Genomic DNA, 72,089 nt, shown 5'->3' with positions numbered 1-72,089 from the left:
GGGATGGAAGTCATCAGCCCTGTTTGGTGAAGAGAGATGAAACAAGCAATCTTACTGCTTCCAGGAACCATAATTGCAGCCTCTACTGGGGCTATGGCACCAGTTATGTCCTTTTCCAGGGATCAAGGCTTGTAAAGGTCTCCATGGACTTGAGGGTTACCCTTCAAAATGTCTAGATGGCTTTCTGCCTCAGTCTAGAAGCACTGGGGGTGAGAGTTGCTGGGGAACCATTTCTAGTCTTGCATAGGTGCCTGTGGACAGCATGAATCTTCCTGGGGCCTCTCACTCACTCACCCTTTCCCATGTCTAAGAGATGCTCCAGGCACCACTCTGAGCCCAGACAGGCTGGTGCTTAGCTTCACTTTTCCCTTCTGTGTCCCCCTGCTGCCTTGATGGGTCCCAGCGTGGTTTCTCAGATGATCAGCCTACAGGGTCAGCATTCACTAGCCATTTTTGTTTCTTCTCCATGAGAGCAGTGTACATGAGCTGCTTCTAGTCCACCATCTTGGCCCCCTCCAATTTTTTTTAGCCATTGTAAATGGAATTGTTTTCTTGATTTCTCAGATAGTTTGCTGTTAGAGTATAGAAATACTACTGACTTTCATATGTTGATGTTGTATCCTGAAACTTTACCAAATTCACTTATTAGTTCTATTAGTTTATTGATAGAGTCATTAGCATATTCAATACATAAGATCATGTCTTATATATAGGATACTCTAAAAGGACAATTTGACTTCCTTTTTTTCCATTTTGGATACCCTTTATTTCTTTCTCTTGACTGATTGCCCAGGCTAGGACTTCCAGTACAATGTTCAATAGAAGTGGTAAAAGTGGGGATACTTATCTCTGCAGAAAAGCTTTTAACTTTTCCCTGCTAAATGTGGTGTTAGCTGTTAGTCTGTCATCTGTGGCCTTTCTTTTGTTGAGATATGTTCCTTCTATACCTAATTTGTTGATGATTTTTTAATCATGAAAGGATGTCTATTTTTATCAAATGCTTTTTCTATGTCTGTTGAAATTATCATATGGTTTTTTCCTTGATTCTGTTAATGTAATGTATTACATTTATTGATTTGCATATTTTGAACCATTTTTGCATCCTTTTGATGAGTCCCACTTGATCATAATGAATAATCTTTTCAACATGCTTCTGGGTTCAGTTTGCTAGTATGTTGCTGAGGATTATTGCATCCATATTAATCAAGGATATTGCCCTATAATTTTCTTTTGTTGGTGTTGTGTTCTCATCTGGTTTTGGTATTAAGGTGCCCCCAATAATGAGTTTGGAAGAATTCTCTCCCCTTCAGCTTTTTAGAATGGTTTCAGAAGGTCTGGTATTAGTTCTTTTTTAAATGTTTGGTAAAATTAGCATGAAGTCAACAGGTCCAGAGCTTTTCTTTGATAAGAGACTTTTACTGCTAATTCAATCTTGTTTTTTGTTATTGGTCTATTCAGATTTTCTATTTCTTCATGATTCAATCTTGATAGGTTGTCTATGTTTAGAAATTATTCATTTCTTTTAGGTTTTAACCTTTTGCCAGGTAGGTATTTATAACAGTCTCATGTGATCCTTTGTATTTCTGTGGTATCAGCTGTAATTTATCCTTTTTCATTTCTCTATTTGTTTGAGTATCTTTTTGTTTTTCTTAGTCTAACCAAAGGTTTGTCAATTTTGTTTACCTTTTAAAAAAACTAACTCTGTTTCATTGATCTTCTGTAATTTCTTTGTTTATTTATGCTCTGATCTTTATTATTTCTGTCTACTAACTTTTGGTTTGTTCTTCTTTCTCAGTTCCTTGAGGCACATTAGGTTTCTGAATTGAGGTCTTTGTACTGTTTTGATGGAGGCATTTATTGCTGTAAATTTCCCTCCTAAAAGTGCTTTTCTATATTCCATAGATTTTGAGATATGTGTTTTCATTTTCATGTCTCGAGAAATTTATTTTTTTAATTTATTCATTGACCCATTAGTTTTTCAGAAGTGTGTTGTTTACTTTCTGCATATTTTTAGTTTCCAACTTTCCTTCTGTTATCAATTTCTAGTTTTGTTTTATTGTGGTCAGAAAAAAATACTTGGTGTGATTTCAATTTTTTGAATGTTTAAGACTTGTTTTATGGCCTAAAATATGTTCTATCCTGGAGAATGTACCATGTGCTATTAAAAAGAATGAGTATTCTGCAACTCTTGTATGGAATGCTCTGTAAATGTCTGTTAGGTCCATTTGGTCTAGAGTGTGGCTTACCTTGATGTTTCTTTGTTGATTTTCCATGTGGATGATCTGTGCATTGCTAAAAGTGGGGTGAAAGGATCTACAGAACAACCACTAAAGTAGTTCTACTAAAGTGTAGTAGATCTACAGAAGATCTACTAAAAGTAGTGAAGTCCCCTACAATTACTGTATTGCAGTCAATCTCTTCCTGTAAGTTTATTGAATATTTCTTTACATATTTATGTACTCCAATGTTAGGTGCATGTATACTTATAATTATTATATTCTCTCTCTGTGTTGACATTTTTATACAATGGTCTTCTTTTTCCCTTTTTACAATTTTTGGCATAAAGTCTATTTTAGCTGATACATGTATAGCTACTGCTGCTCTTACTTGATTTTCATTTGCATAAAATATATTTTCCCATCCCTTTGCTTTTGATCTATTTATGCCCTTCCAGGTGAAGGTGGGTTTCTTGTGAGCAGCCTATAATTGGGTCTTGTTTTCTTTATCTGTTCAACCACTCTATGTCTTCTCATTGTATAATTTAATCCGTTTACAGTCAAAGTAGTTATTGATAGGTAAGTGCTTTAGTGCCGCCTTTTTGTTACTTGTTTTCTAGTTGTTCTGTAGATCCTTTTTTACTTTCTTCCTCTCATACTCTTTTCTTTTGTGATTGATTTTCTCTAGTAGCATGCTTTGATTCCTCACTTTTTAACTTTAGTGTCTCTATTCTAGGTTTTTGCTTTGTCATTGCCATGCGGTTTACAATTAGCATCGTACAGTTATAATAAGTTATTGAAACTGATAATGTAATTTATCACAAAAGGAAAAAAAACAAAAAGAACTGTATGTTTCAACTCCATTCTCTTCCAACATTTGAATTTTTGAGGTCACAATTTATATCCTTTGTATTGCCTATCTCTTAACAAATTATTTTAGTTATTATTTTTAATTGTCTTCTCTGTTAGTCTGCATACTAAGGATATAAATGATTTACACTATTAAAGTATCCTGAACTTGTTTGTATACTTACTTTTGCCAATGAGTTTCATACCTTCAGATGTTTTATTGTTAAATGTTAGCATCCTTTCATTTCCATTTGGAGAACTCCCTTTAGCATTTTTAGTAAGATAGGTCTGATGGTGACAAACTTCCTAACCTTTTGTTTGTCTGAAAAAGTCTTCATCTCTCCTTCTATTCTGAAAATAGATTTGCTGAATACGATTTTCCTGTTTCGCAGTTTTTTTCCTTCAGCATTCTGAGCATATCATCTCACTCTCTCCTAGTCTGCGAGGTTCCTGCTAAGAAGTTTGCTGCCATATGTATTAGAATTCCTTTATATGTTATTTGTTTCTTTTCTCTTGCTGTTCTCAGAATCTTCTTTGTCTTTGACTGATACAGTTTTGATATATGTCCCCACCAAATCTCATGTTAAAATTTAGCCCCCAATGCTGGAGGTGGGAACTGTTAGCAGATGTTTGAGTCATAGGGGCAGATTCCTCATAAACGGCTTGGTGCCTTCCTGTGGTACTGAGTGAGTCTCACTCTATTTATTAGGTCACATAAGAGCTGAGTTTTTAGAAGAGGATAGCACCTTCCCTCCACCATCTTCCTCCTTCTCTTATCATGTGACATGCCTGCTCCCTCTTCCCCTTATGTCATTATTAAAAGTTTCCTGAGTTCCTGACCAGAAACAGATACTGACACCACACTTCTCACACAGCCTGAAAAATCTCTTTTCTTCATAAACTACCCAGCCTCAGGTGTTCCTTTATAGTAATGCAAAATAGACTAACACATTGACCTTTCAGGGTTTGATTATCCTACGCCTTAGGATAGTCTTATTTGAGTTGTGTCTGATTACAGAACTTTAGTCTTCCTCTATCTGGATACGTATACCTTTTTTGATATAAAAAGTTTGGAAAGTTTTCTGTTATAATTTCACTGAACAAGCCTTCTACATCATTGTCTTTGTCTGCTACTTTTTGAATTACAATGCATGAATGTTTGCTCTTTTGAAGATAGCCCATAGATTCCGTAAGCTTTCTTCATTCCTTTTTATTATTCGTCTTTTTTCTCTCTCTCTATTTTTAGCCTGTTTTTGAGGTCACTATTTCTTTCTTCTGCTTGATCAATTCTGCTATTGATGCTCTCCATTGCATTTTTATTTTATTCTTATAGTTTTTATATCCAAAATTTGTTGTATTATTTAAATCTCTCTGTAAAATTTCTCTAATAAATTTTTGAATTGTTTCCCTGTGTTTTTTTGAAGTTCACTGAGCTTCCTTAATATAGCTATTTTGAATTCATTGTCTGACAGAGCCCACATCTTATCTCTTTAAGGTCTGTCACTGGTGCCTTGTTTTGTCTGTTAGGTGAGGTCATAACTCCAAGACTGTTCTTTATGTTTGCAGACATATGTTGATGACTACGCATTGAAGAGTTAGGTATGTATCCCAGTCTTTGCAGTCTGCTTGTGTTTGTGCCCATCCTTCTTCAGTGGGCCTGCCCAAAAATCTAAGCAGGCTGACCATTTTCAGAGCCTGTGACTGCTAGAGGGCGCCCTAAGCTCAGATTCTCCATAAGTCTAGCAAGAGCTTCAGGGTTGGTGTGGCACCTCGACCAGATGAACTTAGGGAAGACTCAAGGAGGATACCCAGGATGTGTAGGAAAGCTAGCTAGGGTCCCAAGTCTGTAAGCCTGTCCCATGTGCCCAATGGACACACATTTACCAGATGTTTCTTGTATGGGTGTGACAGTTCCTTGATTGCTGAGAGAGGGGCTGGAGCCAAGAATGAGCCCACTCAGAATTGACCATGGGACAGAGGCTGGCAAACTTGCTGTAGTGTCCCAGACTTGCACACTTCTAGTGGTTTCTTGTATGGGCAAGAGAGTTTCCCAGCTGCAAAAAAAGGAGACATAGCTGATCCTGTGCACTCTCAGGATCTGCTGTGAAATGGTGGCTGGTGGGCCCCTCATAGAAGGTTAGACAGATGGGTAATTCCCAGTCTTCAAGATAAAGACAAGGCCCCTCTGAGACCAGCTAAAGAGGGCTGGAGCTGAGATACAGGGTGACCTTCAGATCCACTACTGAAATTGTTATCAATGGACAGACAAGCCTTTCTGCCAAGTGATTTCTCCTGGACTCCTTGGAAGGGAATTTTGGTTGAAGTCTCAAGGCCAAATGGGGCTGTGGCCAAGCCCTTTGGGGAATGAGGCTGTTTCTGAATTTTACCCTAAGAGTATGATTGTAGGGTCTGCTGCCTGGGTGCTGGTGTGCACCCTCAGAATGGCCTTCCTATGTCTTCGACTCCACTTAGGTTTCAAAACCTCCTGCCTGAATTCCAAGGTTTTATAAATGGGTGCAGAATTCTTATTATTATTGGGTAATGTAGGTGGATATCTCTGATTCTGTCATCTTGCTCACATCAGCTCCAATAAAACTTTTAAAAATCTGTTTTGCAGTAGATATATTTATTCTCCCCCCAAGTCATCTTAAAGCCCTTTTCTAACAAGGAAGGAAGAAAAAGAAAGACAGGAGACAGCCAGAAAGGAAAGAAAGAGTTCCCCAAGCAAGAACATAGGGAAAAGAATGTTTGAAGACATTTTACTGGTTTTTCCTGTGTTTTTTATATCTTCGTTTAGCATTTTATAGTTTAACTTGGTGTTTTTTACTACTCATTTAATGATGTTTGGATGAATAATAAATATGCATGGTTCAAAAATCAAATTTAAAAGTGTATATATGGACTCTGCCTTTCAATCCAATTCTTACCCCATCCTTCCACAGGCTGTTTTTTAAGTTTTATTTATTTTATTTATTGATTTCGCATACTGCCATAGTTTTTTAATAGAAATGCAATCATATATGAAGATGTGTTCTTGATTCTCTCCTTTTTCTAATAGAAGTCAAGATGTAATACATAAACTGCTTACTCTTGCTTTTTTCACTTAAAAGTAGATGCTGGAGTGTTTTCCGAATCATTCCAGCATTTCCTCATGTTTTCCTCAGCTGCATTGTATTCCATTACAGATGTAGCATAATTTATTTGGCCAGTTCTTTATTGATAAATCATACACAGGAAATCTCTATACACAGTCTATGTGAAGTGAGGTAAATTCCCTTCTGCTCTCAGTGTTCTCCTAAGCCAGCTGGATAAGGGAATATGGACGAGAGAGGGTGGTTCCCTCCAGCTCTTTTCCCAATCACATCACCCCAGTCCCAAGTGAGATCACCAATTAGAATGTGATAAGAATGGATGAATTAGGAAAATCCTGAAAACCCAGCCACCTTCATCAACCACAGAGAACTTCCTCCTCGGTAGCCTAGTCAAATTTGAGATCTCCCAGGTCCTGCACACACCTGTGGATATGTTTCCTGATTCACAGTTGCAAAAGAAAAAGGCCTTTATAACATAGGACACACTAAGATTTTTACCTTTATAATAATTATTATAAAAGATACATATTCCTTTCTTGACATTTGCTGAAGTTAAAGTTTCTATAACAGAAAAGATGTGTGGGCGAGACTTACGCTATATTTCCTTCTCTAAAAACTTGTTCTGACCCAAAATTACTATTGAGGGGTGGGTAAAGGGGGCGATGTTAATACTGCATGTCATTGGCCACCCATCCCTCTGTGTGATTCAGGATTGGATGGCCAGCCCAAGGAGCATCAAGCTTTAACTGGCCAGAAATTGATACATGTTTTTCAATCAATAATTTATTCCAGAAGATATAGAGAACATAAAGGTATAGTGGCCACTTGAACTGAAAAGTGATGTACATCATGACTGAGGAAACATCTGCCCAGGAACAACATTTCTGAGAGTAAATTGAAGCAAAATCCCTCTCCTTGATAGCAACCTAAAGCCAATCCTCCCTTCTGGATCAACTTCAAAGCCCTTCTTCATTAGCTAAGGATGTAAATTACTCCACTGCTCAAGGCAAAGGGCATTTGTACAGGCAGCAATGTCACAAGCGATCATGAAACACAGTATTTGTTCTGTATATCAAGATCCCAGCATAGTGAAGGCCTCCTAGATGCACCCTGTATCCCCCTTTTCACCCGCCAAAAAACTGGTCCTCCTCTGCCCTTCAACTGTCTCTCCTTTTTGCACTCCTTTAATTGCACCTGTTTTTGAAGCCCACAGAATTTATTATTCAGAAAACAACCTTCTCTGCAATATCAACCTTAATTAACTATGTTCTTTTTCTATTGCCTCCCACCCTCCACTTTATGCATTTGAATTAAGGCACTCCAGAGCCCCTGGCCACCACCCCTCCCCCATCACACACCCATCAGAGTCTACCAGCCAACCATGACCAGATAAGGGAAAATGGAATTTCTTATCTCTGGCTGCCAATGTGAAAGGGTCAAGGTTACCAAGGAGAGATCTTCCAAAAGGAAGGAGAGAAAAAAGAAGCCAAGCCTCCCTGGTTTCCATGGTAACAGAAGGTTGAATCATGGTGCATCCCCGAGAGCCTGGCCCGCTTAGCTCTGCTGACATCTTTCCACTTCATTAGCCGCTTTATCAAGTGACTCTGCATAGGACTAAGTGTATTTTGGTGTCACGGTGCACTGCAGATGATTCAAAAACAGGGTGACCTTTTCCACTGATCCCCAGTGCCTTCTGGGACCACAGACACTCACACCCCGCCTCCTGGGTCCTCTTAAAGGCTTGGCTTGCTCTTCACTCTTTCTAATCAAAACTCTGTCTCCGAGAAGCCCGGAGGTGCCTTTACCCAGTAGCCCAGGAAGCCAGGACCCCAGCTGTCAGTGATGCACAGCACCCGAGCCAAGAGGAAGATTAATGACTTTGCCCACAGAAAATGGATAAAATGGGCCCCAAAAAGACAATAAACGCAGGGCAGGCTGCGAGGAAGGCTCTGACAGTAACAAATACTGACTGACATTGCATTGTGTTCCCTTTCTAGATGACTCAGAGCTGCCAGTGGAAACACAGATTCATTTAATAAGCACTTCAGTGAGACAAAGGGACCTTTGGGAGTTAAGATTGATCTCCATCTCATGTGTGTGCACTCCAACGTGCATGTGTGTGAGAAGGAATGTCTGCACTCAGTACTGTCCCCTTGGAAATCCAAGGAGCATGCTGTAATTTCCCAATCTTGTCTCCATGCTTCGGCAGATTTGTCACTGGTAGATTATCTCAGCCATGAAAATTCTCTTGCAACCAAGAGCCCAGGGCTCAAAGAAAATCAGTTAGGGGGCCTAAAACACCTTTGATAAGTTTGACCTCTCATTCAGGAACCCTGTCCAGGTCTGGTTCCAGGGAGGAACTTCCTGCTCCTCTTGTAGTACACAGGCAGCAATGACCTTTACCCCAGAAGCATGCTGGGCCGAGGGGCAGACAAAGGAGATAGGAGCCCGGGGAGTGAGACTGACAAGGAGTTTCTGGGAGAGCTTGGGTTGCCTTGGTTTTATTTCACTTTCTTCCTTCTAAATTAATTCACAAACACTGTGTTGCAGAGGCCAGGGAATCTGGTTCCCCTGTCTCACTGCCACTACCAACAATTGTGTGATCTTGACAGAGAGATTTGCTCTCCCTGGGCCTCACATTGCCCAACAGAGGAATGAGAGGACTGGACTCCTTCTAGGTATCTCCAGAGCAGGGGTCACCCCTAACTGCCTTGTCTTTCACACCCACACCCCAGTACAGCCTCCCTCCTAAATCTTTTTTTAAATCCCATTTACTTCACACTATTCCCACCCTCCATGCCCTGGCTTTGAACCTGGTCAGAGCTCCATCGTCTCCTGCTAGACTAGTACCATGACCTCCTATTGGACCCACAGAATTGCTCTCTTCCCATTCATCCTACAAAGCAGCAGTTCTTAAAGTATGGCCCCAGGCCAGCAACACCGGCATTACCTGGGAACTTGTTAGAAATAAATCAAGCATTTTGTGCTAGGGTCCAAAGATCTGATTCTCCCAGATCCTTAGTCTGGATTCCTCCAGGCCTCTCCAGGTACCCATCTTGCCACTACCTTCCTTGGAAAACATTTATTCTCTAGTAACCCAAACTTGTTATTGTCAAATACACCATGCTATGTCACACCTCTGGCCCCACAAAAGTCATTCCTTTTAGCTGGAATAGTCCTATGGCCAATCCTCACTTTGTAGGGCTAAGCGCTTCTCAACCCTCTCAACTGAATAGCCTTTGACATCCTTCCAAAGGCACCCTTGCAGATACAGCCCTCCAAAAAGACTTATCTGGCTTCTCCCACCTCCAAAACTATGAAAAGTATATCTCCCTTGTACTCCTATAATTCCTTGTGTATCCCCCCAAACATAGCACATGTAACTTTGCATGGTAGGCAGGATTCTATGATGTCCTGAAGGTTTTCCATGCACCCTCTCCCAGTGTGCATGCTTTGCATAATTTCTGGGACAGTGATTATGATAGAGCAAGAGGCAGAGAAATTCTAGGCAGACTGGAACAGGTTCCCAGTGAAATCCCATCTTTGAGCAGAAAAGCCTGAAACCCATGGCCCAAAGTAAGAACTTCTATCCCTGTTTGCCCACTCTCTCCCAGTTGGTTCTTTCTGAATAATGTCTTTTTACCAATTAAATGTCGCTCTTTCCAAAATTACCTAAGGCCCACCCCACCCCACATCCTGTGCCTATAAAGACTCAGTCAGTAGAGGAGAGAGAAGCAGCTTGACTGGAGAGCAGTGACTTGACTTTAGAGGGATAGCTGGACTTTGGAGGAGAGATAGCTTAACTTCAGAGAGATGGCTTAACTACAGGGAAGAGCTGACCAGAGACAGCTGGACTTCAGGGGAAGATTATTTGCCCATACTGTGCCCTCTTCAGCTCCCCTCTGCTGAGAGCCATTTCCCATTGCTTAATAAAATCCACCTTTGCCATCCTTCAAGTGTTCGGGTGACCTCATTCTTCTTGGATACTGGACAAGAGCTCAGGATCCACCAAGTGTGGGTACCCAAAAAACACTGTCACACTGGCCCTTTGCCCTCACTAATGCAGGGCGGCCACCCCATGCAAAGAGGCAAGGGTCCCACTGAGCTGACAACAAGCCACTGTCCACAGATGGCAGAGCTAAGAGAGCATTGTAACACATCCTCTGGGGCTTCTGGAGTTGTGGGCACCCCCTGCTGGGCACCACCATGAGGCCACACAGAGCCTGCTCCTGCTGGTGCCCAAAGCAGCCAACCAGACCCTGCATTCACTCACTCATATGCTTCCTTCTGCAAGGAGTTGAGCCTAGCAGGCCAAGTAAAGAGGGCAACCCTGTTACAAATCTGACAAAGGGGTCAAGAAAAATCCTGCATCAATTATAATGGATATACTCCTGTAATTACATTATGTTATACAGTGCATGCTATTTGGTTGACCTTAAAATGGAAAGATTAACCAGGTGGTCCTGACCTAATCACAAGAGCCCTTTAAAAACAGTGTTTTCTCCAGCTGGTTACAAAAATAAAAGTCAGAGAGATTCAACATAAAGAAGATTCTCAATTGCTGAGATGGAGGAACCCTGGGGCAAATATCTAAGAGCTGCCTCTAGAAGCTGAGAACTGTCCCTGCCTGACAGCTAACAAGGAAATTGGGACTTTAGTCCTATGACCTTGAGGAACTGGATTCTGCCAACAAGGTTGGGCTTGGAAGTAGATTATTCCACAGCCTCCAAACAGGAAGTCAGTCCAGCCCACACCTTCATTTCAGCCTTGTGATGCCCTGAATTAATACACCATGATAGGTTTCTGACCTATAGAAATGTGAGCTAATAAATCAGTGTTGTTTTAAGCCACTAAATTTGTAGTGACTTTTTACACATCAACATAAAACTAATACACCTTGTATTGTAATTGTCTGTTTGCATAGCAACTCCCTCACTGACTAAGCTCCTTAAAGACAGAGACTTCTGGCCGGGCACGGTGGTTCACACCTGTAAACCCAGCACTTTGGGAGGCCAACATGGGTGGATCACCTGAGGTCAGGAGTTGGAGATCAGCCTGGCCAACATGGTGAAACCCTGTCTCTACTAATAATATAAAAATTAGCCAGGCATGGTGGCACACACCTGTAATCTAGCTACTTGGGAGGCTGAGGCAAGAGAATCGCTTGAACCCAGGAGGCAGAGGTTGCAGTGAGCTGAGATTGCACCATTGCACTCCAGCCTGGGCAACAAGAGTGAAACTTGGTCTTAAAAAAAAAATAGAGAGAGACTACTTCATTAATTCTTTCATCACCAGCACCTTTCTGGGGCATGCCCAGAGGAGGTGCTTAGTGAATGCTTACTGGATGAATAGATAGTTAGGTGGGTAGATGGATGGAACATGGTGCATGTGAAACCATTGTTCCAGCATTTGCTTTAAATATGGGGTAAATATAACATAAAAAGGGAAGAGAGTATGTAAATAAACAATAAAAACCAGGACAGGACGAAGTCATTTTTTTGTCCCATTGTTGATTTTTGCAGCATAGAGGCCTTGTGATGGTTAATACTGAGAACTTGATAGGACTGAAGGATACAAAGTATTGATTCTGGGTGTGTCTGTGATGGTGTTGCCAAAGGAGATTAACATTGGAGTCACTGGGCTGGGAAAGGCAGACCCACCCTTAATCTGGGTGGGCACCATCTAATTAGCTGCCAGAGTGGCTAGAATTATAAAGCAGGCAGAAAAATGTGAAAAGAGAGACTGGCCTAGCCTCCACGCCTATATCTTACTCCCGTGCTGGATGCTTCCTGCCCTCGAACATCAGACTCCAAGTTCTTGAGTTTTGGAACTCAGACTGGCTCTCCTTGCTCCTCAGCCTGCACACAGCCCATTGTAGGACCTTGTGATCATGTGAGTTAGTACTTAATAAACTCCCCTTTATATATATATATATATATATATATATATATATATATATATATATATTCCATTAGTTCTGTCCCTCTAGAGAACTCTGACTAATACAGGCCTCTTTATCTGTTAGGAGTTTGTCCTTCATTTATCTCTTACAGCTCAACATCTCATAGCATCAAGCTAAAGACATGTGCCCTTGTCAAGCAAGTGCAACTTGTTGCATATCACCAGGAGCAGCAGTATCGAAACGTCAACCCACTGCACGGGTTGTAGATGTGAAGATTACCAAGAAAGACACAAATCCCAGAGGCTGGTTGGAACAGCATTTTAGAGAAAAGCCAGAGCAAGATCAGCTTCAATAGTGAGCATGGGTCTCCCATGGCCAGTAGGCCAGCCCTGCAGCTGATGCAGGGAGATTGTCTGCATGTACTCCTCTTGTGTTAAAGGCAAAGGACCGTGTTCTGAACAGATATAGCAGTGGGATTGCCAGGTGTGGTGCCACATGATGCATAGGCTTAAGCAAAACAAAAAGTTCACATCAAACCCAGAACAGGGAAAGATACTCCCAAACAGGGCAATTAGTCCAGCCCAGGCTGTGATGGCTTTTTATCTCTAAATAAGAAAATGTTCCAGGTCTGAGGGCATACTCATAGGCAACCATACAAGGATCAATGAGGCTACAGGTGACTGCCTTTCCTAGCAGCCCCGATGTGGACATCTATTACTGTTGTATCTAACTGCCCCTTCTCTTTGAGGCAATGTTCCCCTGTGTGTAATGCTGGTAGGGTTCAGTATCCCGCCTCTTACCTCAGAAGTCCAAAGGTGGGGGGCTTCTGCCTGTCTGAATGCCCTGGAAATTCAGACAGATAGCCCCTTCATCCATAAGCTGGAGTGAGTGATATAAAGACCCTGGGATAGTCAGGTTTATTCCTGGCAGCCATAAGGGTATCTAATTCCTGCTTTCTAATGACAGGTCTAGGATAGAGAAGCAAAGGATGCCTCCTGGCCCAGTTGTCCTGAGAGGGTATCTTAACTCAAGCTCTCACTTTCTGTCCATATTTCAAACTGATTCTTTAGCATCTTGTTGAATTGTTGAAACCTCAATAGGTTCCTTTTCTACCTAAAATACAGAGTTGGTTTCTGTTATTTGCAACCAAGAACCCTGACTGATACATGCTCTGATCATGCTGAACTAATAGCCAAGTGCTTTTCCTATTTCTAAGTCTCCAGAGACTCTATAAGCTCCCTCAGTTACCTGTTGTACCCGTCAAGGTTCTTAGGTGTGGACAAAAGAACACTCCCTAGCTGATTTAAGAAGAAAATGAAATTATTAAAAAGTGTTGCTAGCTCTCAGGGAGTGTCTCTGGAGATCCCTACAGCCAGGAACAGTGGATCAATCACACTATCTTCCAGATTGCTTCATGGGTCCCCGTCAGCATCCCCATTGACATAGAAACCACAGGTCCCACCCATAGCACTGAGCACCATTGTTTCCACAATCAACACTGTGATTGCTGCCTCTGGATGCTAAATATCTATGTCTCTTCCCTCACCAGAACGGATTCCTCTGGATACCTGCTTCCTAGCATCACTGGCCTCCTAACTGAAGCTAGACACAGGTGCCTCTGGTTGGGAGGACCTTAGGCTTTACTCTGTACAATGGAAGCTTAGAAAACCCATTTCTGGCTTTCCACTTGAGGCACAGACTCAGAAAATGATAAATTCCCCAAATTTAGAGTGTACAAGAGTGCTGAGTACCCACGTAGCTTGACTAATATCCTGTTCACTGCAAGTGGTTTGACAATTGTTAGTGTTAGAAATGCCTTGCATCCAAGAAATCCTTCCTAGAAGCTAACCAAGCTCTGGTCTTCTGCAGTGCTCCAGTTAACCAGTCCTCTGTGTGTCATCTTCAGTGAAATTCTGCAAGAGCCTGCCACTGCCTTCCAAATGTTTGAACACTTACGTTCAGTCCCCCTTGACTTTCCTGTTATGCTAGTGAGGAAGCAAGAACCTTTTCTCCTTCTCTTTTCCTTATGACTCCCTGGAGTTTTAGTTGCCTCTAAAGCCAGTCTCTCAACTATTCAGACCTCTCTTCAATTGCTCTAAAAGTCCCACTCCTTGTACTGTTCTTCACAAAATTACATAACTGCTTTCATTTCCTCTCTTCATGCTGTATCCCCAGTCCATATCCTTAGCTACCTTCCCCAGTAAACAACATCCCACATTGCCCAGTCTCATCCAGCTCTGGTAGGTCATGCTGCCTCATGGTCAAAACACAAAGAAATTTCACAGGGACCTCGCACTAGAAGCTGTTCAGAGCTAAAAACACAGCAGCCCCTCTACCCCACTGCATAGCAGTAGTGCATAAGCAACTAAAAAGTCTCTGGAATAAGAGGGGCTCAGAGGGAATGCAAGTGGGTACACTACTGCCATGGAATGAAACTCTCCTCCAAAGACTTACACAAGCTGCATGACCTCAGGCAAGATACTTTACCTCTCTGAGCTTCAGACTCCTCATCTGAAATGTTGAGATGATAATATTTGCCTTATAGAATTGTTCACAGGGTTAAAGGACATGATGAAGCTGCATTGCATATGGTTAAGTGCTTGATACACAGCACCTCATAGAAATGACTTAGAGACTCAAAGTGATCAAGGGTGTAAAAATACTGTCAACTGGAAAACTCCAACAAGATTTCAGGGTGTTATTAACATCATTGCAATTAATATTCTTTTATGAACTAAATAAAAATACATGGTTACCCCCTTGATAAAAATTCACTTTCTGGCAGGGTGCTAGTGTGTTTCCATATTGCCCTGAAAAATGAGGAGTGAAAAAGCATCCAATACAGACATGCCCAGAATGGTTGAGCTACAGAAACTCTCAGAGTTGGTTTTCAGCCCTTGCAATTTACAGTGGTAGGGACTGAGGGGAAAAGACCTTAGCCAAAATGATCAGTGGAAGACCAGAGATCAGTGCTCCTGCCCCTGTTAACATCACCTTGGCAGAACAAGGCTTTCACACTGGCCTTCATGGGCCAGATGGTCCCCTCCCATACCCACTCCTAAGGGGGGCACTCAACATCCAAATCACCAGAAAAGCACATCTTATAGAAGGCAGAGTTAACTGGATCGGGGTTAAACATCATTTTAAGAGCCAAGGAAATGTCCACACCAATAGTGCCTCCCCACTCCACCTAAGTCTAAAGTCCCCTTCCCCCCTTGTATTAATCTCTTTAGGAAAGGTGAAAATGGGAATAAAAGAGAGTGAACTTTGGAACTGTTACAATCATGAACACCATACTGAGAACTAGCCTAGCAGATCCCTAAGAGACAGGGTGAGAGTTTGTAAGGGGAGTGGGAATAAAGTAGAGTTAACTATACAAGAAAAGCAGAAAAATCCTGCAATGATCCTGATATGATAAGAGATTATTCCATATCAATGCCCAGGGTGAGGGCCACAGGAGATGTATGAGGCTTCCCAGGGAGAAAAGTTTACAAGTTAAAGAGTGGGCATAGCCATCCCTCCTTCCAAGCCCAGCCCAGCAGCTCCTACTCTGGAAGTCTTCCTGGAGTCCCCAGGATTGAAGGAGACATCTGCCCTCAAGGAAGTCATAGCATTTTGAGCCTCCTTACCATGGTACTCCATCTCACCAGCTGTGAGCTCTGGGAGTGCAAAAGTAGGTCCAAAAGTAGGTCCTGTTGTCTCACCAGCATGCAGCAGAGGACCTGGCAAAGTCTACCGGTTGGATCTATGGAGGGAACCTCAAGTTGAGTCAAGCTGCCTTAAGACATTTACAAACCAGACTTGGAGTAAGGCTCTTTAATCCAAAGCTATTTCTCCTGAGATCTGGAACCCTATTGATTCTCAAAATTCCTTTAAATTCAATAAAACAGATGGAATCCATCAGCTGCAAGGAGAGAAGACAAGAAGAACCTCTATGGCTAGCCAAGGAGTTCAATACCCAGGAGTTGCATCTTCAAAAATTCTTAAGAGGAAGGATAGGAACATGGCAACCTGGGTGAAGAAGGGCTGGGGAACTTATCATAGAGGTGGCTTTGCATATCTGGCACTCAGTTTTAAATTGGATTATACGTTTCAGGCCAAGTTTTTAAAGACAGACTTATATTTAAAGTGCTTTTATTCAAACTTTATATAAGACTAAGAAACTTTCAGTGGTCCCTATCTACAAATATATAAGTATACCTAAACAATGCATATGTTGAGGTTGGGAGAGTCTGAGAAGCCCCTGAAGTTAAAGGGAGGGCTGTGCCCCTGTGTTACCACTATAGACCTGCCCTTTTAAGGACACCCAACCTGAACCCATGTTTATTTCTCCTGCTGGCTGCCTTTCTCTTGACTCACAAAATGAATCTTCTAATTTCACCATGGAAATCCATGGCTTTCACCAAGAACTCACAGCACAGCCCAAATGACAGAAAACTGAAGCAGAAAGAGAACACATCACATCTAAACATGGGCCTTTATGTGGGCCTTACTGTCTGCAACACCAGCTCAGAAAACTGCTATCAAATTTCCATGGAAAAGGGGGCTAAGGAAATAGAAAGCTCATGGGGGACTCAGGCCAGAGGGAAGCTAATATCTCATCTCTCTGTATTACCTTTTTCCACAATTCAAAATTCAATTAGTGATGAATTTCTCTGGAAACTTCTTAAACAATGTTATTTCATTAAAGATCTGTGCAAGCACCATCAGATTTGCTTTCCAGGTGTGAATTAGAAAATTAGCCTCATCCTTTTAATCATTTCCTCCTTGGTAACATTACATCAGTCTACACAATGTCTAGTGCCAGCTGAGTTGGAGCTGATGGAAGCACATAATTCCTTTTTCCTTCCAGTAATACAAATGAAAGCAGGGAGAATGGAAACTGTGGCACTTCCTGCAATGGGAGCAAGAGAGAAAACAGAGGAAAATCCAGGAGAGGCCAGGAAGAGATATCCGCATGGCTACTGCCGGTAAATAACAAAGAAAAGGAGTGGAAGATGATCAGAAGACTACAGTAGCTATGAAAGGGGCTGAGAGAGGCTCAGGCCAGCCTGTTGCCACAGCAGTGTGTGGCCTCAGGGAGGCCAGCTGGGAGGATTTCTGGAGTTGTATAGCCCCAGACCTAACCACCTTAATCCACATGTGCCACAGTTAGTAGGCTAGAGAAGCATGTGCTGCTCTGTGAATCAGGAGGGAAGTCACTGTGGCAGTAACAGTGCCTGCCCCGGCACTGCAGCATGCAACTGCCTTATTTCCTGCCTCCCTCAACAGAGGGAGATGGACCCTCATTCAGACTAATTTGCTGGAAGGCCAACCTCATAGAGAGCAGTAAGATGCTCTTAAAGGATTCCGTTTTATCACTTTCATTTACACATAGTAAAAGGAACTAAGTCTGCCTTCGATGAATAGATAAAAATGATCAGGAGTTAGCTCATTAAAGCACAATTTAAAAATAAATTAACTAACATTTTATCGATTGAATAAAATTATATTAAGCTACACTGTGATAGGCAGAGAAAACAACCAGGTCACCATCCCTGTCCTCAAGGACTGTGCAGTCTGGGTAGAACAGCCAGGTCAGGAAGAGGAAGTAAATGATTGCAACAGGGTAGAATTTATGTTATTGCAGGTCAGCTAAGAGAAGGATGATACAGTGAAGGGGGAAGGTATACCTGACCCAGAGGGAGCAAGCTTAGCAGCCAAGGGAAGCTTTTTTGAAGTGAGCCTGGAAATAGGTCTTAAAGACAATTAGAAGTTAACTAGGTTGGGAGAAGGTAAGGGGAGAGGAAGAGGTAATAGAGGAAAGAGGGACAAGGACCCCATGGCCATTCCAGGCATCCATGCAGTAATATGGTTTGCAAACCACATAGCTTACCCACATTTCTCAGTTTAACTTCATAACAGCCATATGAGGAAGGTGCCATAGTTTTACTCTATTGTAGACATAAACAGAGCTCACGTGACTTCCCTACCTCAGCTGGAAAAGATAGGAGCCAAGGGATGAAATCAGGGTTCCTGGACCCTAAACACAGTACCCTGCCAGGAATCTAATGAAAGCCAACACTTCCTCCTCAGAAAAAAAGTACATATATGCTCACACACAGAAAAACATTTCACATGCAAGTCAGTATTCAGAAACCTGGGAAAGTGGGGTCAGCCCAAGGAGTCTAGCTAAAATACCCTCCTCTGAACAGAGCTACTGTGCACAATCATCCTACACTGTAGACTTCTAGGTTGTCCTAAGGATTCTGTTTTTAATTGGGTAAATGGTCATTCCTCTTCTAAATCTGCTTACCCTAGTGCTAGTGAGCTTCATACCCAGGGATCAAGCGTGGGTTGTTCAGCCCTACATCTGAGCAATCTCAGATTGTACGCCGACTATGTCTTGCCTAAAATGGATTCTGTCTGCTGAGGCCCCGGGGATCCAGAGTTACAGGCTCACATTTGGCGGGGAGGGTCTGAGTGGGAGAGCAGGTAAGCGGTCAGGGTTGATGCGGCTGGGAAACTCAGTAGAGAAAAGCAGGCAGGCATCAGAGGAAATAAATCCTCTGTTTCCTTCTCCCCATCTCCAGGTCTTCCAATATCATAAGTTGTTCCCAGGTTATTCTCCCAAGCTCTAAGGCTCTGCTAGGAAAAATTCCCCCTACCCCTGGCAGCAAACTCTTCTTTTCTCCAGACTTCAGGGTCGTATCTTCCTGTTCACCCCCTATGCACAGTGTGGCTCAGTGCCTGGCCCACAGCAGGTGGGCAACAAACACATATTGAAATGATGTATGGATGTGCCATGTCTGCCCATCACAGATTCAAGATCATCTCTGGAAGTAGCAAGAAGAAAAGGAATTTAAAAAAATCTCTCCCCACCTTGCAGGTTTCACATTATCCCAGCACATTTTCAGAGGTTTCTCTCCCTTACCTGGGTATCCACAGACACGACGCTCTCATAGGCTTGCGCAGGCACCAGCTACCTTGCCACAGGCCATCCCTCTGGCCACAGCTGGTGTGGTCTCTGTGGGTCATGACCAGGCTCCCAGGAGGCTGAAAGCCCCTTCTTGTGTTTCCTGGTTAGCAAGCAGCCAGCCTGCCCCGCCCACAGTCCTCCTCCCCTCCCATAAGGACACCAATTGGGAAAATGCAGAATTTAAATGATCCCACAGGAAGAAAATCAACATCTCTTAGAGACCAAATCCTAGGACCAGAGTAGAAACTGAACATTCTGGAAGCGATAATTGGTCTCATTTATCTAAATTTAGAAGGTCTAGAAAGGGAAAGAGTAACTATTAAGACATGTTATTTAGAAGAAGATAAGCCTTTAATCAAACAGATGAGTCAAACCCAAACTCGAACCAAAATCCTGCTCAAATCAGGGGTTTGAAATCTAAGTTCCTTTGGGGATAAAAGTCAGATTGTATTTAACTTGAATATGAATAAGAAATTTTACGAAAAGAATAAGCTCTACCAACAAAAATAGGCCAACCAATAACTGTAAAAAAAAAAAAAAAAAAACACACTGAAAAGTCATTAGCTGCAAATCAGAAATATTTTGAACAAAAAATGACGCCTATGAGCTGAGAGACAGCTGAGTTCTTTGAGCTCACGGTGCTCTGAAATCACCTAGGACATGGAACCAGATCCGGTGAATAGGCGCCCACTGCCTTGCACTCCAATATCGTCCCCACCCTAGGTGTCTCTGAATGGCCTGGGTCATGCAGCTTATCCTCCCCAGCCTCAGTCTTCTGAACAGCAAAGTGGGACTGATAACCTCTCACTTCTACCATCTTTAGTTCAGTTTCCTTCAACAAACCTTTCCTGAATGCCTGCCCTGTGCCTGAGGCTGTCCTAGGTAACGTCAATGCAAAAATGAATAAGACATTGTCCCCGTCATTCTGGAAACCCACTGGTTATGTGTAAGGGTGATGGTAGGGAGATGTCCAGGGTCCTAAAGCCTGGGGCTTGGGGGAAGTGGCACCCCTGCAGGTGAAGAAGAAGGGAGGACATTCCATTCAGAAGGAACCTCAATGGGAGCACAGAGAAGCAGGAGATCATCCAGTGCAAGGGAGGAGCACAGGTGATTTGGTCTTGTCAGAACCCAAGGGCAGGAGAGTCAGGTCTTACAATATCAAAAGTAGTTAGTTCCCAAATTATTCTCGCAAGAATAATTTCACATGAGACAGCCCATGAGGCTTCACAGCTGGGGAGGCCCCAGGCCGGAAGCTGTGAGAGCTGAGCTAAGCATTTCAATGCTATCCTGTGGGTGGAGGAGCACCATCTTAGGGTTTCCAATATAAAAGTGACAGCTGTTTTGGCAATTTGGAACAATCAATCATTTTTCCACAAAAAGGTTTCAGAAGAAAAAATTAAATAACAAAGGAGAAAAAGGGTGAATCTAAAAACAATTAAAAGTCTTCATGAAATTGACTATATAAGTGACTTCACTTAAGAATAATGATCCCTGTTAAAGTGGCCCCAGCCAGCCAGTGTGCTATAGGCCTGAGCTCAGGAAGAAGCTGAGATCTTCTCAGCATCCTCCCTTGGTGGGTTGAAGACAACTGTCCTCAGCCTGACTGGCAGCCCCTGCAGGCTCCTGCTGAGATTTCTTTTACTGGGTCTGTAAGCGATCTCTGCTCTGGTGCACGCATCTTTATACCAGTGGACCCTTTGGTAATCTGTACCTGGTTCAGTCCACAGGGTGAACTCAGTGCTCTCTGTCAATCCCTTGCTGATCTTCATAAAGTACAAAAGGATAACATTCCTTGAGAATTGTTAAAGACACCTGAACTGGGAGGGTCCCAGATACTTATAAATGTCCAGATTCAGGCCCAGTATGGGTGGGTCGGCACATACATACAAGATGAGTTTCAAACAGGGCCTGCCTAACCACCTGCTATAATGAAATTCTGTGTGTCATGTTAGCCATTATTTCTAACTACTGAGCTTCTGGAAATTCTACACCTTTCCAGATAAAAGATTTAGAGCTAAAAATGATAGGTCAGTCACAAAAAAATAGCCTTCAAATGCTATAAAATCTCCCTCAGTGTCTCTATTTCTCTCTATTTTCCTTCATAACACTTACCACAATCTGATGATACATTATATACCTGTATATTTGTTTATTATATCTTTCTCAAAACTGTATAAGAAGAAAAAGATTCTATTTCCTGCAATACCCTCAGAGCCTAGAATAGTATCTGGTCAAAGTAAAGTCTCAATAAACATATGTGAAATAAATGAAAGATAGTAAGACACCTATGATCCACTAGCAGCCCTGATTTTTTTTAACTGTTCCCTACCTCACCAAATTAAGAATTGGTACTGATTAGGGGGAAAGTAAGAATGACTGACAGGTTTTATTGTATTCATTCATTAACTTGGTTTTTGAGAACCCACAATATGCCAGGCATTTAAAGCAGTTTCAAAACTGATATACAGGTTAGAAAATAGATACTCAGTTCCAAAAAACGGAAGGGAGTATTGGGGAAATCTGTAGCCTTCAAAAGAGGAGGTCCAGGTCGTATACATCCTAGAATGTGAGGGAATTTTACCAAAATTACTTATTCACCACAATAGCAGATGTGGGAGAGAAAGATGAAAGCTATCGATTGCAATAAATAGCTCTCCAAATCCTTTCTTTTGTAACATCAATCATTTCAAAATAACCGAAAAATTAGGAGAAAGTCCCTAGTCAGTACAGAGGATACAGTGACTTTTAAAGAACTAAAATGCCAGGCAGAATTGAGAGCTTTCAGCCTGAATACCAAATAGAAAGGTGCAAGAATACTATTGATGGAATGCACGCAGCTATAAGAAAAGCATTTGATACAGTGGTACAAAGTGTTACACTCAAAATTAATTCAAATTGGCTTAGTAAGGAGCGCTGTCACATAAATTTAAAGCTTGCTCAAAGTCTGCAAACAAAGGGTAATGACAAATGGAAATGTATTGGGTTGGGGGAGGCAGGGTACATGGGGGTCATCTTTATTAATGATCTGAAAAAAGGAGAGTAAATAGCATGTTAATGAAACTTGCAAATGATGCTAATTTGGGAGGTGTTTCTCTGATCACTGTGGACAGAGAGGGAATGTAAATGAACCTTAAGTGGTAATAAATATGAAGAGGAAATAACACAGTGAGATACAAGTCAGAAAATGCAAACCATTCCCAATGCAGTGACTCGCCCACTCCCACCCCAGAGCTCTTTGCCCCTTGTGTTTGCAGGATGGTGCTGGGGAGGAAAAGAATATGATGCTAACTCAAAAAGGTTTAATCTAACAAAATATTTCTTGCTTGTGCAATTTTTTTCACCGGCCCTTTAAAATTTCACAAAAGGCTGTCCCTGGGTTCAGAGTAAGAGTAGTGCTCTTAGATGATGAGGCTCCATAAATTACAGCACTGGAGTGGCTGTTAAAAGAAAACAACCAAATAATGAGGGGAATGGAGAGATTGATTTATAAGAAATGACCCAAAGGGGTAGACGTTTTTTAATTGATGGCTAAGTGGTAACATGATAGTGACCTGCTAAGATCTCTCCATAACGAATAACCAAGGGAAGGAAATATTTAGTATCAGGTGAGGAACTTCTTCGTTCTCTCTGGCAGACACTGCCTCTCCCTGGAGGCTACCATTGCACTGAGTTTTGCCAGCCCAGTTCTGGGCTTCACCTCTGAGCAGTCCAAGCCCTGTCCCACTTCACCCTCCATAGTAAGATGAGAAAGAGACGCTTTCTAAACACCCTCTCTGCTTATCCCCACGTGCACTGCTAGTCACACCCTCTTCACTTTTGCCCCTGACCAGATGAATGGCATCAGTTCAGGGGAAAGAAGGAATTCCAGCAGGGCACAGACACACTGGGAGTGGACACCAACCCCAGCAAAAGGACAGGGGAGGGAGGTGAGGGCCCTCAAGCTGCCATCGTCTTCTCAAACAAGCTTCCTCCCACTGCAAGAAAATGAATCTCATAGCTCTATGCAAATAGATAATTGTATGCAAATATAAGTTTTGATATGGTTTTTATTTCCCAGCAGGTTCAGCCACCCGAATTTATGGCTGCCAGCCAGAGATCTGTCTGGGCTGTGCCAGTGGCAGTTTGTGGATGGAAACTGTGCCAGATAATGCCATGAGCTTCGTTCAACATAGAATCCTAGAAAATCAAAGTGAAAGGAAGCTTAGAGGCCTTTTGTCCCATTTCTTTGTGCTACATTTGAGGACTTCGAACTTTATAAAGTTTGTTGAATGCAATTCCATGAAGAGAGGCTGCCTGGGATGGAATGGCATTGTTTTAGTAATAACACTGGCAGCTTAGCAGAGACCTTGGCTCCATAGTCTCTGAGACGCAAGCCATAGTCTTTCCTCTAACCCAGCTACCTCAAGAAAACTGGGAACACTGGGACCTTATGCCACAGAAGGGAGGAAGCTTTTCCAATGACTGAAGCAGACATCTCAAACCTAGGATTTCTGGATAATTCCTAGATGGGTCCAGAATGTGGGCAGTCCTGCCGATTTTTTCATATGCCAGCCTTGGTACCCATAAGGCAAGCACCAGGGCCTTTGTTGACTTTGTCAGGTCCTGGCGGTGCTCCTCTGTCACTGTGCCTCTCCTTGGCCTCATGTCTCCAAGGTTCTGATGCAGGTTCAGAGAATATGGGCAGAAAGTTACCACTCCTCATGCTTGGGTAGCCCCAGAGAACATTCAAAGCATGTGCCACCTTATTAGGTTATCTCAGCCACCCTGTGAAGCAAGCAAGGAGTTGTTAATAACCATCTCCATTTATTCAGTCAGCAAACATTTACTGCACACCTACTATGTGCCAGGCTCTACTGGAGATACAGCAATGAGCAAAATAAGCAAGTTCCCCAATATCATTTCATGTGGAGAGAGGTGAGGCAAACAGAAAACAAACAAGTATACACAAAAAAATAAGATGGCGAGAGTAAGTGCAATAAAAATAAAAATGTGATAATGAAGGAAAACTAATTGAGGGATGGGAAAAGGGCGGTTGTTTTAAAAGGAGGTCAGGGAGGCCTCTCTGAGGAGGCGCATCTAGCAGTACCTTGTGATAAGAAAGAACCAGCCATGCACAGATCAGAAGATGGAGTGTTCTGAGAGACAGCAAGCGCAAAGGCCCTGGGGCCAGAATAAAGTCAGGCCATTTGAAAAACAGAAATTCCAGTGGCTGGAAGGTCATGAAGGAGATTGGGCTAGAAGAGGTGAAGCCTGGAAGTGGGAGGAAGCCAGATCACGCAGGAGCAAGTAGGACATGGCAAGGACTCTAAGTGTCGCTCTGAGGGCTGAAAGAAGGAACCTCCACTTTCCCCTTTCATTTTAAATGGATGATGCCCTAAATCTCAGAGGGTTTCATTCGTGCCTCAAAACATCACTCAGCCAAGCCATGGAGCAGCAAGAACCCAAGCCCAGGAACTCTGACTAAGGTTCTTCCCTTATTAAATAATTTCTTACGAGCACCTATGAAAGCAAGAAAACTCAGTCCTGTGTCACCCCTTTCCCAGATCCTCTGACAAGGCTAGGCAGCAAGAGGGCAGCTTCCTCACATAGGCCATAAGCCCTCAAAAAATGGCTGTCTCCCAACCAGGATTGCATCCTTCACAGCTCCCATTAAAATGAAACTGAATAAGAGGCAGATGGAAATGCGTATCACTGTCTAAGAAGGAGCCAAGAACTGCCCAGATAAATTTCTGTTAAGTTCTTAAAAAGTCAATGGCTACCTTGCAGGCACCCATGCAATCTTTTCATGTAATCACACCCTGGCAGGATGGTCAAACGTGGCTGTCTCACACTGGATGAGAGATGCAGGAAACAAGGACGAAGCGGGATTCTGTTGGTCCAGAGAAGCCTGTCTCACTAAGACTCCGTCCCCAGGCTGGCAAGACTCTGCAAACGAAACCATGGAGTCCAGCATCTGCCATGGTTCATCCCTGTCTGAACCACTCTTCATCCTTTATGCTGTGGTAACGTCAGAGACCCACATGTCAGGCCACAGTGAGGCAGAAAAGCCAGCAGAGCCATTGCCCCGTCTCAGAATGCTGCCCAGTACAAACCCCCACTCTCCAGTCCTCAACTCCCAGCCTGGCTCCCAGATACTCTGACTCATTATCATTTGCAACCTTCCTCCTTGTCAGTCTCATTCAGTTCCTTCTCTAACTTTCAAATAGTAGCCCAGAGACTCAATTCTCTATCCTAATTCCAGACAAAGGAGCTTCCATCCAGGGCCCTGGATTCAGCCCAGTGGGCTCTCTTATGCTTTCCACCAGCATCCACAGTCCCCTCACTGTCTGCCTTGAGTTTGGCTCCCACTGGGTTCTCTTTGCACAGCCAGGCCCCATCTCATCATATCAGTCACTACCTGATGCTCCAAAACACCCAGAGTCCCGGGCTGTTGACCCAGCTTAGGTGATCAGATCCCACAGGCTTTCTAACAGCTCTCATTGGTATACGAATCCAAAAAGAGCCCAAAGCTGTGTAGAGTCAGGACCACCAGTGCCACTGTAAACTTCCCAGTTCACATGGGCTTTATACTTTCAGACAGCAATGGAGAATCAATGGTGAATCTCGGGATTCTTGAAAAATCTATTCCAGGATTTTGATTGGATCTGTAAGAAATTGAGAGAACCCTGCGTTCTGGACTGGGCATTGCCTAAAGCCAGAAATCCCTTCTCACAGCCGCTATTCTGGGTCTACATATCCCCTTTAGCATCCTCCAGGAAGTTACTAGCATATCAGGGATAGGATTTCTCCATTCCAGAGTTCCCAAAATGTAGCCATCCTCTATGGCAAGCTCTGGGGCTTCAGAAAATTCACTGCAGATCCTAATGATGGTCCTGAGGAGCCAGCAGTGAAGCAGAAACCTTTATGGTCAGAAGTCTCAGCTCAGAAGTGCACTGATCTCATAGGGATCAGTGCCTATATTAGAAGTCCAGCCTCTGGAAGTGCAGTCCTCTAGCCAAGCCAGTGAGTAGCATACACCAGCTCTCTCTGGGGCATGGAGGGAGAATGATCTTGAGCTCTGAGTACTCTGTGAGTTGCAAGTAAGTAGCATTCTCAGCCCGGAAAGTGAAGATGGGTTGAGTACCAGATGGCCACCCCACCACAGATCTCCCAGCCTCATCTGCCACCAACCCCTGGCTTGGCCCCAGATCCCTAACATGAAGTTAAGATTTCGTAAATAGCTACACATCAGGTTCTAGGGCCCCTCCTTCAATGTGCCCATGGTCACTATGATAGTTAAGTTTATGTGTCTACTTAACTGGATCAAAGGGTGCCCAGATATTTGATTAAACACTAATTCTAGGTATGTTTGTGAAGGTGAGATGAGCATTTGACTCCATGAACTAAGTAAAGTAGATTGCCCTCCCCAGTGTGAGTGGACACCCTCCAATCCACTGACTGGCTGAACAAAACAAAAGGCCTCTTTCTCTGCTTTACTGCTTGAGCTGGAGCATCTCGCATCATCGCCCGTACTCAGATTGAAATTTACACCACTGGCTCCCCTGGTTTTCAGGCTTTCAGACTTGAACTGAATTATACCACCAGCTTTTCCGGGTCTCCAGCCTACAGATGGTAGACCATAGGATTTCTCGGCCTCCATAATTGCATGAGTCAATTCCTCATAATAAATATCCTTGCATTCATACACACACGCACACACACACACACACCCCAATAGGAGATTTATAGATATAGATAAAGCAATATATAGATATATAGATATAGATGTATGTTAGTTCTGTTTCTCTGGAGAGCCCTGACTATTACAGTCATCTCACCAGCAAGAGCCACAGGATCCAGTCCATTGCTGGCAGTAGCATTTGGCCCTGTCACATGGCTTAGCACCTCCAAGGGCCCTAAATACATGCCTAGTGAATGACTGGGTAGTTGGAATGGCCATTTGTTCATCACCTCTTGTTTATACATCCTTGTCGGCTTGTCCCTAGTGGGATGCCCTGAGGTCAGATGTATCAGTGGTCAGGGACAGTCACACCACAAGAATTCCACGAGGCCTTCATTATTGAATAATACTGGTTGGGGGGAAAGCCAGCGGACTTGTGTTCTGGTCCTGGTGCTGTCAAACTCCCTGTTTGAGCCTTGGCAAGTCTGTCCCTCTTGTAGCCTCTGGCTTCTCACCACTAAACTGGAGAAGGTGCTGAAAGACACAGTTTCTACAATTCCTGGTACACTTGCAGGTGTGCCTCTTCTGTCTGGTCCTTTCTCAGACCTCCCTCCTTTTGAAGATCAGACACCTGTTTCTATGCCCCATCTTCAGGCTCATCACTGACTATGAGTTAACCAGTGGAAACTGGCCACAGAAGCTCAGATGAGACCTTTTGCGGGATACAGAGACTTTGAGGATTGATGGGCCCTCCAGCATGGTAGTTACAAATAGAATTTCTCATATCTCTCAGAGTTGACTGATCACAATAACTCTCAGGCAACCTCATTCTCACCCCCTAGCCCCCAGGTTCCCAAACTAGGGGCAGGAAAGGGCCTTGAACTATACGATGGAGTCAGCAGCACTTGCCTCATAGAATCATCGTGACAATTAAAGGCAACACTGTATTTTTCACATTGTGAGCACTCAACAAACATTACCTCTTATCATTTCCTTTCCAGTTTCATTTCCAGGACACACTTTCTGCAATGCCCTCCTCAGTCCTTGGTCCTCTTTGTGCTATACTACCATGGTGACAGTGTCTCCCCGACGGGGCCCTTAGACTTCAGGTCAAGGTCAACTCTGGTTTCTCTCTGTGTTCTTGGGACCATCGTAGGACCCGGCACCAGGTAGTCTTTGCAATAGAAAGAGATGCTCTTTCTTGAAACTGCCTTGATTCCCACCTGCTTCCCATTTATCACACCAGAGGAAGGTAGAGGTAACAGGAGGAAGGGAATTGACATCTTGGTTGTACATCTTCAGTAGGTAAGACACTGTACTAGATTCTCATTCCATGCTGGGGTAAAGAGACTTGTGGCAAATGACTTCATTATAGCCACAGACCTTTAAGAAGCTTAAAATCTGCATTTCGACCGAAGCAGATGCATGGGAAGCAAATACCCTCATAGTAGGCACAAACCTCAGTCCACAAATTTGGGAGTATAAGAAATCTTACTCTATTTTCTACAGCTTAATTTATTTTTAACTTTTCAAACAGGTTAATCAAATAGGTTGGGGTTTGCTGCAAGCAACATATTAACCCTGAAATCTCTGTGTGACATAACGTCGGCTTATTTCTAATTCATGCTACATGTCTAGCGCAGGTCGGCTGGAAAGCTGTGCCTTCTACAGTCACTCAGGGACCCCAGGATATAAAAGACTCCTCTGTCCTCTCAATATGGTGACAGAAGTAAGAAGCTGGAGGGTCACAGAAGACCTTTATCTGCTTTAGCATAGAAGTAACTCGCGTCACTTCCATGCACAGCTCATTGATCAGAACTAGTCACTTGTTCTGCCTTACATACAAGAGGCTTGGAGTCTTCCTTCATGCTCAGGAGGAAAAGTGAAACAGGATGTGGTCTCTGCAACACTAAGTAAACCTCCATTTCCCACTCCCAGAGGTTGTAACACATTTCTAAGTTCTTACCCTGTGCCAAGATATTGAAGAGGGAGATTCCCACCTGTACACATGAGTTACCAGTGAGATGGCTGCTGCCCCTTTCCATGTGGCCCCTTCATGACTTGCAGCTCTCTATTTCTTTTCCAGTCTTGGTATATGAGCCTCTTCCTTAAAAGTGGCAGGTGATCCCATCTGTACCATGCAGCTGGCTTCACTGAGAGTGACCTCACTGCCTCCCAGTGGCATAACCAGGAAGCTGGGCTCAGCTCTTTGTTATTCTGGGCTCCTTCAACCTCATTCTCCTCCCATTTCCCAGCCTAGGGGAATAAATTCTAGGCTCAGGTTGAGGGTGAAGTGGGAGGAGCTTATCCCCTTGTGTTTTTTTCAAGAGGCTTTTTATCTACCCTCTCCCTTTAAAAAATAGGTTTCTTGAAAAAAGAAATTAAGAAAAAAAAGACCTAGAAAGGAAACGTTTTGCTGACATCTGCCTTTTACCCTATTCTATACCTTCCTTGAGGCAATGAGCACAGAGCTTGTGTGAATAGGAAGAAATAATAGGGGAAAAAGGAAAAAAGACATGAATTAGAGTGGCAAAATCTTACCCAGACACACACACGAATAGCACCTTCCTGGGCTTGGAAAGGAGGAACTCCTCCACAGGTTAGGCCCAATTTCAGGAGAGGATGAGCATGTGCCTATTGGCCCCAGTGGCCAGAAGGGCATTTCAGCACAGTGATTCCAGGGCAGTCTTAGACCCTCAAATAATAGAAGGCTTGGAGCTCTTCATCATCGATAAATAGAACCCAAAACACACAACTGACTTCGTAAGGATGGGGCTGGGAACAGGGAATCAGGTTCTCCAAAGAGCATCACCAGCAATGGAAATCGCCACACAGAGATCTCAGGGTGTGGGCTGTGATTCCATGCTCAGAAAAGATAACATTTTAGCCGAGACACACAGCACTGGACACACCAAAGGAGGGGACTGATGAAGAGTATCTAGGACACACGAGGTAAAGCACAGAGTCAGGAGAAGAGGAGCCCCAATAAGAAAACTGTGGGACCAAAGGGTCCCACAGTCTCAGCGCAGGTGCCCAAATGTATCATCTAGAGGAGAAGAAGTTCGCCTGCCCACCATGGCCCATGGCTGCCCATCAGAGAGCCCTTTTTGGTACTGAATCCTTCCTTCATGCCTGGAAAAGGGATGACTAAATGTGTAGCCACCGAGCTATTTCAGCTAAATCTAGTCTGTTATCCTCAAAGGAATTCGATTTCTTTAAGATCCACTTTGGATGGCTTAAATTCCCATACCTATTTCATTGTTGACATGGGGCGCTGGGTGTAGTGGTGGCTTTTAATGTTTCTTTGTTTATTTTAAGCTCACCACTGGCTTTCATGCGGATTTAAATTGAATCACTCTGCCCAGCAGTGCGCTTCTTTATTGTTTAAAAGCTGATCACATCTCTTTCTGAAAAGCACAGCACACTTGTTATCCTTGCTACAAAGCAGCCACAATTTACTGAGCTGAAAATCAATATATGATTGAATCCAACATGTGGTCTTCTCTGGAATTCTTACAGTCTTTCAACTGATGGCCCCACATCACTGTCCCACCCAGGCATTTACCTTCAAAATCTGGAGGGAAAAGAATCCATTTTCCAATGAATGAAAAAAAAAAAAAAAAAACACCACTAAAAGAATGATTTCAAACACCAAAGAGAGATTCAGAATTTCTTGGGACCTGAGCAGACAATTCTTGGGCAAGGAAATAAATGACAAGTTTTAAACTAAACCAGAGGTGTAGTCTATAATGTTCAGCTAGCTAGGAGTCACTGTCTGGAACCTAGTATGAATTTGCTTTTAAGATGCCTTATCTCTTACATATATTTTTAAATACATGATCTGGAAGATTTGGCACCTCTTCTATAAAGGCATTCTTCTAGAATCCACCTGGTTTAGAAAGTGCAGTTGCTAAGTAATGTGTCTTTCCTTTGGTCATGAATTTCAGAGAAGAGGAAGAAGAAATGAAGCTGTCATTGCCTGGTACCCCCAACATAAGGAGACAGCCCCAAAGTCAGGCAAATTTGCCTGTCCTCAGTCCCACTTTCACTGAATGGAAGGTTCTGTAACAGAAGAGCAGGGCTAGGGAGATGCCAGATTTGACTTTTCCTGTTTTATAAAAGTGGGTTACCAAGCCTAGGAAAGGTCTAAAGGAAAAGGTTTTTCTCCATCTCCTTCTGTGTAGGATGGAGGCACTCCCCTGAGAAGTCAGCTAGACAGAGTGGAAAGTCTATTTAAAGGACACTGAACCAATGCACCTCAATTCTGTCTAATAAAAGAGCCCAAAGACAAAACAGAAATGCATGCGCAAAGTTCCTGAAGACTTTTGAATGTGGATGTTAAGGTCGGGAGAGTGGAGAAAGACAGAGAGAGAAGAATTTAACTCAGGTTGTAAAACATGGTTAAAAGCCACATCAAGGCCAATGTGTTTAGTCCATAACATAACAGTGCATACACTGATGTTGTCTGATTCCTGCCTGGTGCATGGTGTTTTGTACTAAGTATGCCGAATATAACTGTTGTTTAATTCATAGTTTTTCACTCCAAACCAAAAAGTAGCTCTAGCTAAAGTTAGTATACCTGAAATGTAGTAATGAAGACTTGAAGAAGACATTAGGACCTTTACTAATGTAAAGAGAGAGACCATCTGATATGGTTTGGCTGTGTCCCCACCCAAATCTCACCTTGAATTGTAGCTCCCATAATCCCCACATGTCATGGGAGGGACCCAGTGGGAGGTAATTGAATTATGGGGGCAGGTTTTTTCCTCCTTGCTGTTCCTGTGATGCTGAATAAGTCTCAGGACATCTGATGGTTTTATAAACGGGCAGTTCCCCCACACACGTTCTCTTGCCTGCCACCATGTAAGACATGCCTTTTGCTCCTCCTTTGCCTTCCACCATGATTGTGAGGCCTCCCCAGCCATGTGGAACTATGAGTCCATTAACCTTTTTTCCTTTATAAATTACCCAGTCACAGTTATGTCTTTATTAGCAGCATGAGAACAGACTAATACACTATCATATAGTATCATATAGTGGTAACTTTTTGTTTTTTTTCTATTGCTCAGCCTGGGAGTGCAGTAGCATGATCACAGCTCACTGCAGCCTCGACTTCCCAGGCTCAAGTAATCCTCCCACCTCAGCCCCCAAGTAGTTGAGACTACAGGCAGGTGCTACCATGCTTGACTAAGTTTTTTTTTATCTTTTGTAGAGACAGGGTCTCTCTATGTTGCCCAGGCTGGTCTCAAACTCGTGGGCTCAAGTGATCCTTCTGTCTCAGCCTCCCAAAGTGCTGGAATTACAGGTGTGAGCCAGCACACCCAGCCTGTGGTCACTATTGTAAATTGCCTACAGGTCACCCTAGTTCAACAGATAAAGCAGGGACAGATAAAGGTGATCATTGTAAGCTACAGAGTGAGTTCAATGAAAAGGGAAAGAAACAAGGAGAGGAGCCATTGGGAGTTTTCAGATGGATGAAATTTGTGTAAGAGAAAATATTGTTCTGACAAGTAAAGAGCCAAATAAGACCCTTCAGATCTCAAATACTACAGCTGACCCCAGGGCTGAAAGAGAACGGTCATCCTCAGTGACACAAACACTATGAAGGGCTTATGCTTATAATGGCAGATTGAGTAAACACTGAAAACCTCTCTTCCTTATTTAAATGCATAGAAATGATAGAAAATATATATTTAAAAACACAATGCTATGGTTAAAACCTATGAAAATATATATCCACAAGCCAATATTTAAGAGTATTCCCAAGCCAGAGAACAAGCTAGCAGCCCATAGGAAATATGAGGGTACAATATTGGAGGTGAGTCATCACAGGCATGGCTCCCATATGGAGTCAGAGACTATACCCAGGTGAAAAGGAGACAGAATCATGTGTCACAAAGCCATCCCCATAAGTGGCCCTTGCCTGCTCTGGACAAGATCAATCCCCCAAAAAATAGTAGAGTTGAGAAAACAATACGACCTTTCTACCTAGAGGCTGTTACAATTCAGAATATATGAAAGAGAAATTACCCACAAAGACCAACTTACAACCTGAAGTTGCTACGTATATGAGGAGTACCAACTCTATGAAATGCAAGTGGGAATACCTAAGACATTTAAGATCTTAGGCCTAAAGAAATAAATATAATAAAGCATCTCATATATTTAAAGTACTTAAAAATATTTTTAAATATCATTTATGAAATAGAACAATAATATTTTGAAATAAGAGCTGGAACTAATAAAACAAGTTGTAAAAAATATAGCTACTTAAATAAAAACTTAATGAATAACTTAATGCTTCCAGCCAAATGGAGTAGCAGGGATTAGATATACCTTCTAGCATGAAACAACTAAAAACTAGACAAAATATATTAAACGACAGTTTTTAGGACATTGTATATCACACAACAAAAGTCAGTTATCCCTGTGAGACAGTAAACAAACAAAGAGAGCCCCATGAGTACCCAAACTTACAGTGAATGCTTGCAGACCAACAAGCAAGGAAGAAGAATGCAGGCAGAGCTCATCAGACTCCTTGAGATGAAGACACAGAGTTGCAGTCAGGGAGACCAAGTGAGTGAGAGTATCAGAGTACTCACAATACCAGAGAAGAGAGAGCAACAAGAAAGAGGACCACAAGGATAGATAGAAGGTCCTCCATGTGTGTTCATCAGACTACTAATCAGTAAATGCTTGTGAGAAAACTACCTGAAGCCAGTGAAGGAGTCTTCCAAGAAGATTAGAAGGGCCGGTGTTCGGTGGTCACACAGCGCCAGGAATAGTGCCTGTTTCTACCAGCTACTGTAAATCAATAAATTGGAACATTAAAGAGCATGTCCTTCAAGATAGATCCTGAGTGGCTAACAGCCTAAATTTAAAATAGAGCCAAGTGGCTCTTTGCTGACCGGGGGTCACATATGTATTCTAAGTTCTCTGAAAATCAGCACCTTTTTACCTTTGGAACTTTAAGAGCTTTCCTGAACCATTCAATCAGAGCTCACCTGCTTTGGCCAATCAGGGTTCAGCTGTACTGACAAATCAGGGCTCAGTTGTTTCAGCCTATGAGAACTCAACTGTATCAATCAATCAAAACTAGGCAAGTTTCCACCTTACATTTGCATAAGTGACTCTAATTGGAAACTTTTGCTATAAATCCTGAGCCTTCTCTTTGTTCTATGGAACCCACCTTCATTTTACACCAGAGGCTACATTTCCCTGGTTTGCAAACTGTTCAATAGAATAAGGTCTCTTTTCTTCAAGTTGATTTTCAGAGAACTTTTGTCACACTGGAAAACTTTCTAATTAATGAACTACTTGGTAGTATATTCAGAAAGATTTTTCTTCGGTACTGGAGAAAATTTGTTCTAGATTAAATACTGTCCTGGTCTTGTCTGACAGATCTTATAGCAAAAATGATCAAACTGCTTCCAAGTAGCTCAACTGCATTTCAGACGAAGCTAAGAATAGTTATAAAAATATCAAACATCCAAGAAGGTAAAATTTATCATATCTAAACTCCAATAAAAAAATTAAAAAGCATGCAAAGAAGCAGGAAAATACAACCAATAATAATGAGGAAAAACAATTGAAACAGAATTTGCTTTGAGAGATATTAAAAACAGTTGTTATAACTGTATTCCATATGTTTAAAAGGCTAAATAAAAGATTGATCATGGAAGATATTTTAAAACCCAAGTCAAATCCAGAGATGAAAAAAATCGAAGTCTGAGATTTAAAATAATGATAAGAAGAAGTCTGGATGGGTTTAATGGTAGATTAGATATAACAAAAGATTAGTGAAATTGAAGATAGAGCAATATAAAATGATCCAAAATGATGCCCACAAGAAAACCTAGCTATATTGATAGTCATGTTAAATACTAACAGGCTGAATCCTCAAACAAAATTTTGCAAAGATTATCAGATCAGATAAAATTATCAAGATTCAGCTGGGCATGGTGGCTCATGTCTGTAATCCCAGCACTTTGGGAGGCCAAGGCAGGCTGATCATGAGGTCAGGAGTTTGAGACCAGCCTGGCCAATATGGTGACACCCCATGCCTACTAAAAATACAAAAATTAGCTGGGTGTGGTGGCATGAGCCCACAGACCCAGCTACTCAGGAGGCTGAGGCAGGAGAATCGCTTGAACCTGGAAGATAGAAGTTGCAGTGAGCCGAGATCACACCACTACATTCCAGCCTGGCAACAGAGCAAGACTCCAACTCAAAAAAAAAATGATTCAACTATAACTGCTTATAAGAAACCCCCCACTTTAAATATAAGATACATGATACCAGTCAAGAGAAAACAGGAACGACAATATCATAGAACATATTTTAGAGCAAATACCATTAACAGAGATAAATGGTCATTTTATAATAATAAAGAGATCAATTCATCAAGAAAAAATAATAAGCCTAAACATTTATGCACCTGATAACATAGCTGCAAAATACAGAAAGCAAAAAGTGATAAAACTTCAAAGAGAAAGAGACAAATCTAGAATATAAGTTGAAAATGTTAATAACTCTTTCTGAATAATTGATAGAGAAACTAGACAGAAAATCTGTAAGGACAGAAAAGACTTGAACATTATCAACAAACTTAACCTAAATGACATTTATGGAACTCTCTAACCAAAAGCAAAGTACATACTTTTTGAGTGTATACACAATAGATCATATTATAAGTCATAAGACAAGCCTCAGCACATTTTTTTTTTAAGGGACAAGGTCTTACTCTGTTGCCCAGACTAGAGTGCAATGGCTCAATCGTGGCTCACTAAAGCCTCAAACTCCTAGGTTCAAGCAATCCTTTCACCTCAGCCTCCCAAGTAGCTGGGACTACAGGCATACATCACTAAGTATGTTGTTTTAGGTTTTTGTTGTTGTTGTTTTTGTAGAGTCAGGATCTTGCTACATTGCCTAGGCTGGTCTCAAATGCCTGACCTCACACAGCCATCCCACTTCAGCCTCCCAAAGTGTTGGGGTTACAGGCATGAGCCACCATGCCTGGCCAAGCCTCAATGTATTTTAAAAGATTAAAGTCATAAGAAGCGTGTTGTCTGAACACACAGGAATTAAGTTTGAAGTCTTTTTGTCATTGGATTAGGTAAATATTTCTTAGGTGCATGTCCAGAAAAATGGTGTGACCTGGAGTCAAGGTCTAGCATGAGAGTACAGAAAAAAATGCTCACCAAAGATCATCGTGGTGACTAGTAACAAGGACCTCTAAAAGGTAACTCCAAGGTTTCAAGGCTGGAAAGCTAGAAGTACAGCATTACGCAAAGGGGCAGAAAAATTGTGATAGAAACTAGTTTGAGAACAAAGATAATATCTTCTGTTTGGGTTAGGTTGAGTCTGAGTAAATAGGAAACCTCTAGTATGAAGCACAGCAGACCACTAGAGGTATGCAACTAGAGACTCAGGGGTCCCGAATTTTAGATAAGTTATTAGTGTAGTTAAAGCTATAGGAATTAGGGTTGCTCTGGGGGAAATACAAAAGGGAGAGAGAAGTTGACCAGGGACAAAGTTGTCCAAGCACATTTGCACTCAAAGAAAAAATTGCCAGGAAGTAGGAGACATGAACAGATGGTATTACTGCAAAAGCCAAGGAGACAGGCAAGAGCTTCAAGAAGGAGAGGCTGATCAATGTGTGGGTCAGTATCAAATAATACAGGTTAAGAAAATGAGGATAGAGAAATCTATCAGTTTTGGGACTTTAGCCAGCTCAGACTGCTAAAACAAAATACCATAGACTGGGTGGCTTAAACAACAGGCATTTATTTTTACATTTCTGCAGGCTAGAAGTCCAAGATCAGGGTACCAGAATGATTGGATACTTGGTAATGGCACTCTTCCTGGCTTGCAGATGGCCACCTTCTCATTGTATCTTAATGATGGAGAGAGGAAGCCCTGGTGTCTCATTCTCCTTTTTAAGGGCACTAGTCTCATCAATTACCTCCCAAAGACCCTGTTTCCTAATACCATCACATTGGGTCTTTAATATACAAATCTGAAGGGGTGAGGACAGTGACACAAACATTCAGATCATGACAGGACCAGAGTACAGTAGTGTCTTTTCAGAAAATCAGTCTGAGTAGAGTTGTGAGGAGAACTCTAAAATGCAGCGAGCTAGTGCAGAGGGAATAGAGCCACAGATGTGGCATCTATCCTGGAAGTTTGGCACTGCATGGAAACTTTTGCATGCCAAACACACTAAGTACTTCAACATTCCTTCAATCCATCAGGCCCTTTCACACCTCTCTCTCTTCCTGCTGCCTAGAATTTTGTGATGGAAAACAAGATTTTTCCCTCAGTAAATTTTTCCCCTTCTGGGAACAAAACCTTTTCTGTTACCATACTCTCGTCCTTCTAGAGTAGGTGTTCAGGAGTAGGCACAGGACTACGTGTATAGTCTACTAGAAGATGGATTTAAATGCTGGAAGAGGGCACAGAGTCCTCTCTCCTTGTGAAATTGGGAGTGGAACTAAAGCAGAAAAGAAAGTGAAAATGAAGAGAGAGAAAAACAGAGAGAAGAAAACAGAGATACTTTTAAGAGAAAAACAGAGATCTTCAACAACATTATGTGAACCCCTTATTCCAGCCACGTCTGAAATCATGCCCTCTTCTTTATGACATGAACTAACACAGTTCTTCTTTTCCTTGAGTTACTTTGATTTGATTTTCTATCACTTGCAACTAAAAAAGTCCCAGCAAACAAATGTCCCCTACCCTTTGCTCTCCTGCTTTCTTTACCTAGAAATTTCTTACCTATCTTTCAAGTCCCTAGTAAATGCTACCTTCTCTGTGATGTCCCTGAGGTGTGATGGTAAACTGGCTCTAAAAAACATAAACCCTGGTTTTTTTAGTGTTTGCTCACCTGTGCTTCTACATGTCTGTACTCACTGCTATCCCAGCACACACACTGTGTGTCATCATCATTGGTTATGTTTTTATCCAGCTCCTCAATTGTGAGCTCCTCAAAGACAGATACTGTGTCTTCTGCATCATTTTCCCAGAACTGGACTTGTAGACAGTGTTGGTAAATACTTATAAATGAGGCTAGATAGTTATCATGGGAATGAAGCCAGGCGAATAAGGCAAAGGAGGCCTGTGCATATTGGAAGGCAGAAAAGTTGCTAATGGAGAGGAAAATACTGGGAAATATTTAAAACTCTGGCAAGGGAAGAAAGCAACGTGTTTTGGGGGAAGAGACAGTACTAAGAGGCGAGATGGACAATTTGGAAGGAAATGATGAAAATCTGTGTGGAAACAAAAATGTGCCAAGGTAAGGCAGAAATAAATCAGAAGAGGGTTCTCCTTGTTCAAGGGAAGTCAGAGACCAGGAGGGCAGAGAGGGGTAGGAGAGGGAACAGACAGTCAGGTCCTAAAGAGATGCAGGGATTCAAGACAGGACAGAGCAAAGCTTCAGCCCAGCTGAGGCTGAACAACTTCCATTTCAATCATTCCCATGTGTGCAGTTCTGCATTGTGTTCAACTTCACAATTTCCAGCAATGACCTACAGACCATACGTAAAGCTGCAATTACTCTCTGAGAATAAGAGGCTAGGCAGTTATCCATCTCTTCCCCCAAACACATCTCTACTTTTCCAGGGTCATGCCTGACAGTGCTTCTGGAGCAAGTACACAGGATGGCCATGCCCAGCTAGTGAGAGCAGCAGGGGAGAATTAAACTCAGCCAACTGCAGCCAACAGGGAGTTACACCACGTTGCCCTGACAACTAATGGGCAGAGCTAGTGAGAGATAGATGGAGATGGCTGAGGTCAATGGGTAATAAAATTCTAGTTAAAGGCTGATTTTTCTCTCCTTCATTTCTGCTGATATAAACATGAGGAAAAAGGAAATATAATTGGGAGGCAAATTTCTCCAGTGCTCATAGGAGCTGCAGGTTCTAAGCCCTGGGTTGAACTGAGGGTAAAACCAGGATATACCTAGATCCTCAAAGCTCCTGCTCAGAAACAGCTGCCCTCAAAACACAAACCAAAGGCATTGGGAAGTACCTAAGTGAGACTCTTTCATTGAGTGTCTACTGGGTATAGAACATGGCCCTGGAGATGTTAACAAGAAGTCTCAAGAGACATTATAGGCCCCTGACGTGCAGCCTCAAATCTTATCTCTGACATTTACTGCCCAAGCGACCCTGGGCCAGATACCAGACACCAGACCTATTTGAGTCAGAGCTGTATAATGGATACATCAGTTCTTGTCTCACAGGATTGTTCGTTGGCCAAGGAGACAATGAGAGTAAAGGAGGTAGGATAGTTGTCACATGCATACAGCACAGAATGAATGGCAGCCCAAAATAATAGACGACATCACTGAGCTCCTATCCTATGTATATCAGGCTGTTCTTGCGTTGCTATAAATAAATGCTGGAAACTTGGTATTTATAAAGAAAAGAAGTTTAGTTGGTTTACAGTTCTGCAGCCCTTATGGAAAGCATAGTGCTGGCATCTGCTTGGCTTCTAGAGAGGCTTCAGGAAGCTTACAATTATAGTGGAAGGCAAAGGGGGAGCAGGCATGTCACATGGCGAAAGCAGAAGGAAGTCAGAGAGAGAGTTGGGGGGGTAGGTGCCACACACTTTTATTTTATTATTTTTTGTTTGTTTTTGCATACTTCTCATTTTATTACACAGAATATTTTTTTTCTTTTATTATTTTTTTTATTGCATTTTAGGTTTTGGGGTACATGTACGGAACATGCAACACATTTGCATAGGTACACACATGGCAGTGTGTTTTGCTGCCTTCCTCCCCTTCACCCACATTTGGCATTTCTCCCCAGGCTATCCCTCCCCAGCTCCCCACCCCGCTGTCCCTCCCCTCTTCCCCCCAATAGATCCCAGTGTTTGGTACTCCCCTCCCTGTGTCCATGTGTTCTCATTGTTCATCACCCTCCTATGAGTGAGACTATGTGGTATTTCATTTTCTGTTCTTGTTTCAGTTTGCTGAGAATGATGTTCTCCAGATTCATCCATGTCCCTACAAATGACACGAACTCTTCATTTTTGATTGCTGCATAATATTCCATGGTGTATATGTGCCACATTTTCCCAATCCAGTCTATCATCAATGGGCATTTGGGTTGGTTCTAGGTCTTTGCTATTGTAAACAGTGCTGCAATGAACATTCGTGTGCATGTGTCCTTAAATGACCAGATCTCATGTGAACTCAGAGCAAGAGCTCACTTATCACCAAGAAGATGGCCCAAGCCATTTATGAGAGATCCACCCCCATGATCCAAACACTTCCCAGCAGGCCCCACTTCCAATATTGGGGACTACATTTCAGCATAAGATTTGGGTAGAGACAAATGTAAGTGACAAAGCCAGGGCTTGCACCCAGGCAATCTGGCTCCAAACCTGGGCTATACAACATCAACAACACAGACGAGTCATCAAAGATGGAGGTGCAAAAAGATATATAAATATCTATTTATATATCTTTGCATACACATTTATATATCTTTGCATACACATATATAAAAAGTTCTAGGAGGATACACAATTTAAAAATTATAACATTGTTTGCCTCTGGGAAAGAGAAAGGCAAAGAAGGAAGAATTTCTACTGTATATTTACTGTGAATTTTGAACCATGGGAAGGGATTGCCTACTTTAAAAATGAATGAATTAAATTAAAATTTAAAAATAGAGGAGCAGGGCAGAAGTCACTCTGAATATATTTATTTCTGCAAACATTATTGCATGTGAAAGAACCGGTTCCCATTCTCTACTCCCTGACATGACTGTGGAGGAAACAGGCCCATGAACAGGTGACTAGAGAACATGGTGATACACATCCATACAGGTGAATATAATGTGCTGCAAAGCCCCTGAGGAGGATGTGAAAAATTCTGAACAGAGAGAGGAAGTCTAGTCTAGAAGGCTTCACAAAGGAAGGACTTCTAAACTGAGATCTTTCCAGAACTCAGGATCTCATGTCAAGTCATATGTGCCCATGGGAAGTTACTCAATCTCTTCAAGCCCCAATGTTTCTGCAAACATTCACTGCATGTGAAAGAACAGCTGGGTGAAGAAGTTGGGATTTGAAGGCAGCCCTCCCCAGAAATCACTGCCCTCAGTCATCTTAATCCTCTTGTGGCATCTCTAAAGAGACTGAGGAAAGGTGGGGTCATGAAGGCAGGTGTGGTCCCTGCTGAGGGTCTAAGCAGGGGATGAGCTGTGGCCAAGCAGGCTGAGTGGGAAGTGGAAGGACATCAGGTCGGGCAGGAGTCAGTCCAATCCTGGAGTCCCCACTGTGTGATGTCCTCAGCCAAATTCTCTGGACCTTAATTTCTACCACACCAGAGCAATAAGATAAAAGAGCTGCTTTCTAAACACCCTCACTACTTATCATAAAGGAATTTTTGTTCTGGTTGCCTAATAGATTTTATGACTCAAGCCTGATATAATTTGGCCTCAGAAAACTCATCTGTCCCTAGACCCCATCCTCAACTTTAAAGCTGCCCCTCATACCTTCCCTGAGAAGCAGCTACTGCATACAAAGATCTGCACTAGATACCAAACAAATAGTCCTGGCCTCTGCTGTGATAGAAAGAAGAGGTTGCAAGGGATTTATTGTTTAAATGAGAAAAAAATTCCATAGAAAATGCCTACATCACACAGATACATGCGAACCCAGTCCAAGCAGCTTGCACCGGCTGAGGCCAAAGCCTCATCTGTCCTTCCCAGAGTACTTTAGTGGTGTCTAAAGAGAATCTTCAAGTTGGGTTTTGAAGGTGAGAACCTGGCTTTGGCAAGAGTAAGTGGGAGAACATCACAGGTGAAAATGGGAATGAAAGAGATAATGGCCCCAAACTGGGCTGGAACAGAGAATCTGTGTAGGTGAGGAGTGCTAGAGAATCTTGATGACATGGGACTGGGAATAGGCAGATGAAGCAATGGAATGAATGCAGGACTAACAAGCTTCTGGCTCAATATAAAAAGGTAATAGATAATCATGAGAGGGAGTGGCTTGATAAGAATTGCCTAAAAGGCAATTCTTAAGCGCTGCTTATGTCTTAAATGGATGACAATTACAGTGTCTAAGCCAAAACCCAAATCACAGTCTACTCATAGAAATCTACTCTGATTTCTAATTTAAAATCAGAACACATGGTGAACATATCATATACTTCCATATCTGTTCAAGATTCCTCTGCATATTTTCAAAAGTAGTATTTGCATAATATTCATTCCAGAGAATGAAAGTAGGTGTTACAATGAATAAAGAAAACTTCAGGCCAATATCCCTGATGAACACAGACACAAATATCCTCAACAAAATACTAGTAAATCAAATCCAGCAGTGCATCAAAAAACCTAACCCACCACAATGAGGCAGGCTTTATTCCTGGGATGCAAGGTTGGTTCAACATACACAAATCAATCAATGTGATTCATCACATAAACAGAACTAAAAACAAAAACCACATGATTATCTCAATAGACACAGAAAACTCTTTTGATAAAATTCAATATCACTTCAGCATAAAAACCCTGAACAAACTAGGAATTCAAAGAACATACTCAATACAGTAAAAGCCATCTATGACAAACCCACAACCAGCATCATACTGAACAAGCAAAACCTGAAAGCATTCCCCTTGAGAACTGGAACACGACAAGGATGCCCACTCTCACTGCTCCTATTCAACGTACTACTGGAATTTCTATCCAGAGCAATCAAGTAAGAGAAAGAAATAAAAAGCATCCAAACAGGAAGAGAGAAAGCTGAACTCTCTCTCTCTTCACAAATGATACGATTCTATACCTAGAAAATTGCACAGTCTCTGCCCAAAGGCTCCTAGAATTGATAAACAACTTCAGTAAAGTTTTAGGATACAAAATCAATGTACAAAAATCAGTAGCATTTCTATACACCAGTACCGTCCAAGCTGAGAGCCAAATCAGTAATGCAATCCCATTCACAATAGCCACAAAAAGAATAGAGTGCCTAGAAATATAGGTAACCAGGGAGGTGACAGATCTCTGCAACAAGAATTACAAAACACTGCTGAAAGAAATCAGAGATGACACAAACAAATCAAAAAGCATTCCATGCTCATGGAGAGGAAGAATCAATATTGTAAAATAACCATACTTCCCAAAGTAATTTATAGATTCCATGCTTTTCCTATCAAACCACCAATATCATTTTTATAGAATTAGAAAAAAACTATTCTAAAATTCATAAGGAACCAAAAAAGACCCCAAATAGCCAAAGCAATCCTAAGCAAAAAGAATGAAGTCAGAGGCATCATACTACCTGACTTCAAATTATGCTACAAGGCTCCAGTAACCAAAACAGAATGTTACTGGTACAAAAACAGACACATAGACAAAAGAAACAGTATTAAAAACCCAGGAATAAAGCCACACACTCACAACTATCTGATTTTTAACAAAATTGACAATAACAAGCAATGGGGAAAGGACTTGCTATTCAATAAATGGTGCGAGGATAACTGGCTAGCCACATACAAAAGATTGAAACTGGACACTTTCTTTTCATCATATATGAAAATCAACTCAAGATGGATTAAACACTTAAATGTAAAACCTAAAATGATAAAAATCCTAGAATACTTAAGAAATACTATTCTGAACATAGGCCTTAGCAAAAATTCCATGAAAAGACTCCAAAAGCAATGCAACAAAAAGAAAAATTGACAAGTGGTACCTAATCAAACTAAAGAGCTCTGCACAGAAAAAGAAACTATAAATAAAGCAAATATACAACCTAAAGAAGGAGAGAAAATGTGCAAACTATGCATCTGACAAAGACTAATATCCAAAATCCATAAGGAACTTAAACAAATCAACAAGCAAAAAAACCAAACAACTCCATTAAAAAATGGGCAAAGGACATGAACAGACATTTCTCAAAAGAAAACATACATGTGACCAACAAGCATGTGAAACAAATGCTCCACAGGACTAATAATTAGAGAAATGAAAATCAAAACCACAATGAGATACCATCTCACACCAGTCAGAATGGTTATTATCAAAAAAGTCAAAAAACAACAGAAGTTGGTGGGGTTGTGGAAAAAAGGGAATGCTTATACACTGCCGGTAGGAATGTAAATTAGTTCAGCCACTGTGGAAAGCAGTTTGGAAATTTCTCAAAGAACTTAAAACAGAACTATGATGCAACCCAGCAATCTCATTACTGGGTATATACCCAAAGGAATATGAGTCATTCTACCATATAAAGGTACATGCATATATAGGCATATCACAACACTTTTCAAAATAGCAAAGACATGGAATGTCTAGATACCCACCAACAGGGGACTGGTTAAAGAAAATGTGGTACATATGCACTATGGAATACTACACAGCCATAAAAAAGAATGAACTCATGTCCTTTGCAACAACATGGATGTAGCTGCAGGCTATTTTCCTAAGCAAATTAATGCAGGAATAGTAAACCAAATACTGTGTGTGCTCACTTATAAGCAGGAGCTAAACATTGAGTACACATGGACACAAAGAGGGGGAAAGTAAACAGCAAGGCTACTTGAGGGGTAGAGGTAGGGAAGAGGAGGACAATTGAAAAACTACCCCAGTCAGGTACTATGCTCGCTATCTAAGTGACAAAATCAGTTTACTCCAAACCCCAGCAATATGCTATTCACCCATGTAACAAACTTGCACATGTAACCCTTGAACCTAAAATAAAAGTTGGAAGAAAAAAAAAAAGAAAAATAGGTGTTAACAAAGAAATCCAAGTTTAAAAATAATAATAGCTAACTACAAGCCAAACATAAGTGATCCACAAACATCCTTTTACTTAACCCTCCCAAAAATCTATGAGGTAGGTACCATAAATATCCCCACTGTGCAGGTAAGAAACTGAAACACAGGCATCATTAATAACTTGCCCAAGTTCACTATGAAGGGGTACAAGTTTATTCCAGGCAATCTGGCTCCCAAACCCATTCTCCTAAACCCCTAGGCTATATTACTTATCATAATTCAGAAACACAGGTTAAACTAACTTCAACATTTTCCCTTTCCATGGGACTTCTCAGAGACTTTCAGTCATTCTTCTTCCCTCCTTCCCCCTTCAGTTGTTGTGCAAAACAGGTTAGGCAAGCCTTGGTGAGGCTGGGTATGTGAGGGATCCCACAAGCTACTGAGAAGAGCAGCAGAAGACATTACCTTTCCCCATCCCCACCCCCAGCCCCTCCAGTACAAGCAGCTTCATGGTGAACACTGGGAATCGGAGAGGGAGAAAAGAGATCACTGCCAGGAGAGAAGGGCCACTGTGGCCATCTGGGCCCACAGGAAGGGGTAGGAGATAGGGGGCACCTGGAGGTCCCATTATTTCTCTAGTCTACCTCCTCTCCTTGTGACTAAAATAAGGCATTGTTCCTCTGGTTTCTGGATCATGGGGTGTCAGTCCCAGGAGTCCCAGACCCAAGGGCAGTGGGAAGGAACCAGAGTGATGGTAGAGTGGGCAAGGGCAGAAGCTCTTTACTACTCAGTACAGAAAGATGTCACTATTATAACAACCAGCCCTGGTTTCCTTCACATTTCACATATATTCAGCTTCAACATTTCCAAAGCCCATTCACCTTTGATTTCATTTGACTGATAGGGTAACTCTGAGATCTCAGCAGGACAGACATCATTATCCTCATTTTGCATATTAGGAGCCTGGGACTCAACAAGTGAGTACAAGAACTGATTCCAGAAAAGAAGTCTGAATCTGGTACTCAGTATTGCTGCAATACTGAGGTTCCATCCAACCTCAAGATTTGTCCTGCACTGGAGCATGATCACCTTACAGGAAGCAGTGGGCCCAAAGGTTGTACAGTTTTGCTACCCAGCCCTGCCACTTCCCAATTTGGGAACCTAAGCAAGTCTCTCACCTGAGAATTCACTCCTCTGAATACAAGCACCTCATCTGTGTGCACTGGTACCCACCTCACAAGGAGGTTGTGAAGACTAAATATACAATGTCAGAACATCCCCCAGTACAGGACCTGACACATATAGGAGGTAATCAGGCATGGCTCTGATCCCTCTCTGAGCCAGCCTACCTTCCTCCAATCTCTGCCCACCTTCAGATCCCCTAGTATGAGTCTGAAACAACTTTCTTTCACAAGAAGTTCATTTTTAAAATGGCAGGTGAGAAAGCCAACCACAGACTGGGCAAGATTGAAGGCCAAGTTCACACAACTGGAAAGCTATCTTTTGATGGGAAGAGGCAGATGTTCTGTCTGTCTACTCAGCACCTACTTACCCCTCCAGCAACTGGTCCTTTGGTAACTGGTCCTCTCTCTAGGCTGCTAGACCTCACTCCCCAAGCTTAGAGATGAGCATGTGACCTGGGCAATCAAAGCTTTCTATCCTACAGGCCACAGTGATTGGCTCAGAGATGAACACATGACCTAAACCTAGCCAGTGGAATTCCATTGGGGGTTTTTGTTGAAACTACAACAAAATCCAGCCTGAAGATTTGTCCTCAACTAAAGCAAGATTTGTCCTCAACTTGACCTTCCACTGGGCTTGAAGCTGGGAGGGTATAAACATGGGTATATGTGTCAGGACCACCACATGGACAGAGCATGCCTAACAGCAAGAATGGCAGAGCTGAAAGACAGAAAAGGCAGCATCCCAACAATGTTGTCTGAGTCCCCAAATGCAGCCATGCCTGACTCTGAGTTAGCTGTGTGCTAAAACATAACCTAAGTAGTCTACGTCTACTTAACTTCAGTACATAAATTTCATAATCCCACATACCCAAAACTAAGTAGAATGTAGGGTTAACACTGACCAGTGTATACATGGGTGAAAGGCAGTATCTATCCACAAGTAAGAAAAGAAAGAAGAATATTAGGAACCTAAAACTGGGAACTTTCTGATATGCCCAGAACCCTACCTGAACTTATATATATGAACACACACATCACCCACTACCCCCAACACATCCCACACACATACCCATGATCCACATAAGCACACACACACACACACACACAGTTCTAGCCTGGGAGCCCACACTAACCAGATGTGGCTTATCCTTTCCAGCTGATCCTGATCCTGGTCTCATTGCTCCCGTCCACAGCCCAGCACCACAAGCAAGCCACACAGTGTGCCATCCCCTCCTCCCCTGCCATGCTCCCACTAAAATTCTCTCCCCTCACCCACTGCCTGCCATGCCTCCTCCTCTCTCAGCCCCACAGAACAGCTCTCCTGCCTCAAAAAGCTGTCCCTGACTCATTTCACTCCATCCCTGCCAAGTTCCCGTCACCACTTGGCTATTTTGCACTTCCACAGAAGGAATAATTTGCACTTGTACCCTGTATGGGTTTATACATGTTTGAACATTTTTTTTTTGTAGGCAGCATATTGAGGAGGTGAGGAGGCTCATGGCAGACCAGGCTGGGTTCAAATCCAATGGCATCTTCACACACTGTGGGACTCATGCTCTGACCCTTGGGGCACTCATCTGTGGATGAGAGGATTTGACCTCTAGCCACCCTCCTTCCCTGTAAGCATCTCATGAGGAATAAGAAAGAGACAGTGTGGAAACTTGTTCAACAGAAAAAGGCTGTTCATGTCAGTTGTGAAGATCAGAGCTTGTTTGGCAATGTTGCAATATTGTACCATCCTTGGGCCTCTCCTCTAAGTCCCTCTCCCTGTTCTTCTCTCTAGGCAGTTTTCTCAGTTTGGTGTATTAAATTACCCATCAGGAAGTTGCCCAGATAGTAGCTGGCTCAAGCAACCACAGTGTGTGAGCCTTGAGGGCCCAGGGAATTATTGACTCTCAGGCCACGACGCAGTTTTGGGAGGCTGAGCTTCCCATTTGCAGTCTATTTCAGTGGGCCACATGGAGCATGGAATACACACAGGAGTGGAAAGACGTGCTTCCACCCTTTGCCCCTCATCTTGCTAGCTGTCTATTAAGAAATTAAGAATTGCAAATCTGAATAGAGCATGTATCCTGCATAATTTTGGTCTGGAAAGAGGTGATCCCTAGCCAGGGAAATAAACACCAAAAGCCCCTTGCAAGTATTGCAGAAGTGATCAGCAGGTGCTCTCCCAGGAGACAGTGACCAGAGTGGGGGGTCCTTTCTCTTCCCTTCTAGGGAAGGAGCAAACCACCTACAGAAAGGACACATCTGATAGACACTGTGGGCTGAAGGAAGGGGACATTGATTCTCAAATGTGTCTGCACTCGTGTCCACTTTCTCACCAGTTCCTCCAGTTTTTCATTCAATGAACACATGTTTTCACTTGCTCTGTGCCAGGCATTGTACTAGGAGCTAGGGATGCAAAAATCAAGAAGCAATTCTCTGCTCAAAGGACACCCACATATAGTGAAGGAGGCAGATAAATTAAATCAACAACTGTGAAGAGTGTGATCAGTATTGTGACAGAAAGTAAGAACACGGTAGGAGGGCCTGTCCTAGCCTACGGATCCATGGCAGGTTCGGGGGACGGAGGCAATGTTTGAACTGAGCCAGAAGTTGGAGGTGGCAAAGGGTGGGGTGGAAAGAGATTAAAAAATAAATAAAAAGAGACGCCTTCCCTGAAGGAATTCTAATCTTGCTGAGTAGGAGCAGTGAGATGAGGAAGAGGAAGAAGGCTTATAAAGTATTGCAGAGACAGGGAGAGATGAGAGAGCAAACTTAATAAAGATTGGAAAGTAGGTAGGGATGCCTGGAGCAAAAGGTCCCATAAGGGAGAGGAGCAAAAGACACCAGCAGCCCTGTCATGCTGGGCCTGTGCTGAGCTAAGGAGTTTGGGCTTTCTTCTGAAAGCTGCAGGCAGCTTCTGAAGGCAGGAGGTGACATGACCAGATACAAAACATTCAAGTAGTGATTCTTGAGAATCTGGAACACCAATTCTTTGCCAAAGAGGGAGGCGGAGCAGGACAAAGTGAGTTCTCAAGGCATTAGCAGTCTGGTGGAAAAGACACCAGGGAGAGCTCTTTCCTGATTTGCCTCCACTGTCTGAAGCCTCTCCTTCTCTCTCCTTTTTTCCTCCACTGACTTCATTAATGTTGATTTTCTTTGGGATTCTATCCTGGACCTTATTCTAGCCTCTCCTCACTCTACATATCAGTGGCTCTCAAAGTCCTGGGTAGCGACAAGCAGCATCAACATCACTCGGGAATTTGTTAGAAATGAACATTCTCAAGCCCCACACAGACCTACTGAATTAGAAACCCTGGGAGTGAGACCTAGCTACATGTAGTTCAATAAGCCCTTCAGGTAATTCTAAGGCACACTTAAGTTCAAGGGTGACTGATTTAATCAGTCCTGGCTACATATGAGAATCACCTGGGAGGCTGTTTACACACACACACATCCCGAACCTGAACACACACACCTCTCTCTCTCTCTCTCTCTCTCTCTCTCTCTCTCTCTCTCTCTCTCTCTCTCTCTCTCTCTCTCTCTCTCTCTCTCTCTCTCAAATTAGAATCTCGGCGCAGGGCCCAGGGACTGGCAATTCAGATGTGCACCCTGGGTTGACACGAAACCACTGGCCTAGAGCAGCGCTTCTCTGACCTTAACACACCCATAAATGCCCTGAGGATGTTTTTAAAATTCAGATTGTGACTCGCGAGACCAAGATTCTGCTTTTCTAACTAGGTGACGTCAATGCTGCTGGTCTGCAGACTTCACTCTCAGTAAGGAGGGTCTACCTTCCCAGTGTCCTTAGACTATCAGCTTCAACTACCAACTGTGTGTTAGTAACACTCCCCAGACCTAGTCCCTGCCTCTCTTGAGCTCCTAACCTGTAAGAAATATTTCCAGGTGAAGAACCCACTCACACCTCCAACTCAACACTCCCTAATTCACCTCATCCTATCCACCTCTCCCAGATTTCTACTCACCTTGGATGTTTACTAGCTCGGTAAACCAGTCTGTTCACCCAAATCAGGATAGGCCATGTCCTGAAGCCAAAATAGGACAGTTTTTAGAAGATATTCCCTTAAAAGGTGAACCCAAATCCCCAGGCTCTTGGGCCATCCCCTTACTTGAGAATTCTAGCCCTCTGCAAAGAACACTCTCCCCTCATATTTGTGAGGTTTCCAAGAGGGGCTTTGGGTGAGCCCCTGGGGGCTCTGTCACTACTCTGAATGATGACAAAACAAAAGGTCATCGGATAGGAGAGTAAAAGGGTCCCAGGGGACTTCAGGGGAAGAGACATTGGAGTATTGGGAACTTTCTTGAACTTAATCTTCCTGATACATTAAGGCTAGCATGTTTGCATATACGAATGTGAGTTCAGACTCCCAGGCTCTGCAGGGTTTCTGAGGATGGGCTACAGGTAGCCCAGCCCCTGGCAACTGAGAGAGCAGCAGTGTGGGGTGAATGGCCAATGCACCTGATCTCAGTCCCACTGAGTCTCCAGCACCTCCAGCCACTCTCCATGCCACAGTTTAGAGGTCATGTACCCGTGGCACCCTTCTCTGGGGCTTCTTGACCTAGTCTCCATCCCTGTTTTAACAGAGTGGCAAGAACAAAGCTTAATACTTGACTTCCCAGATGTAGGAGAAGGGATGCAAAGGGAGGATCCTCATTTCCTGGGATCTGAATGACATCTTACTAGTGCAGCCTAAAATTGTATCCCCTCATTCTCACCTCATGTCATCTCTGATGGATCTTATTACCAGCGAACTGCATTCAGCCAAGGTCTTCTCCATCTGGCACTTGTACAATTGATGCTTTTAAACCTAAATGTAGAAATTTACATATGTCTCTGTTAACTTTCATCTTTTTGGTTCAGCCCCCATTCTAGTCTATCAAAATCACTTTGAACCACTATCATATCTTCAGTTGCAGAATTTTTCTTTCCAACTTTCTGTTATCTACAAATTCAATAAGCATGTCTGAGGTATGCTGTGTTAAAGAAACTCTGGGCTCAGGAGTCAGGGAGATAGGCACTAGTCCTAACCTTCTATGTGACTATAGAAAAGTTATCTAACTTCTCTGAATCTCAGTGACATGACCTCTAGAAATCCTGCTAGCTCAAAATTCCACGAGTTCAGGTTCTGCAAGCAAATCTCTTGGTTTAAAACCTAGCTCTACCACTTATACGATGTATGACCTTGAATAAGCCACATAACCTCCCTGTGCCTGTTTCCTCATCATTAAATGAGTGACATTATAAAATCAGTATAATTATATAAGCATATATTACATATAAGCTCATATTATCAATGTTCTATATTGCATATTATTTCTAAGTATATAATTATAAGTATACATGTGTAAATTTATAACTATGATAGTAGTATCTGCCTCATGAGGTTTTTAGAATTAAATGAATGAATTTATATCAAATGCTCAGCTCATGCCTGGCATCTAAATAAGTGGTCAATGAATGTAACTTTATTAGTTAAGACAAGCAATTGGTTAAAGAAAAAACTCAATAGAATAGGACCAAGAGAGAATAAGATGAAATCCAAGACTGAATTCTATAAAAGTCTTCCGAAATATGACCAGATGTCCTAGTTTTTGAGGGCAATCCTGATTTACTCCTTCTGTCCCAACATTATTATCAACACTGCCCCGTGCCAGACACAGAGATGAGCTACCCAGATACCCACTCAAGGAAGGACTTGCTGGCCCCCTGAAAGGAATGTGGTTACCTACTGCTGTGTATTCCTCAGTACCACCTTAGCTTTAGAGCCAGTAATCCTGGCCAATGGCTGAGCAAGTTAGTACAGGGACCCAGACATTTTCACCCAACAAAGGATTCTTCTAATAGTCAGCATTGATTCCAGAGCTCCCCACTGGACTGAAAAGACTCTGGCAGGTCTGCATTGTGCGTTCACAGCAATTCCCTACCTCATTCTACTTCCTCCTTCACTTTTCTTTCACTTCCTCCCCAATAAACCTTTTGCCCTCTGGTCTCATGTCTGCTTCCCAGAGTACTCAGCTGACACGTCTCCTTCTACTCTCAAAAATGAACCCATGTGCATAATAAGTTAGATGTTCACCCTATCCTGAAACCTTTAATGTTGCTTCAGCCACCATGACTCCCACATATTAAAAAATGTGTGTTTCCTTTACCTTTACTTCAACCATTATGACTCCCACAATTACATAATAATTATCATATATATTATATCATATATAATTATGTAATATGTGAAACACACATTTTTTTCCTCTTAATCATGGAGATAATGTGTGACTGCAAGGTCTCTAATGTGCTCAAGCCAGGCTCACACAAGTACGGCCTTTCCCCTGGTCTGTCTAACTGGAAGACTGTAATAGAAACTTTGACCAACATATGAAGTTGATTTGGCAAAACTTAGTAACCCATGGTGAGTTCTAATGATCACAACATCTTTCCTACGCTTTCATAAACCAAGTGTTTAATACTCCATTATAGGGATTTTTCTGGCTTCCAAATCTGTGGCCTTAGTTCACATCTCCCAGTTCTCTCTGCAGGGTATGTACAGTTTGTTCTCCTGGCTCTCGCCCTTCCTTACCTCTCTCAGTCCTCAGTGCCATCTTCATACCTTCATCTTTGTGGCCCTATCATTGCCAGCCTGTGGGGAGAACTGCATAGTTCCAGGCTCCTGGATTCACAGTCCAGCTCTGCAGCAATTCTTCGGCCAAAAGTGGGCCTACTCTTGAATCTTCTCTGCCTCCTTTCCCCTGAGCCCCTGTGCCCCACTCCTCCACCCTGTCCTCACACTCTCCCCCACCTTCCAAGCTTCCCTGCCCTCCTGCTAGTCCAACCGACTCTTGGGATCTAGATCAAGCTCCATGCCCCTCATGAGGTCTTCCTGATCCCCATGACAACCACAGTGACTAAATACAACTGACCTAGTCCAGCAAACGCGACCAAGCTTTGCCTGCAGGCCATGCAACCCGCTGGGCAACTCTGCCACCTTCACTGTTTCCTGGACTCCCAGTAGGCTCCTGTCAGTGTGAGGCCCTGCCCTCTCAAGGCAGCTGGTCCCAGTGGAGGAATGGACCAGAGGACGGAGTGGGAGGTGGAAGCATTCCCACCTCCTGAACTCCCTGAAAGTTTCTTTTCTTGATCATGGGTAGCTCCACTGGTGGCTCTTCCAAGACCTATGGTTTCCCTTGTCCATACCTAGGTACTGACCAATAATGTCCTCCAGTCCCACTATATCCAGAGCCCAGAGGTATGGCCTGGCACCTCACTGCCTCCCTGCTGTTAGGTGCTAAGCCGTTGGCAGGTCCTTTCAGGGAGAGCGTAGGGAAGAGGTAGAGGGCTGAAGAGTCGAATGCCCACTTCTTGGCTGTAGTAAAATTACCTCATGAACATAGCAGGTAGTACTCAGACACTCCTGTTCCTTTTTTGGCAGACATGGGTGTTTTCTCTCCCACAGACTTGCTTACTTTGCCATCCACAAAGAGTAAATAAATTCTGTCTAGCCTTTTCTCATTTATTCACTTATTGTGTGATATGTTCAGTGCTGGCTGGGCACAGTGGTTCACGCCTGTAAGCCTAGCACTTTGGGAGGCCAAGGCAAGCAGATCACTTGAGGTCAGGAGTTCGAGACCAGCCTGGCCAACATGGTGAAACTTCATCTCTACTAAAAGTACAAAAATTAGCTGGGCGTGGTGGCATGTGCCTGTAATCCCAGATGCTGAGGCAGGAGAATCACTTGAACCCGGGAGGCGGAGGTTATAGGGAGACAAGATCACACCATTGCACTCCAGCCTGGGCAACAGAGCAAGACTCTGTCTCAAAAAATGTGTGTGTGTGTGTGTGTGTGTGTGTGTGTGTGTGTTCAATGCCCACTGTGTAGCAGGAAAAGTTGGGCATCTTAGCCTCAGGCTTCAAGGCCCAGAATCTAACTACTCTGCTAGCCTCTAAAAGCATCTCAGTGTCCTTCTTCCTTCCTTCAAATCTTAAATCACCTACTAGTAAGCACATTGTGAGACTATCAGTAGATCCTGAGAAAATTGTACTTCAGGAGAGAGTGACAATAGTTCAATAATAATATTCATTGGTTTGTTTATTTATTGAATATACAAATATTTATTGGGTATTTATTGTGTGCCAGGCAGGCACTGTGCCAAACAAAACAAACTTTAGCGCTGCATAGTCTAGTGTCTGAGAGAGACATTAAACAAATTGGCCCACTAGTAAGTTTATCATCACAAATGGAGGAAAGTGCTTGGAAGAAAAGGACAGGTTAAGAAAGACAGAGGATGCCACGATTGGCTTGTCAGGAAGGTCTCAAAGCTGAGCCCTGAGGGACAAGCAGGGTTGACTGGGAGAGGATGGGGGACCTCTCACCCACTACGTGCCTTCTTCCTCCACTCCTGGCATGCCCCCTTCTCCCACCATTCTCAGGACCCAAAACAAAGAGGCTCCTCCAACCACTGCCTGGAGCACTCTGTTCTATCTTCGAAATGCTGATCTCAGCCCAGGGGCAGATACTACCCGCAAGCTGAGTTTGTGGCATTCCTCGACTTCCTAAGAGCCAGTTCATCAAAGCATACACAGAAGTATGCTATCAAGCTCGGGAGAGGGGTGCAGGCAGCAACGGCCCTGTTCCCAGAAGCCAGGGACTGCTGTACCACTGCAGGAGCTGAGCTTCCAGACAGGGGCTTTGGAATGGCCACATTAAGAATGATTGTGGCAATAAAGTTCTATTAGCCATCTGGAGCAATTGCATGCTCTCCAGGGCCAGGCACTAGGTCGCTGATGGCCCAACAGATGTGGGCAGAAAGAGGCTCCCAGGGATGGGAACGGCTGACTGTCTGGAATGGAGGTCAGTTAGAGGGGGACTCCAGCAGGAGCACCCAGCTAAAGCAATCTGCATGAATTCTGTTTCCATTTTAGATATGATCCTTACAACATGTGAGGGATATTATCATCTAGAAAACAGATTGCCTTTCCATGGGTAAATCTAAAAGATATATATGACGTATCAGGGATTTACAGGAAAGTTCCCTCCTCCCCAGGCTGACTCTTCCACCAAGGCTACATCATTTGGAGTCAAGCAAATTCATGTTCAAACTCTGCATTTAATTGGTTGTGTGATCTTGGGACTTGCATAAAATCTCTGAGCCTTGGTTTCTCCCTTATAAAATGAATACGATAACCCCTCTCTTTACCACCTTCTGGGAAGATGAAATCAAATGGAGGAAGTAGAGCACCCACCGCATCCTACCCATACCCTGTCAAGACTCCAGCTGTGGTCTTGGCCAGAGGTGGACGGGAATGCAGTTGGAGCTGACTAATGAGGGAGAAGCCCTGGTGTCCCCCTCCCATTTCAGGTACTTCCATCCCACAGCCAAAACCCAGTTATTCTTTGGCCTACACACTTCTCAAGAAAGCACAATGTGCTTCCATCCCCCATCTTGTGAGAGCGAATTAACAGGAGCACAAACACAGGTGTCACTATGATTTATGGAGTAATTAATAAACAATTAAGGTGTCTTGGAGCACAATCACACATTTTATTTCAGCAGCCTTGCATGGCAATAGCTTGGCTTGCCCACAGTCAGTGTTGGGAACACACCTGGCCCATAGTCCTGGGTGATTTAGAAGGATGTGTGGTTTTTATGTAAAGCCAGCGTTGCGGGTAGACACCGCCTGAGAGGTGTAAAGTCGGACGCACTGTTGCCAAAAGCAGCCAGCCCTAAGCCTGCACTTCACTGTGTTAGGTCTCTGCATGGGCTCTGTACCACCCTGGGGGTGAAAAGCCCCTCTGGAAAATCTGCTCACAGGCTACTGGCGAGGCACACAGACCCCTTGTTGCTGCCTGTCCCTGCTGTAAGCATGCTCTCGAGGCTGGTGTGCAGCCCCATTTCTAACTAGCGCCTACCGCCTGTGTCCTGCATGAGAAGAGACACCATTCATCCCCTCCTCTCCTGGGGTTCAGAAACAAGCTTCCCCTGTAGCCAACAAGACTCCTTCCTTTCACCCCCACCCCAGCCAGTATACCAGGTTCCCTCCCCTTGGAGGCACCGCCAGGGGACACCGTGGACATCCTCCCATCTGTCTCTCCCCACATTACATCGAGTTCCATCTCTAAGCCTTGTCTTCACACCTCCTAAACATGGCTCCAACCTGCCCACTCCACCCCCACCCCACCAGTCCTCTGCCCTCCTCTTCAGCCTTTGGTGAACCTCTCTCCTGCTCCCTCTGTGTACCACACTGGATGCAAACACTGTCCCCTGCTAGGCTGACTCAACTCTTCTGTCTCCTCTGATGTGTTAAGGCAACACCTCATGACCCCCATCCTCACTGACCACCCAAGCTGGCCCCTTCTTCCACTAGCACCAGCTGACATTCTCACTGCTCACTCCTTTCCCCAACCCAAATTCAAAGCCATTGGAGAGAACCCAGTTTCCAGGTCTCTTTTTCCAAGAAGACTTCCCTGATCAATCTCTTCCACCCTGAAGCCTGCCAACAGGGTCAGCAAGCGCTATGCCTGGTTTTTGGTTTTTGCTTGCTGCACTTGCTTGTGGAGTAGGATGGCATAGAGGTCAAAAGTGAAGCTCCCAGGGTGAGACAAACCAGGGTTCAAGTCCTGGCTCTGCCAGTTGCTGGCTGCGTGACCATAAGCGAGTTATTTAAACTCTCTGTACTTTAATTTCCCCATCTATAAAATGGGGATCATTATTTTGAAGAATAAATGAGCTAAAGTGTTTAGCATAGTGGCTGATATGTGATAAATGCTCAGTGAAACTTAGTTCTTTATTATCTCACACACACACAATCTTTATAATTAGATTTTAAATGCCACAAAGACAAGCACCAATTCAAATCTGTTTTAAACTGGGAGAAAGACAAGCTGGCGCTCAGAAGCCACTCCTTCTCTGGCTCCCACACCGGCCCTGATCCTGTCTTTCACTTCAAGCTTTCTTTTCTTTCCTTCCCATTGAAACTTCAGTCTTGAGTGTCTATCAACAGCTGACATCCCAAGCTCCCTGAAAACTGTAGTTAGCTCTCTGTGTCTCCAGGCTGAGGTGAGAATACAGTTGCCAGGTAAAATACAGTATGCTCATGCACTCATTAGGAACACACACACACACACACACACACACACACACTTTCTTGTTTACTTGAAATTCCAATTTTTAACTAAGTATCCTGTATTTTGATTTGCTAAGCCTGGCAACCTTAGGTGGGAAGTGCTCAGGGAGGAATATCTGGTCCTCAAGCACTATGTTTTATTTCTCCAACTGGGAAATTCCACTACAACCAAATTTGTTTGTCTGGGGCCCTGTCCTACAAGCCTGAGATTATGTTTGTTATGGTCAACTCAATTCTTCAGTAAACATTTCTAAATGCAAATAAGCATCAAAGCCTTGCAAGCCCATCTGGCGGTTTAACAGACTTCCTGACGTTCTCCCATTCCCTACTCTTAGGACGCCCTGTCCTTATCACATGGGAACACACACACTCACAAAGGGAAAAACCAATATGATTAATGGGGGGCTACAGTCATCTTTACTATCCCTTCCAATTTTTGACCTTGCATGTGGAATGTGGGTAGAATACTCACTGGTGCTTTTATGTCCCAAAATTCTCTGAGAGATGATCATTATCTTGACTGGGTATAGAACTCTTAGATCATAATCCTTTTCTTTCAATGTTGGTAAATATTGTTCCACAGTCTTCCGGTTTCCAGTTCTGCAAATAAATGTAAAAGCCTTTTTTGTAAATGTCTCATTTTTTTCTATCCACAGTCTGTAAAATTTTCTCTTTCTTTGGAGCTCAGCAATGCCTCCTATGCCAGGGGTGTGTCCATTTACAACAATCCTGGAACCCTCAGTCAGCCCTTCCTTACTACAGACCATGTCTTTCTTCAGTCAGGAAATGTTTCATCTATCATTTCTTTAACTATTATCTCTCCATCTACCCTTCTAGAACCCCTGGCTTTTTCATATTAGATTTCTTGGTTCTATTTGTTAGCGTTTTGCTCATAAGCACCATATCTCTGTATTTTGCATTTTTACTTAGTATGTGAGCTGTCTCCCATATGATCACCAGAACACTAATTTGGTTCCCAGTAGTGACCAGTCTACTTTATAGTTTGCCTATAAAATTTTTTAAATTAAAAAATCACTTCTCATTGTTTTAGAAAATTCATGTTGTCCTCTGGATTTCCTTGAGAACTCTTCCAATGTAATAAAGCTCTCTTCTGCCAGATCATTTTGTTCTATCTCAGTACAAGCCACCTATTCTCATTGTTTACTAAATCCCTGTAAGTGGATAATGAGTTTTCTTTTTCTACTCATGATTATGTGTTCCCTGGGCACTTATACCATTTGGGCTGTTTAGGGTTTCTCAAACTAGAAGGCATCAGAGAGATGGTGGATTTGTGCCTCCTGGTGTGCTGGTAGTGAATAAGCTGTCCAACAATTACCAGCACCCTCTCTGCAAGGGGTGAGGAAGCAGCTCTGTCCCACATTCCCTGACACAGGACAGTGTGGCAGTCTTCACACCCTACCACTCTGGCTCATACCCCTGATCCCTTAAAAATAGCCAATCAGAATTAGGTTAGACCGTGCAGTCGAACCCTGGCCAAAAGGGGAACGACACAGCAGTAAAGGCTACCTGCATCAGGAATAAGAACCCCTTCCCCTCCTTGTCCATGTGTGCTCTCTCACCATTACTCCATCTATAAAACTCACTCTTCTATAGAAGTAAATTTCCTTGCTAAGAAAATTCTTTGTCTGAGCGTTAGTTCTCCTTTTCAGCACCAAGGAACAAGCATTTGTTTCTACCTGCACCACTGGTCAGCAGGCTCAGGCAGCATTTGCAGGGACGACACACATCCAGCAACAGGTGCAGCAGCTCTGAGGGTCCCTCAGGCCCTCTTAGCCGTTAGGCCTCTCAGGAAGTCTTGAAATCTTTCTTCTTCACCCCAGTCCCTGAGAATGGAGAGCCTTCTCTACCTTAATCACTTGGTCCTCACCTGAACCAAACTCCCAGCATTACATCTGCCTTCAGGCTCACCAGCGGGCGCACCCACAACTGCTTGACTCCACTAAGGGAACCATGATGGCAAAAGCCTGGAGCACAGCACAGGGCTGGGGACTGTCCTCAGGGAACCATCTTCCCTTAACCTCCACTGTAAATACTACTGTTCTAAACCTCCTCATCACAATCTTGGAAAAAGCACAGTTCCTCTGGAATAGCTGCATGAATATCTAGCTCCTTTCAAGGCAGTTATGGGAGAGCAGAAAATAATCTGAGCTTAGAATCTAAAATCTTGAGTGTGAGACCCAGCTCTGAGCATTTTGTAAATGTTGAAGTGCTGTGTCACCATGAGTTATCTCTGTAATCATATTACTGAACAAGACTAATTCCAGGCCTGAGTCCTACACAGGGCCCTTCCAGTGCTCTCCCAGGAAGCAGATATTTTTCTGCAGAGCACTCCACTCAAATTCTTTAGGGAGAGAGAACTACGATAACTCAAAGGCAAAGTAACAATAGCAGAGCCGATGCCATATTTTCATAGCATGTTTATGAGGACATCATATGGAAGAGAGCTAAAGGGCTTACTGAAGTCAGGATATTTTACGTCTATTGCTTTTGCCTTATCTTCCAGACCTGTCATTCTGACCTGGAGGAAATTAAATCGGTCTGATGTGATTGGTTCCCTGCACAGTCATATTGGTTTTCATCCAGCATCCTCTGGTTTTCTGGTATTTGTAAATTAATTATTGGATGATTTCTTATAATATTTATCTTAATAGTGCCTGTCATAGCACATGACATTTATAATATGTTTTTTAGTTTCTTGGCAAAATGAGCTCAGTAAATGTAAAATATTATTGTGGGCCTCTATCAAAGGTGTCAGATGACCCTGCATGAGGATGAGTGGACAGGTTGGGCTCTCTCTGAGCAGGATATGCCACTCACTGAGTACTCTCTCTGGGAAAGGGAACTGCAGAAATTATCCTTATCATCATCTAATTTGCAAAACACAACCACTTTTTCCTTCTTCCTTCCCTGTTCTCACTCGCTCCTGTGGTCCACTAGGTAATATACCTGTCTAGAAAATACTCCTTTTTTCAGAATGAAGACATCTTTTGACCACATATGATCACTTAACCCAAGAAAGATGTCAGCAGTGTCTACCTTGCCCCAATACCTGTCAATTCAGATATTCTGGAAGCCAAACCTGGGCTCCAAGTTGCAGCCGCAAACCACAAGCAGAAGTCTGCAGCACCATTTCAGGACCTGTTATGAAAGAGAAAAATACAATTCAGGGGAATGGGACTTCTAGGCTCAATGCCCCACTGGCTGGCTGGAGCAGGTCCACACAGACTCTCAGGCCTTCACCTGCCCAGTGAAAGGACTTGACTAGATGTCCTCAGAGGGTCCTTCCAGAGTATAGTTCTGTTCGATATTGGGTTCTTAGTACACAGACATGGCAGATGCACTCTTAGACCATAGTAGAATCAGATTCTCTGACTACTGATTAGAAATCCCAATGGCCATAAGGTCTGGTGGGAAATTCCACGGACTTCACCAGGGATGGCAGCAAGGACGAATCCCAGGAAAATGTTGAATGAGGCAGTGGAGGTTTGTGGAGCTGCTACTCCCTGACCTCTCAATTCTTTGTTGGTTCTCTCTCCCTCTTCCAGCTTTAGGCTGTTGGTGGCTTTATATTGTCCCTTGTGGCCCTTGAAATCCCATCTTAGTATGTCTTTTCCAGGCCATGTTTGCTGCTTACATATTTCACAATCTACCTTCAGCCTTCAAACTTACCCGTCCACTGTCTCTAACAAAATATCTGCTTGGTTATTCAAACTCATGAGGAAAACAAAATTGGAAGTCATATATGTATGGCTAATAATAGCTTATTGCTTTACATCATGAGAACATGAAGACCTTACAAATGGAGGCCTTTTGAGCTATGTAACAGGAGAAGCGGTTTGGGAGCCTCTCTAAGCACTCAACACTCAACAGGCCAGTTGTAGACATCCTGTTTTAATGCAGAGCTCATCCTTCCATCAAAGGAAGAGAGGTGGGACGGCATTAAAAAGAGGTTCAAAACTGAAAACTTGCCACATTAAAAGTCAGAAAATGTCTGGCTCCACTTTGCACCCTGGGTCCATGTACTGAAGACAACATGAAAGGATTAAGAATAAGTATCTCTCCCTCACCCAGGCATTTAAAGCTCCAGGAAGCTGCAAGGTGGCATGATGAGCAGGAGGAACCCTGGGTTCTGGTTCTGTAATTGCCACTTACGCACTTGGTGACTTTAGACAAGACTCTTTACTCTGAGCCTGGCTTTTGTATTGAAAACCATGAGAGGTGACCAGAGGGTCTCTGAGGTCACTTTTAACTCTTAAATGTTGTGGTCATCATCTTCATTTATCTCTTCCAGCATGAAGATGCCATATTGTCATTATCACCAAAGGGATACAGGATTGGGCAGGTACCTAGCTAGCAGTCACTATTCCTGCTGGCTAGGGATGGAGTCTTTTATTCCAGATATCCCCTTGTACTTTTTTTTTTTTTTTTCAAAAGGATGCATCCTGGCCTTTAAGAGCTGGTTCTTGTCCAGAATCACTTCCAAGGACCAGGCCGGTCTTCCTCCTCTAGCAGCACTTTGAAATGTAAAATAAAGGTTTGGTCAGTTGTTTTTCACCACCAACCTGCATTTTGGAGGAATGGAGCCTAGATGATACATCTGGAAATGTGCTGTGCATCCTAATGATTTCAGTGTTCCCACCAGAGGAGGTGTCACCTTCACAACCCCAATTCAGCCAAAATTTGCAAGCTGATCAGACAGGAAGGTGTCCCTGTGTACATAGCAGGAGGCTAAGTCTAAGCACCAGAGCTTTCCTATCTCAGACCCTATGGCCCATTGAGCTGTAACACAGTTAAACAAAACATCTGCCAGTCACCCCACTCACAGCCCAAAAAATGCCATGGTGAAGGAAGTGCCCACAAGGTCTTCACAGAAAGGAACCTGCCAAATGGTTTCTAGAGGAGACAGAAATTCTTGGTTCAAATGTAGCTCTGAGATTTACAAACGAGTGATTTAAGCTCTCTGTGCTTCAGTTTCCTTTTCTGTGAAACAGGTAATAACACCTGTCTTGCCTTTTGCAAGGATCAACTGAGGTGACAGATGTAAAAGAAAATACCTTATAAACTACAGCTCTTTGAAGGAGAATGGTAGCATAATTGTCAAAGAACTGTTTCAAAGTAGACATGCCAAACTCTCACTCTCTAGAAATCTAACCCAACATCCAGGGTAGGGCCTGATCATATGTCTTCTGAAAAGATCTTCAGAAGATTCTAACACACACTCCCCTGCTGTGTGCTATGCAGACATAAGAGGTGATCGATAGGATGTGGGCTCCATCCCTAATTAATATCTGGGTGACTCTAGAGGGAACCATGCAGAAAATGTGAGTATGGACCCAGGGAGTCATGAAGAGTTTTAAAGCTCAGGCACAGGATCCTGGCCCCCCAAACCCTGAGAGGTAGCTAGGTCATCCATCCAGTTGGGAATAAGGTAAAGTAGGGCACACTTTTTTAAGAAATGAGTCAAGGATGACATCTAAGGTGAGATGGATATCCAAGGCTAGACTGAGGTACCAATGAACACAGTTACCTATCAGGGCCTTCTGGGATTTCTCTGTTTCACTATCTTGTCCAAGTTTGATCAGGTCAGGCATTAACATTCAAGGTCCTAAAACAAAAGTCTATTCACTAAAATTCAATGGTCAGAACCAGGTGAGTCTCTCTTTGTTCCTTCACCCTGGTCCTGGGGATGGGACTCCTATAGTGCAGACATGGTAGGTACAGTGGATTAGCCACTTCTTGGCTGGTCACAAATCCGAGGCTTGCTGCTGGGCTCCCAGGTTACTCCCTAGAAGAGGCATCAATAACAGAGCCCTGCTGCCTGACTGGTCTCTGAATCTCCTTCCTGATGTCAGAGATGCCTGGGAGTCATCAGCCAGCCAATCCCAGATCAGTGATGGCACTCACCCCAGACCATGGACTCTTGACTGTTTGCTCACATTGACTAAAAAATCTCAGCCTACTCCTGTTTTTCCATATTCACATATACATGAACATAACACAAGAAGACCCATGACAGCCACCTTGCATATTCTGGATGGTCTTTGAACCTCTTCTTAGACAAAGGTCCTTCAAACACTTGAGTACCATTGATGGTGAGCATATCACTAATACCATCCAGCCAATGCTTACATGTAAAATATCTTCCATGACAGTTTTTTAATAGCCCTGAATCTTTGACATTTCTCCTATTTTAAGGGGGAGTCCATATTCCCTCTTCTTGAATCTCGACAAACTTATGACTGTTTTGACCAATAGAGTATGGTAGAAGTGACACGATATGACTCCCAAAGCTAGGTCAGAAAAAGCCACGCAGCTTTCACTTGAACCCCTTGCAAAACTCACTTTGGAGTAATCTAGCCACTGTGTCAAAAGTCCAATACCATAAGATCACCATGCTAGAGTGTTCACATGTGGGCACTCCAGTCAACAGCCCCAGCTAAGCTCCCAGGCAACAGGAAGCACCAAATGCAGCTGTATGAATGAGCCATCTTGGATTTAGTCTGATCAAGGACTTCAGATTATTCCAGCCCTAGTCAACTTCTGACAGTAGCTGCATCAGAGATCTCATGAAAGAACTGTCCAGCCAAGACCTTCCCAAATTACTGTTCCAGAACATTGTGAATAAGATAAAGTGGTTGCTTAAGCTGATAAGTTTTGGGATAAGTTATTACACAGCACAAGTAAGTGAAAAATCTAATTCCAACGTTTTTATAATTACAGTGGTGGAGATGAGGGGTGGCCATTTATTTGCTCAGATCATTTGATCCCAACATAATCAGGCACTCTCATTCCCTGTGAATGGGAATAAAACTTGGTAAAAATCTTCCTGGAAGCAATTTTGATAATACCAAGCTAGAACTTTAAGCCATGCACGGTCTTTGACCTCTCACTTGCAATTCTAGGAATCTGTTCTAGTGAACTGATTACAGATATATACAAATAATTCTCTGAATCAGCTCTCAGGATACTGATGAGTGTTATCTGTAATGTTAAAAGATTGGGAATGACTTAAATGTCCTACTGATGCATTTGTTAAATAAACCATGATATACGCACACAAGAAAACAATTTATACCCATATAAAACCATATTTTTGAAGTATATTTAATGACAAAATCTTCATAATCTGTTGGTAAATAAAAATTGAGCCTATAAATGGTATTTTCCTCATATTAGAAATACATATATAAAGAAGGGAAAAGCTCAAATTGTAACAGTGATCATGTCTAAATAGTACTATGGCTCAAAGTTTTTATTTCCTTCTATAGGTTTTTTCCATGTTTTTTTACATTTTCTGTAACCAACATCCATTACTTTTATAACCAGTAAAGAGGATATTTTAAAGAGAAAGAAAAATGTGACATGTGAACTGCCAAGAATATGCAAAGAGCCTATGTACCCAAGCACCAGCCACTTCTAGAAGGCTAAAAGGATCATCAATCACAGCTACAGAGCCAAGGCAGAGTCCGTGGTGCCTCATAAGACTGAGAGAATCTAAACTTCCTAGTGGACAAGAAGCAAAGCAAGTTCAGTAGAGGAGGAGAAAGAGCACATGGAGCTTAGCTGGGAAACTGGAGGCCCAGAGAGTAAAGATAAGAAATCAAAAGTCAAAGTACAGTTTACCATAGAACCATAGGAAAGTAGTCACTAAGTGTGTCCCCTATATGGGGGTAGGGTGGAAGGAGTGTGAGCAGGAGCCATTGATTAGGAGCTTCTGGAGTCTCCTTGAGGACTTGCAAGCAAAATGCAAGCTCTAGGGCTGCACTATCCAATATGGTAACCACTAGCCACATGAGTTATCTAAATTAATTAAAATCAAATTGAATTTAACACTCGGTTCTGTCATACTAGCAACATTTCAAGTGGCTAACAGTTATCATATTGGACAGAGCAGAACAGAACTTTTCCATCATTGCAGAAAATGTTCTGATGGACAGAACTCCTCTAGGGAGTTGCTCAACTTGGGTTCTTAGATTTCTGGAGAGCCAGTAATGAATAGTGTAAAGACAGAAGTGAGAGCCAACAGACCAATTGAAACCCAGTTCTCACACTTAACAGAGATGTGAGATCTTAGACCCATTGCTCAGGACTCCCTAAGTGTCAGCCTTCTTACCCATAAAATAAGAATAGTAATGTCTACCTCATAGGGAGGTGATAAAGATTAAATAATTCAAAGAGTGCAAACCACCAGGTCAGAGCTTACATGTGATATGTGCCCCAAAATCACTTGCTATTATTCTAACGAGGATCCATGGTGTCTTTAAAAGTCTAGGGCATCTCAGAATAACCAAAGCAAACAGAGCCTACTCAGAACCCAAGAACCTTTGCACCCAGACTCAGCCTAAAAATAAGAGGCTCTTTAGCCTTTCTTAAGGTTCTTTTCAGGTCATCTGGCCTCATACCTCATGTAGGTCCAAGCTGATGAACATCTAAGGAAGCATATCAGAAGATGCCCAGGAGCTTGGTAGCCATCATTCTTCCCAGCAATAGAGCCTCTCAGGCCCACCCTCCAGATGAGAAAAATGGAGCTCAGCGAGGTTATCAGCAGTGCAGCTGGGACTCACGTCAGGTCTCAGGTGCCCCACACATTCCCTGTCACCTGCTAAAATGTCTTACCACAGTGGCATGCAGGGGGCTTTCTGAATCACAGTCTAAATTCCTCCTTGGGCAGGAAAAACCTGTCAGGGCAGATAAGAGAAGAATGGAAGCCTCATCTTGGGAAGGTGGACAGCAGGACTCCTGCTATTCACCCAGACGCATGAAGAACTCAGGGCAAGCCAACAGGGGTTATACAGAGGACACAGAAAGCACTCCTGGGCATCACTTAATGGGGAAAGAAAAAGAGAAACAACACGCAGCTCATGGAAATGGACTTGGATGTCTACTCCAATCAGGATTGAGCACTGACCTCCGGAAGGAGGAACAAGGAAGAATTGGCCAGCCAGGGGAGGGCAGCAAGTATAAACACAAGCAATGCTATTCCCGTTCAGCTCCTACATAAAGCACAGTTACGAAGTGAGGGAGCCAATTTCGGCATGACAGGAGTAGGTATAAAAAGGATATGTGGAACCATACGCTCTTCCCCAGCATGGCATAACCACGTTATTACTAGATGAAGTGCTTGAATGGTTGCCGCAGCTAATTAACAGTGGCCCCCTTAAAAAGAGAACTCTGCTTATTTTTATGGATGCGCTGAGCACAACTAGCAGGATTTAAAATCAGGCTCTCCTTACTCATCTATTTTTCTCTATAACTTGAACCATGTTTTCCCTGGGTTCCAGACTAATGAAATGCTTATTTAGAAACTGTGGCCATCTGCGGCTGGTACTGCCACGTTCGTTTCTGCTCCCTGCCTGAGGGTTGATGAGGTTCTGGGGCATGAAAAATTTCCCAGGATGCCTGGGCCTAGGAGCCCAGTTGTGTGGAAAGGGAGACTCTGGGAAGAAAAGTCGAGCATTGGTGCTCCTCTGCTCCAAAGGGGCTGGCTCCCAGCTCCTCCATCAGGAAATGCTGACAGCTGGTACACTGGCGGCCTCACCTGCCACTGGGGCACATCAGCCTGTGCAGGAAACTGGCAAGCCTCTCTCCAGCACCGTAGGCATGGGCTGTGCATGCTGGTGACTCTAGAGGCTCATGGTACCACTCCCATCTGCTCCCCACCTCACCATCTTCATCCATACAGAGGAGAACTCCAATCCGTGCTGCTCCTTCCTTGCTGCTTTAGTGCTTACTCCAGGATGGTTTCCCTCCATTTACCCATGTGATTAAAAGAAATCAGGTGCATTACATTCCCCTCAATTAATAAAGTCAGCTCCAGGATGTCCCTGCACACTCTCCTGATAACTGTTCCCCCTCCCCCAGCATTGGCAGCCACAGATCCAAGACCTGTGTCTGTCTACAGTGATGGCAGGTATAAATAGCTGGCAGAACACGTGCAACCTCAGCCTTGGATGAGCCCTGTGGATGGCAGGCTCCTCATTAATGCTGTCCTCACAATGGTCTGACCTGCTGGACTCCCTCCCCCAGCCCACCTTGGCCAACATGATTTTATTGCTTTCTGCTCACTTTTCTTCCCTCCCAGTTCTAGATTCTCTGCATGTATGATAACAATAAAACATCAGCTCCCTTCCCTACCTGACCTCTCCAAATAACCATAGCCTCAATTCTATTCTATAAGCATATGATGCAGGCCTACTTTGTGCCTGGCGGTGTCTAGGCCATCCATCTTCCCACTTGGCTCCATCAGGGCCAGAACCCTCCCTGTGCTGTTCCTCATGTTTCCCAACACCTGGCAAAGGCTGGTACTTGACAAGTGTTTGTGGAACAGATGAACGTTATGTATAAGAGGAGACAGCTGTGCAAACAACCAATAAAACACAATGTGATTGGTGCTATAAAAAAGGTGAATACGAAGTCCTTTGATAACTCAAAATCAGAAAAGAGAGCAATTCATTGTGCCTGGGTAGAGAGTGCCAGCTTTGCAAAGGCATGACTGTGTGAGTGTGTGGTGAGGCTGAGGAAGTGACCAGCTTGGCTGCCCATGTTCTTGCTCAACAACAAAGTGACGAGGACACAGAGAGGCTAACCAAGACATCTCTACGGGGGGTTAATGAAGAAATCAGCTGGTCAACTGGTCTTGACTTCCCAATGAGCACTTCTCAAGAAGTCCAGTCTCTGAGACTGCTCTGTTAGGATCCTGGGACAGGCTCCCAGGGTACAAGGGTGAACCAGATGAGTCCCTCCCCTCAAGGAGCTAGCTGCCAAATGAGGGAGAAAGACCAGAGGGGCAATTAAAGTACAGTGTAAAAAGGATGTCTCATGGCTCTGCCATCCCTGGGCACGTGGGCCACATTGGCTCCAACTGCTAAGAGCTCTAAGGTGCCAGGAATACCAGGCATGGGGGTTGCACAGCACTCAAGACACTAGTTTGTTCTTAGAAGGACTGAAAAGGCCAGAGAAGGGATGGAAGACATGGCCAAGAAGAGCTCAGGCCTCACTGCCACCAGAGAACAGCCTCTGATGCTCTAGAGAGGCCAGGCTCCCCGCATCTCAATCCAAAACCAGTCACTGGGGTTTGCATGAAGGCTGGCCCATCTGCTGGGCACCAGGTGATCCCTTCTCACTCCCCTTGCCTTTCACCCGAAATGGTTTTCTCTTCCATTCCTTCTTTCCAATCTTATCCCTCCTGAAATAAAGAGGCAAAGTAGAAAGAAAAAAGAAAAAAGCAAGTCTGGAGGAAAGATAGAGCAGCAAATGAATGAGAAAGCAAAGAGAGATGGTGACATGATGAAGGCCACCTAGCACTAAATCAGTGACATGGCTTGGCTTTTACAAGGGCACAGCTACAGCCTAGTGCCAGGCAGGGTGTCAGAGCCCTGGCTTTAGGAAGTGATGAATAAAAAGAATTTATCAACAATAGTATAGGTTTGAAAAAGGAAAGTTTACTAGGAAGGAAGAACACTGCAAAAGGGTTCAGCGGGGCACCTTGGCGAGAGAAGACTGAGCAAGCCACGGCAGATTTTTCCTTGGGAGCATTTATGGGCCTTAAGGCATGAGCTTAAGGGTAATTTGGATTATATTAGCCACGTAGGTCATGATGAATGATATTTGTAGATATTTTGGTGCCTAACGTCAGCAAAGGTTGCACATTGAGTTTCAGCATGGCATTCCGGAGATGTATGGAATTCTAGTTACTTATAAATTTTGGAGAGGGAAAGAAATCTAGAACCAGACGCCTGCTTTAGATAACAGGGAAGTCTAAATACTTCTAATTTCCACCAGGTAATTAGTTTTGTCTCTGGATGGCCTGTCATAGTCAGGCCCTGACTATGTTTTTAGTCCCTTCTAAATTCCTCAGCTAAGGAGTTTTGTCTCTAGGCCTGTTCAGTGGTCACCAGGTGATTTTGCACTCCTCACCTAGAGATCTCTGCTCCAGGGTCAGGCTTGGAAAGAACCTGCTGAAGCGTCCTGGTAAAGACTAAGAGCATCGTCCCAGGCTCTTGCCCTCAACCCCACAGCCTTCCTTCACAACACAGCTCGTGCTCTGAACCCAGAGTACCAGCCAGCTGGGAGGGGGGCTGGCTAACAGCAGCTGCTATGGATTTCTCCCCACATCAGGTGCCCATCCTACACTAGGATTCTAGTGGTGTGGCTGGTCTCACCTGACTCTGAAGTAGGGCATGGGAGGATTCAGAGGTCCAACCATGCACTGACTTCTCTTCTGATTCAGACGATTCTGCACTTCAAATTGCTTTGGTTCAAACTCCTTATGATTTTTCTGGGCTGCTGGGAGGAGAGTGTATTGATTCTGTGTTCTGATAAGGTCAGCAGTGATCAGCTCTGACAGTCAGGCGGATGGCCTGTCCCCTTCCCCCTCCACTGGATGTGGCTCCACATGCAGAAGAGGAGGGAAAGAAACAAAGACGGGGGAGGAGGAGACAGTGTCCTTTGTCTCACTGGTTCTGAAAACCTCTGTAAGCCCCATCAGCAAAAGTGGGCTCGTCTCGGATTGCAGTCTAGGAGGAGAAGCATGGGCACACTGATCTTTTCTGAGTGCAGCTTCATTTTCCTTTTCCTCTGTATGTGGCTGCCCTGAAGCCTATTCTCATGGATGGTGACTCATTTTCCTCCAAAGAACCAATTAACTTCCATGTAACATCCGCAGACTCACAATGACACCGATTAATGTTCAGAACCTGTAGGACTGCTCAGACTGAGATGGCTAAGCAGGCATAGAGAAGGCCCCTCTGAGGTTTCACACAGTTGATCTGAACTCAATGAGAAAAGTGCTTGGATCCTTCTCACTTTTCTGAGGCCATGGGAGGGCAGGCTGCCCAGAGCTCCCTCCCTAGAAAGAGTTCACAGCTCCCCACAATGGCAGGCATGTTCCCAATCCAACCTTGCCAGCCAAGGGCTCACACTCCTTGGAGATTTCCCAGATAGTATGCGAAACACTGTAAATCTATATGTGGATGTTTTTCTAGAGAGGAGAACCAGGACTTTCATCAAATTCTGCAAAAGATCTATGAGCCAATGGAGGTTAAGAATTATTGTTCTATAGACTTATTTCAAAGGTCCTTTAAAAAGTATCAGGCTCCCAAAACCACCTCCCAGCTGGCAGTGCCATGGGAGATGCCTGAGATGTCAAGGCCTAGGACCAAGAGTGATGTCTGGGTTGACTCGGGTGAGATAGTACAAGTGCCATGAAATGAGCAGTGACTTGACAGGCATGCTAACCAGTGGAAAGGAGCAGGAGTACTGAACCCACAGCACAAGAAGCGGTCTGGTCAGGAGCGGTGGCTCATGCCTAGAATCCCAGCACTTTTGGAGGCCGAGGCAGATGAATCACAAGGTCAAGAGATCGAGACCATCCTGGTCAACATGGTGAAACCCCATCTCTACTAACAAAAAAAAAAAATACAAAAATTAGCTGGGCATGGTGGCACACACCGGTAGTCCCAGCTACTCGGGAGGCTGAGGCAGGAGAATTGCTTGAACCCAGGAGGCAGAGGTTGTGGTGAGCCAAGATCATGCCATTGCACTCCAGCATGGGTAATAAGAACGAAACTCCATATAAAAAAAAAAAAAAAAAAAAAAGCAGTGGTCCCCTGAGCTAACATCAGCTGGATACCAGCTACAAAACTCTGCTCAGATCCAAGTGCTGCTGCATTTGAACCAACCTCAGCGTATTCAGAGCCCGTAACCAATTTTGAAGGTTGAAGGGTCTGAAATCACAACATTGAACATGACAGAAATCACAGCTGCTGCTGAGTGGAAACTTACTCTACAGAGCACAATGTTGGGTGCTTCAGGCACAGGATCTCATTACACACAACAGTCCTGTAATGTGCCTACATCTCCATCTTACAGGTGAAGAGATGTATTCAGAGAAATAATGTGTTCATGATCACAAGACCAGTGGTGTGGAGATACAGCTGAATTTGAGCTAATGTCTCTGTGACTCCAAAGCCCATGCTTCGGGACCTTATTCCATAAAGGAATACGGTTGCAACTGGAGAGCAGCTTAGAAAAGGGAACCCCTGGAAACATGACAACAGAGAATGAGATGAACTGCTACAAAAAGAAGAGCTGGGAATAAGAAGGGAAGTTACTAGATGGCAGATTTTGGTTATATAGAAGTTTATTTGGTTTTTTTTTTTTCTAACCTAGAAACATTAGACAGTAATTCAAGGTAACTGCCATGCTCACAATCCCCTTCCAAGAAAAATTCCCCACTGAAGCCCCTACTGAGAGAAGGTTTATACCGTTTCATGAGCAGAGATAACCACAGTTTTCTCTACAAGAATCCTTTGCCACAACTGATTGGACCAAAAGTGGGTTCCTGATCCCAAGCAGATTCTGGTAGGAAAAACTCGGGGCATTCGTGTCCTTTGTAGGGATATGGATGAATCTGGAGAACATCATTCTCAGCAAACTGACACAAGAACAGAAAATGAAATACCACATATTCTCACTCATAGGCGGGTGATGAAAAATGAGAACACATGGACACAAGGAAGGGGGTACTACACACTGGGGTCTATTGGGGGGAATAGGGGAGGGACAGCGGGGGGTGGGGAGCTGGGGAGGGATAGCCTGGGGAGAAATGCCAAATATGGGTGAAGGGGAGGAAGGCAGCAAAACACACTGCCATGTATGTACCTATGCAACTATCTTGCATGTTCTGCACATGTACCCCAAAACCTAAAATGCAATTTAAAAAAAAAAGGAAAAACTCAGGGCTTACAGTGTGTTTGTTGAGGTACTACTTGCTGCTATAATAAATCCAAATGTGTATGATGGCTTAGTTCCCACCTGACTCCACCCCACCCTTCAAAGCTGCCTGACCAACTCCAGAAGACACCATCCATAATCTGTGTAAATGACACCCCATAAGTCAGATACCAGGAGAGGTGTCACTGACCCCACATGCCAGCATCTCCAAACTTTAGCTCTTCCCATGTTAGGATCTCTGACATGAGGAGTGTTCTAATTGTTCTGACTCAAGTTTAATATGGAGAAAAACTAAAGCACTGAGAGGTTAAAGGGCAACCTTAATAGCACAGAATGGAATAAGTTCAATGTATTTGGATTGATCTGTCTGTTTTCACCTGGCAAAGTAAAGCACTGTCTGTAGTTTCAAGGCCAATTGGTGTTTGGTGTTTCCGTCTGTCTGCCTATTTGTCTTAACATTCTTTGACATACTAATCAAAGTCCCTGATAAAAACAGAAAAGTCACAACTGTTAAAATAGAGTCATTTGCTGAATGCACTGGTCTTTTGCTCAAAAAAAAAAGTATCTTTATCTGTGAATTATCTATTCTAACTTCCTCGTCCATGACCATTTCCAAGAAG

General features: G+C 43.4%; 1 long non-coding RNA gene across 2 annotated transcripts; it reads right to left on the bottom strand.

The window, feature by feature from the left end:
* Positions 1-22,972: 22,972 nt before the first annotated feature.
* LOC108588865 (uncharacterized) lies at positions 22,973-59,877 on the bottom strand. 2 transcript variants are annotated; one of them, XR_013528797.1, is made up of 5 exons: positions 59,816-59,877; positions 57,188-57,315; positions 50,316-50,407; positions 49,565-49,624; positions 22,973-23,781 (listed from the first exon to the last, which is right to left on the bottom strand). It is a non-coding gene; the product is annotated as an uncharacterized LOC108588865 (long non-coding RNA). The 2 variants fall into 2 exon arrangements; XR_004735974.3 differs by having other exon boundaries at positions 22,974-23,781; positions 59,786-59,877.
* Between the last annotated feature and the right edge of the window lie 12,212 nt (positions 59,878-72,089).

This window comes from Callithrix jacchus, chromosome 17 (genome assembly GCF_049354715.1).
Source record: "Callithrix jacchus isolate 240 chromosome 17, calJac240_pri, whole genome shotgun sequence".
Classification (NCBI taxonomy): Eukaryota; Metazoa; Chordata; class Mammalia; order Primates; family Cebidae; genus Callithrix; species Callithrix jacchus.
The sequence above is the reverse complement of the archived record's forward strand: the minus strand, read 5'-3'. Positions and strand labels throughout refer to the sequence as shown.